The sequence below is a fragment of the Falco punctatus genome (assembly GCF_963210335.1).
Source record: "Falco punctatus genome assembly, chromosome: Z".
Taxonomy (NCBI): domain Eukaryota; kingdom Metazoa; phylum Chordata; class Aves; order Falconiformes; family Falconidae; genus Falco; species Falco punctatus.
This window is the reverse complement of record NC_137586.1, coordinates 49,321,639-49,393,727: the sequence shown is the minus strand read 5'-3', so window position 1 is coordinate 49,393,727 and position 72,089 is coordinate 49,321,639. Positions and strand designations below refer to the sequence as shown.

Below are 72,089 nucleotides of genomic sequence, written 5' to 3'. Positions count from 1 at the left end.
CTTCTTGATAAGCACCAGAAGAGTTTTTGTTAAATAGCGTGTGTCCCTTTCAGCAAAGCCTGATGCTTTTAATATATTAAAGCATACCTTCTTTGGTTTCTTGTGAAGATCTCTAACTACTTTTATCACACATAAAATGCCTAAAGAAGAAAATAAACAAAACCCAAACCCAAATAATATATTTTGCTTGTATTTGGAACTTAAAAGTTCAAATAACTTACAAATCCTATTTTTTTACATAAAAACAAGTGACACCACAGATGTATTTAATGCCCCATATCTTATTCTTGGGAGTACAGCTTAAAAAAAAAAACATCTCCCAGTGCATACTAAGCAATATCATCAGTTAATCATTTTCTGAAGTCATATAATTAAAAAGAAAGGCCTTCACTAACTAATTTCAGGATATTTACAACAACAAACTGGGTTTACGTCTGTAAAACTAAATATGCTTTGACAATGTCTCCAGATTTCCCTCTGCTGGGATAATGGCAACATTGCTCACCAGAAATAAAACACTGCAATCCACTTGTGACACTTTGTAGGTAACACTGGTTTTGAGTTTATAAATGTAGGAGGTAAGATAGGTAAGATACAACTTTCCTTATGCATGTGCAGAGAACTGCGAATAATTAGACTGATCAGGTATTACAGTCTTGTCTCTGATGACAGCTTAGATGGTGTTGGTCACGTTAGTCCTTCAGGATGTACCTTGATGTTCAGAGATTGAGAGCAGACATAGCAGAGGAGGTGCTGAGAGACACATTTCAATGCTGCTATCTCTTTGGGAATTTTATTTTAGCTTTATGTTTTCATACAGGTGTGGCATTAGCTGCTGCCCAGCACAACACTAAACTCTTGCTGTCATGACCATAGCATCCAGTCTTCCCCATTTCCTGATCTCCCATGGGTAAGCACTTGCTCTGAAGGCCCCTTAATCATTCACATCCATGCCAGCAGAACTGGCATCAGCAGCTCTGGCTTTCATTCCTGTTAAAGCAATTCACTACTGGTACAAGAAGGTAACATTAGACATCAAAAGACAGATCAATCTGAAAAAAAATTAACAGGCTAGGTCCTGTTCTGCTCACTGGAGTAAAGTGAGCAGGGTAAAAAGGCATAGTGTTTATCTTTGCAATATGCATTTGGTTGCTCTGTTGGAGAACAGGGTGGTTAGTGAATTCCGCCCAGTGAGACTTTCAAACTTTTTTGGCTCAACATGATCATAGAGAGTCACACGTTAGAGGATACAAATCCATGTGGGGGAAGGAGTAGCTAACAGAATTTATTAAGGCCAGTTTGATAGCTCCTAATGAGAAAAACTGTAAAAACCCTTTGTGCCTCCATGAGAAACCAAAATAGCTATGCTCTGGACACAAGCTGGGGAGCTGCTACATTAGATACTGCATTAGGTTCTCTACATGTTTTTCATGTTAGATAATATTTTGTTTCCCCTTACTTCACAGTTTATTTCAGATACTCTTTTTTCCCCCCTACTCTTGCATTTTCTATAGAAAAACATGCAAAACACTGACATTACTTTTATTCCAAAAAGGTCAGCATATTTGACTTGACCCTGCACTCCCACCAGCTGGAAGGTTCCTCTACAGGTCTAGACCCCAGTGCAGACTGTGGTCCTGCTCTGCTGAATGCATGCTGCATTTGCACTGCTTGGAGATTGTTTCAGTATTCATGCGTATGGACAATATTATGTTTGTACAATGAGATACCAGTTTGGTTCAGATATCATTAAATTACATAACATTTCTTTTGTTACTGACTGTTATAATTTTCATATGCTTTTGCAGTTACTCCCAGACAAATAACAGAGCTTGCCCAGTTAAGTGTGGTATGTTTTATGCCTGTTGCAGGACTATACTACTCCAAGTATTGCACACAGTAAACATTATTTTCAGCTAATAGTTTCCATTAGCTTCCATACCACGTCCTCTGCTCCTCTGTGGATGAATTTTACAGGCTTAGATTAATTTTGGGGTTGTCTAGGAATCTAATTTTTCTCAACTGCCTTGGAGAATTCTTCTTTCACAAAACTAGGAGGGTGAAAACTAAAACAAGACTAGTTCAGGCAAGACTCCCACCACTGAACCACTACTGTATCATGAACTGCTGGTTTATTGGGTTTGGCAGGGATGGAGTTAACTTTCCCCATAGCAGTCCTGATAGTGCTACACTTAGTATTTGTAGCTAGAAAGATGTTAATAACACACCAGTTTTCTGGCTACAGTGCTTGTATAGCATCAAGGCTGCCCTCCAACCCCCACCCTCCAAAGGCCAGTAAGCTGGGGTTGGGCAAGAGCCTGTGAGGGGACATAACTAGGACGGCTGATGCAAACTGACCAAAGGAATATGCCATACCATATGATGTCTGCTCAGCAATAAATCCGTTGTTAAGGCGTTTGTCTTCTGGAGCAACTGCCACATGTTCTGAGGCCCTGATTCACTGGACATCACATGCTGATGGGAAAGAGAGAATGAATCTTTTGTTTTCCTCTGCTTCAACAGGCAGCCTTTACTGTTTCATTATTAAATAGCCTTTATCTTGACCCACGAGGGTTTTTTTCATCTTATTTTCTCCTGCACTGTCCTGCTGAGGGAGTGGCCAGCCAAGGTCAACCTACGACAGCTGGCCAAGAGCAAATTTATTCCTAATATTGAGGTTACATTAACTTTCATGGCTTATTCAATCTTTAACCATTCTGGTCAGATCATTTCAGAGGTAAAGGCACCTGACTGTGGGTTTTACAGATCAGACATCTTGTTCAGGAGAGCTAAGTTTGCACAGCCTCTTCAATTCACATAGGTTACAGGGTGATACCCAAGTTCAACACCTACCCACCTAAGCTCAGCTCATAGCAGCTTCTGATAAAGAAGCCAAACACATCCACAAAATCCTCAGAATTGGCACTACACAGTTTGCTCTGGGTATAACCTGGTCATCTTACCTAGGGCTGCTCCTTAAGTTGAAATACTATTACAAAATATTTACAGGTACCTTGTACCTGTCTTACAGGTGGATTTTACAGTCCATTGTCAAAAAAACACAGTGTACACAATATCAGAGTGAAAAGACCTAGCATGATAATCTTGCTGTTAAAGGAACTGACTAAGGAAAGCAGAGAATTGAGCACATGACCAAATGCTATGGCACGTACTCAGAGATCATTTGTTCTCATTCTGCAGTTAAAGGCTGAAGAACATTCATATGTCTTTGGATTCTCTGTAGCAACATTTAACTAACATTAATACTTACTAACATTAACTAATATAAACATTTAATTAAGCTTTTAGTCGACACCATGCATAAAACTCCAGACAGATTTTTTCTGTCTGCATGTACCCTTAAAGTCTGTATTCTGTCGTTTTTAAGATGTTTGATGTAAAAGAATTAGGTCCTATAATGTTTCCACTAGCAGACTGCAATCGACAGAGCTGCTTCCTGCCCACAAATACTGCGGCACACCATAGCCGTTAGGGTGAGTGTGGCAATCTGTAAGAGTGTGGTTTGTGCTAGCATCCCAGTGTCTGCTTTCATATATGTCAGAAAACCAGGTCCCATTTGGACTCCTATTTAAAGCTACTGAATTAGATACTGTTTTATTGTTGCCTTATGTTCTGGAAAGTGCTCTGCCATTTGGAAAGGAGAAAATCATTCTTCCTACATGTGGATCTATAAAGGCAGAATAAACCCGAGCATATCTGAGATGCTTAGTTAAGTTTTGTCTCAGCCACATTCACATTTTCTGCACTGCCGGGTGACACTGAATTCGTCAGTTTAGAGGACAAAATTCAGGAAACAGTTTCAAATAATATAATTCTATAATATCAATTTCACGCTATGAAATGGTCTTCCTATAAGGGTTTTATCCATCCAGGGGTGAGAAACAACATGATTTTATTAGTTAACTGAAAAGCAGTGAATAATATTGCACCTATGACATTCATACAAACCATTTGTAGTGATGTAGAGAGTATCACTGTCATGGAAGAAACAAATAGACACTACCTGCCTTTCTTTCCTCAGCAAGTCTACAACCACAGTAGATGAATTGTAATAGAACTCCATAACTTTTAAGCAATATGTAACATTATCCCCAACGTAACACAGCCTTCCATCCCCAAAGTAATACTGCCTACCAAGCACCTCTTTTGTAGAGAGCTAGAATTTTGCTCTACAAAACTCCAGAAACTATATCCTCAAAAAATACACAGCCCCTTAATTGTCATTAAAATCAAGTCTAAACAGTTAGGCATCATCCTTCCTTGCAGACCATCTCGCCTTACTGCACCGCTACACAGCTGAGCTAAGGTCAAGCCATACCCTAGCTGGTTATAAAAAAAAATACCTGAAAGGCATCCTTCCCTCTGCCTCCCTTTTCTATTTGCTTTGGCAGGCACAGCCCCAGCCAAAGCAATTTGAGTCCGAAGCATCCTGGGCAAGCTGTAAAGCCCATCTGTGCATGTGTCTGAGAGAGAGGGAGGGAGGGAAGGAAGGAGGGAGAGGGAGGGGGAGAGAGGTATTTTGTCTGGCACGAGGAATGCTGAACTGAATGGTACAGTGCTGGGAGGAGTGAAAGAAGAGGATTACAAGGGTTACTCCTCTGGTTTTGCTTCCACAAGGATTCCTGCACTGTGTTTGCATTTAGAGGCAAAGCTACTGGAAAACATCTCGCTATTGATATCTACAGACCATCCCTCAGTACAGTTCCTTTCCCTCTCTGGCCTCCTCTGAGTGCACTTCCAAGGAAAGATCACACTCAAAATTCTCTTCAGGTACAATTATGTGGGAAGAAAAATGGCTTGGATTTTCTTTAGTTACTCTCACAAAATATTCAGAAAGACAGGCACATTTTAATGCACTTACTTACAACATCACTTTATTTAATTCCTAAAAATACATGGGCTTGAATGAGCATGGCAAGTCTTTTCTTCCCCAAACAAAAATATCTCAGGTCAAACTTATCTCCATGAGAGTAGCGACAACTTAGACTTTTGTCTTCCTCAAATTTTACATGTATTTTTTTAGATTTCATCTAATATTAAATACTACTACTAATAATAATAAAAATAAAATTAATGAGAGTGGTATATAGGTAAGTTGTATGTACAATTGGAAATATACAAGACAACTTTCTGAAAAAAATACTAAGCCAAGCAAAAACCAAGAATAACTAACGTCATTCTATACTTTTCAATATTATTTTTAAGAAGTTGTTTTCTATGTAGTGTTTATCTTTCTGAAACTATTTCAAAGTACTTTTAATGAAACCAATATAGAAAAGCCAAAGCCGAAGACATTATACCTGAAGAAATGTTATAGACTAGGGTTTACATATTAGAATCCCAGTTTAGCATGACACTTTGGCACTCGGGAACAATCCCCATTTCACTGTTTTGGGCACATCTCTTGATTTAGAGTGACATTACATGGTGTGGGTTTAGACTTTCTGCAGCTGGATTTTCAAAATTTTTAAGACAAGCAGTAGTCCCACTCTATTTTGCCCTCAGACAGTAGAAAGGAAACTTTGCTTTGTATTTGGAGAGATGTTTAGCCTCATCTAAAGATGAAAAATGAGATTAATGTTAAATTTGGCTGCACTCTAGTTTTCTAACCAAACCAAGCTACCAAAACCTTTTATTTGGCTGATAAAATACAGTTCAGTATAAAGACTCAAGTCTTTAATTTGTAAGAACAAGCAGGCATAAGGGCAGTAATTGAGCACAAAAATTGAAACTTTTTTTTTTTAATTCCAAGATACCACAAAATGCCTTGGTGGTGGTGGCGGTGGAATCAAGGCAAATTTGTACTAATTTTCTCATATTTTCCAAATTATGGTGGAGTCAAATGCATTGCTAATATTCTAATAATAGTAGTTTACCTAACAAAAATAATCTAGAAAGGAACGTTTCTCTGTGTAAATGTTGAATTTCTCAAGCTGAAAGAATTGAACACGTTGGTAGGTAAAGGTGCATTTCAGTGTTAAAATAACCTTGGAATTTAAAAAGTTCTATTAAGTAATGCAGAGAAGTTTCTTCCTACTTTTTTTTTTTTTCTTTAGAAAGTAAGCTATATTGAAAATGCTACAGATTTGGGTTGAAAAAATTCGAACGCTGGGCATTATCAATGAGAACATGACAGAGTTTCCCCAAGCAGAGCTTAGAAAGGACTCTGCTGAGAAAGGAAGTTTGAGTTCTACAGTGAAATGCAAGCCAACTTTCATTACTGAGCCCACTGGTAAACAGTCAACTACTAGCTGCAATGAAAGTTCACTAATAATAAACCAAGATTTAAAAGAGTACAATAGGCTGAGGCTCAAAATCTGAGCTAGCTGAAGCTTTTAAATTTTAGACATTTGCATCAGTAATTTCAAAAAAAAATCATCCCACCTCACAACTCAGATATGAATTAATGGATACTGTTGATTTTCATTTTGCTCCTTCATGCTTATCTAAACCCCATGGCAAGTAAGGCTTTTTTCCAATTAGGGTTTCCAACTGACATTACAATTTGGGGTTTTAAACTCCATTGGTTAAAAGAGTATTACATCAACTTTTATTAAACTTGGCAGCAGGGGTGAACTCACTAACCTAACACAAAACATGTGCTTCGAGAAAGTAGCTCCTAAATAGGAAAGATTATTTTTTTTATTTTTTTTAAGTTGGTTATAGGCTGACATTTTAGCAGAATAAAGCTACATCTAAAATTTGACTAGTTGACGTTTTTCATTTGGCTGAAAGGCAATGAACAGCATAAGTCATGTTGATGCATGTTCATACTATTAAACACGAAGAATTTAAATTCAAGTGGATTTATTATGTAGTTGTTGAATGGTTTCAGAAATCTGGATACAAGTAGGAAGGGCTGTGCAAGTGATGTACTCAATTACTATCTGGTCAACTGCTATCCATATGCAAAGTTTAGCACAGGCAACCTACTGGGAAGGAAGTTAACTCATGGTATGTCTGGCTAGATGACTTATCTTAACCAAAGAGACCACTATGGCTCTTAAGTGCCATAAAGGCTTAATCAAATGTTCAGAAAACATCACAGCCTCATTGTGCTGTTTGTACTCCCATTCTGCCTCATCCAGGACCTCTATTGCCAGAGGCTAGACAGTAAAGATAAGACAGGGCTCTGCTGAAAGCCAACAGACTGGAGAAAATGGATTCATTAACAGTGAATGGTCTTGATGAAACAAACGCATTTTCTACAATATTAACTATTCATGATAGAAGTTAAGAAAAAAAAAATGCAAACAAACCCCTTCACATAAGAACTTTATGCACACCATGCATTCTAGGACTGCTTTCCGTATGTACAGTCACCTTCCTGTTTCCATCCTGACAGTCTATTAATAGTCACTGCTTCAGTCCAGCTGCTGGTGACTTCTACAGCACTTTCATGACAAAGTAAAAAATGCATAGAAACAGTGCATCACAGAGCAAGAATTCAGGCAGCAACAGATAACAGTAATTGGTAGTAAAACTGTCATTGTGGATGATGGACAACAAGAAGAGTTAACTGCTTCAAGTAAACTGGAAGATTGAGGGTGCTGCATGTTACTACAGCATAAGATGCACCTGGGAAAATAAAGCTGGCATGACCATTAAGGATGGGAATGACTTGGAAAAAATATTAAACCATCTCTCTCATGCACCAAAAAAGAGACTTTGATCAAAAACTTCTGTATGAGGAAGGGAAGCAGAAACAACAACCCTTCTCCTGCCTTCTGGGCTTCAAAGACAAGCATCAGTAAAGAATCAAATAAACTTCACATCTATTGCAGTCAGTAAGAGTAGAAATTAACTTTCCAGTAAAAGTGTATTTGTCTAAAAAGAGCATCAAAACACTCCAGGCAGCTAATCTCTCACAGCTTCTTACACTTCTCAGGTGGTTCAGGTTTTTAGTCTTATGCCTCTTGTTTCAGAAATTAATTTCTTGAATTAACCACCATGAACTACACTTGGCTTTTCCATTGCTTAGCTAATGACTGAGACAAAACCTAGCTCTAGAAATGGCTTTCCAACTTCTGCAACAGTCATGGTAAACAACAACATATTTCTGAATAACTGCAATTTAAGACTTGAGAAATCTTCTAGGAAGGCAAGTGTATGCTAAAAAACTGTTTTGCTTTTTCAAAGACAAATGTTTACTTTCCTTTATGATAGAATTCATTTAGCATAGTCCGTAGTTTACTGTGTAACACAACTCAGAGCCAAAGCAAGCAAAGATATATTACTCTTGAGACCAAATCAAACGACAAGGAAAGCACATCCAAGATTTTTCATTATAAGGAAACTGAAAGCCATATTTCTTTTCTCTCACAGTGCTAATGGCTAGAGAACTTCCCTGCATCTGTTGCCCTGCGGCAGCCCAAAAGGACACTTAAACCAGACTGTTCCTCATCCGCCCAAGACTTAGACTGGTCACATGCTGCTTTTCTCCCCACAAAGAGTCTATGTAGGAACAGCAAGGTTATAATATTGGGTCTATGTGAAGGATATATGCCCATAAAAGACTCTCCTCTTTTATGTCCCGCTCACTCCCCCAAAAAAGTTAAATTTGTGAGCCCTTTGTGTTTCAGAAACTGACACAAAGAAGGTAACTTTGGGTTCCTTTGGGTTAGGAATGCAACTCCAGCACTGTTCAGATATTTTGCAATGTTCTTTGGTGTTTAAAAATATTCAATATCTATTTTAAAATTAGATCACATTCAGTCATTAGTACTGGTACTGATTCACAAGTTAGACTAACACCCTCTTCTGGAACAAAGGATAGTTGTCAAAGACAGTTGGTCAGGTGTTTAACCATGCTACAGCTGCAGCTGATGCTTCAGCAGACTAATTGAGGATGTGTACATTTGCCTGAGTTAAATTAACATATGCTTCACTGAAATGGGAGTGGATGGACCGTGAGAAAAAGTATTTGTACATGCTGGAAGTCTGTTTTATTGAGTGGTATGGTCTTTCCCAGCAAGTGGTCACAAACATAAACCTAGTTGTTCGTGACTATTTTGAAGTCAGTAGCATTCTTCTCACCACATGAGTATTCTCTTTTACATCTCTTTTTCAGCTTTTCTACCCTTTTCTCTATTACATCTTTTGAGACAGACAGTTCATAGATCCTTTGCTTGGTCCGATTTCTACCAATTTGTCTGTTACAGCAGCTACTTGAACAGAGTACTCATATATCAGAGTCAAGACGCCAGTCTTTTGGTGGCTGGGGATTTCTTTTCTGATTCACAATTCTGTGCTCAGGCAGTCTGAAAAATATATTCCCTATTTCCCAAAAAATCACTCACTGCAGACAAAGGCTTACTGTAGTTCAACAGAATTTCTTTCAAATTTTGTTGAAGTGTTTGTTGAAAGTAATCCATATTCCAGTAGTTGGCAATTAATTTCATTTTGTAAGGCCTAAGTTCATTCAAGGGGAATCCAAAGCTCTGTGTTCTGTCACACTAAGTGGATGTGCTTTGCCAAGATGGAAATAGTCTACATTTTTATCACTGTAGGTCATATCCAGTGTGAGAAACAAAATCCTTGGTGTGATTCCCACCCATTGCTTTAATGTCAATATTGGCACAAAGTGCACAGTTTTTTATTTGGAGAAAACCTATTTTTCCCCTTCAAAATGCACATACCAAGCAACCATCTCTACCATTTCATCATTCATGTGAGACTGCCTAGCTTCTAAACTAGTGTTTATAAGAGTTTATGTTAAAAAATCACTCCTTGTAAAGGAACTTTTTTGCTCCTGATCAGACTGAGGAAGGTGCAAAGGGACTTTTTTCCCATACAATGCTATCTGATTATCTCCTGCAGCAGAACACCACCCTGTGTGATACTGAGCACTACACCTAAAATAAAAGCACTTGACCTGGGCTATAAAAATCCAGCATTATGTTTTAGGATTTTCTTGTGTGACTTATTATCAGAAAAATAGGTGGCAGTCCAATTCTCTACCATCAGACAGGAACTTCATTGTATTTCTTAGAAAGTGAGACATATCCATGTAAATCACCAGATCATACTGGCCAGTTAAAGGGCTTCACACACAGGACAGTGTGTGACACTAATACATCAGGATTGCCTGGTATTTGCTGGAAACTAAATTTCTTGAGAAGTGAAGGGGCTGAGGTTTGAGTTTTGTGGATTTTTTTGTGTGTGTGCATCTGAAATTTTCCTGTCTGTAGGGCATGCATCAGGTTCAGCATAAGGCTGGTACTCCCAATCACATCCAAGATTATGTAGAACATCAGTAGTGCTGCACAGACACTCTCTGAGGCTTTTAGGCTGATAATTTTTAGGAGCAACAAAGTTGTTTTCTGAGCAGCAATGAGAATGGCCTAGGGCACAGGCAAAGGAGACCCACATTCCAGCCAGGAATTCTCTTGCCACAAATGGATTCAGGAAAGAGGCATTTCTTAACTACTGATTTCACTATTTAGTAACTTCAAAGTGGTTTTGGTTCAAGGGCTTCCTATTTACTCTTTCCTTTTCCTATTCCTTAAGCTTCTTACTAACCTTAGTGTGAAAACACTGAAGAAATCACGTAATTTTTCAAGCCAAGTATTGGTTTCCAAACTGGGCAATACCAGTTTGCAGACTTGCAGAGGCTTAGTGTCAAGTAAAGGAAAGGTGAAAGAGACAAGTACAGGACTGTCTAAAAATATATGGCTTGTATCAAGAAGTACCTGGAGGTAAGGAATGCACAATTGTACCTCAACAGGTGCTATTCCCTTAGTTTTCATTGAGAAAGAACATTTGAAGATCTTAACATTTTAACCGGAACAAGACACCTGTTCCTGGACTATGTGACAGGGAGAAACACTGCATGCTATGAATAAGGAAGCAGGATATGAAAGCAGCAATTAAAATTGCCCTTTTTCTCCATGTTCTGTGTCACAGAGCAAGAGAAGACAGTAGCAGTTGCTCTGATTTATTCTTGGAAAGCCAAGAGACATTTGTGGAAAATGTAAAGTGAGGTAAAAAGAAACTAAATAAGTCTGAGTATAATCAGCCCACTTAAACCTGCTGCAAAATAGCAAAGACTGAAGTGCTGAGGGCAAAAGTTGCAGAACTCCAAAGCTGATGTGTGGCATAGTGTCCTTTGAGGCAAATGATATGGTGATCAGGATTGCCTCAATGCTCCAAGTACAGGAAATTTAGTGTAAAATGCTGCTGCAAGACAAAACCACCCTGATCCTGGGGGGGTTGAGTCACTTCTACCCTTCAGGACGCCTGGGATGTAACGTCAATAGGAAGCAAGCAGAGCACCTCAGTAGTAGCTCTTGAAAAACAGGTAATCACATTTGGGTGTACATATCTCAATTAACAATGAAACTGCAGTAAAACTTCCATATCACTGTCACGTGTACAAAGTAGAATAAACTCTCAACTTCTCTGAAGTGACAGGAGATCTGCATCTGAGATACAGTTTCTGTCTCTATGGAACACTGAGCATACAAAGTATTCTCTTAACCAATAACTGATTATAAAGTGGTGTTTTCTTTTGGTAGAAAGTAAAGTACATAATCATCGCAAAGATTAGTAATCACAAAAGTTGGAGGCTTTTCTCCTTCAATAATTGCTTTTAAAAGTCTCTCTGGTAATCCTTGTGATTTTAAGTAAAAATTGTCAATCAGCCATTATAAAACATTTGAAATATGACCCCATGCAGCTGCAACTTACATAGTTAAGGAAAAATATTTAATATGCAAAAAATTAATAAGCTAGTTAAAAGCTTGTATGTTTTCCTCTCAGCTAGCAGTAGTCAGCTGAAGAAAGGATTTTGCTTTGTCCTATACAACTTACCTTTAGACAGGATTAGGTCAGAAGCAACTATTTCTTGGGAGACAGATTTTACGCCATAAAGTGGCATAAGATTTATTTCACCAGGCATTGATTTTGCAAGGTATTGAGAGATGCAGAAATGGATATATGCTTAGAATTCAGTGTGCAGTTCAGTATTTTGCTGCCCTAAATTGCAGAAAGAAAAAAAAAAGTTCATAGCTGCACAGTGAGTTCATGTCCCATTGAAAATATATCATTGTTTAAAAGTAAGTTAAAGACTATTTTTTAGGCAGGTTACTTCATGAACATCATCTTTATCTTAGACCAATGTTACTTATAGAATGACAGAATCATAGAGTACTTTGAGTTGAAAGGGACCCATAAAACTCCAACTGCCTGCTCCTTGCAGGACTGCCTAAAATTATACCATATGACCAAGGTCAGCCTTGGTGCCATGACCACTTCCATGGCGAGCTTGTTCCAGTGACTGACCACCACCTTCTCAGTGAAAAAACTTTTCTTAATGTCCAGTATGAACTTCTAAGTGATGTACTGCAGAGATGGCATCTAGTATTTGTTGGAGATGAGTGAGTCTAGGTAGAACTGAGTTTAGATACACATCTAAATAACTAAACAGTTACTACAAGTTGCTCTAAGATCTTATCTTTATAATTTCTGCCTATACCAGGACATTCTGGGACACTAGTTTTGGGGTTTTTTTCATTCTTTCGCTTCCCACCTTAATGTTAACGATTATTTTTATTATTTTTATTTATTATTTATTTATTTATTTATTATTTATTTATTTACTTGAGGAAAAAATCTCTTTCTGGAAACAGTAAGAAGGCATGATGTATAATTTCAAGTCAGCAGCAGTAAATTGTACGTCAGCAAAAGTTTACTTTAATTGGGTTCAAGATTGCAACTTTTAAGACTGCACGTATTTTTGTGTGACAGTCTAAATGCTAAAATTAATTTAAAAGGAGATTTTCATTAGCATAGCCATATAACAAAGAAAGTAATTCCATTCTCATAGTTCTAGCACATACAAAACTCCTCAGTTAATTAAAAGTTTTGTGAAGACAAACTGCAGGGTAACTCTAGTCACATCTTTTGTAGAGTCATCCTGAGAAGGCTAATGAAAGACATTGGGAAACCATGTATCCTGTTGGCTAAGATTATTTAAATTAACTGGTGATTTTAGAGATGATTTGAGATGATTTTCAGGAAATGCAACTAGTTGTCATTTGTATGCAAAACTATGCTGTGATCCTACATATAAACAATGCATGCACAGAATGTACATAAAAACTAAGCACCGAAGTTCAGCACCTGCAGTTTCTTATACTATATTCCAACAACAGCTCCAATTCTATGCAACTCGATGGACCTGGAGAAGAACTTCTCTGTTGCTTGCATAAATTACGCAACTAACATGCTGCCAGATCAGTACATTTAGTGAGAAGTTCTCCATTGTTCTGAAACAGAGAATTAGCTAGCTCTGTAATGATGACTGATTCAGATTCAGAAAACACTTTTGTAGATATGTAATCTGACAGCCTGCATAAACACAAGCCATAAAACTCCCGCACATTAAGTTCTGCATTGAAGTTACTAGACAGTTTAACTTTTTTTGAAAGGAAGACAAGATCTTATTGGTAACATTGTTATTATTCATATTCTACAGCCAAATGCCTAGAAAGTCTATGTGAACATGTGTGTTGAGATGGTTTTTTTTGAATGGAAAGGAAGCAATATATAAATCTATGAATCTGACCCAATAAAGTCCTTAAGTAAAACCTCTTTTTAGAAGAAAGACATTAACATATTCTGTGATGAATTCTGCCCTTCTCCTGCACCAGGCAGCATTATTGAGGTGCTGTAACTGAGACAAAAAATTGGTCCTGCTACTTACCTCCTTTATATAATTTCACCAGGTGATAAGGGAATTATTCTTAGACAAGATCTCTCTCACTTTCTGTCTCCACTTCCCGCAAATATTACAGCAAAATGAAACAGTAAGCAGGCCAGATTCCCATCTATTAAAACATGGTTTATCTGGAATGGCTCCATTGTAGCTGACAGAAATCTTCTGGGTTCACAGATTTGTCACCAAGATCAGCAGCTGGCTGTCAGCCTCAGACCTTTTGAGAAGATGAAGCCTGAAGTCACTGGAGTCAGATTTGCACATTGGCAATTAAAATACCTAGTGGTTTGCTTAACAGAAACATCTTGGGAGACTGGCAAAACCAACCAAACAAAAAAACAGAGAGAAACATGGACAAGATGAGTAGTTGCATCACTCCTCTTTCCTCCTGCCTCCCACAGTAATTTCTGGGCAACCTATGTCACTTGCTATAGCTAAGTTACAATTTAGGATATTATTTCCACTCCTAAAAATGCTGAGTCATCCTTGCTGAGACAGGGCTATAACATAATAGTAACATGATTTGGGAATAACTTGATGTAGCATTTAACCCACCATTTCATGTGGTTTGGCTAAGATAAATGAGAGATAGACAGACAGCCTTGTTCTTTGCAGTATTTCAGGCTGTGGATTGTGCATTAAGCAGTACTTATAATACCATGCATTGCCTGGTGGGAAAGGACATGTGTGGTTTAGCTAGTATTCCTGATTTCATTCTGTGTAGGAAAAGAGCTTGACTCATCAGTACAAGCTGAACACAAGATTTTCAAGAGTGAGATGGTTAAGTTTGTTTTGCTAGTTACTGCCCTGCAGACTTACTAGGAATTAAGAATTTCTCACAGATTTCTACCAAAATTCATACTATTCTGGTGGAGTATTTTGTCATCTCCATGCAGCAATTGCTTGTGAAATTTTTAACATATAACGTAGATATAGATATAACATATGACAGATAAGAGATTTACCAACAATTTTTAATCTTAATCTCAGAGGGACAAAGGCTAATTAAACGCTGCTGCAAGACAAGATCCAGTTTCAGCCAAGTGTCCTTACAAAACCAGCATAGGAGGGAAGGCTGCCAAACAAAACACATGTATTTGGCACCCAACAAAGGAAGAGGTCCTTCAGGTTAACAATGCAGTAAACCCACACTTTTAATAGCTTCTCAAAGGAACAGGCTAGAGGACACAAGGATGACCCTATTTATTTTTTTTTTTACTAGCTGACAAGCTACTAAAAAGCAGGATGACAACCAAAACTGATTAGTTCTTAGTTTCTCTGATACGCACCAAGGCTCTAGCATGTCTTCAAGCTCACTCTGTCCTTCATAGCCCAATTTAACACTAAAACCTAATTTTGGACAAGAGGCTACTAAAAACAAAAGAAAAAAACCCCAACAAACCAAAAACAGAGCCTGTAAACAGGAACCATAACCCAGGGCTTCTCACAACCAGTATTAGACAACAGTCATGATCCTTCTTGTGTTTTCTTTCGGCCATAAAACAATTTTTCCCCTTGCTTAGTGGCAGCACTGGACAAGGTGGAAGAGGAATGCTCTGCCTTCAGCTTGTCCTGATTATTTTGATCTTCCAAGGACTACAGAGACAGATCTGGTCCTGAATCTCTTTCTGTTTGATGATAGCTTTCACCAAAACCCTCTTCTGGTAAGGGAAAGCAGCACCAGCAACCCATCATAGCTTCACTGCTTTTGAGTTGGCAGAATCCTCTTCCCCACTGATGGCTACAATATCTGTGCTGGTTTGGTGTATACTTCAGGGTGTGTTGCTGGGCTGGGCTTCGTACATGTGCTGTCTGTGCTTAGCACAGGAGGTAAATAAGACTAGTGAGAATGTTTTTGACAGTTTTAAAGTCCTGGCAGGGTGGACCTCACTATCACCAAGGTAGAAGCCACCCCTGCTTTCAGCTGGGCTGACCCTGCAGTTTCCTGTAAACCCCCAGTGCTACACATTAAATAACCTCTGAGCAAGTATACTATGCCAGGCTTCCCAGTTCACTTCAACACACCACCTGAGCCATTGGGACTGGTGCATTTCTTGAATGCATGTTCTAGTTTTAAAGTACTTAATTCTGAAAATATCTAAGTGAGGTCACCTTTTCACTTGCACAGCATTCAGATGGAGGTGGCTCTGGATTTTAGTTCTGTTTAACATTTACTTTAAATTCAATAAAGTGCTAAAGCATATAGCCATGGATTCTCCAAAAAACTAAAACTTCTCAGCTCTCTAGTTCAAGTGAAGTCAATGCTAAGAGAATATGGGTTTCTCTCCTTTTTCTCAGGTTTGTGTAAATGAATCATGATCATGAATCATTAACACTGCATAAGCATAAACCATTTCATTAGTAAAGGACATTAACACCCATAGGGAGCTTTTTTTTTTTTTTTTTTTTTAAAAAAAAGACCTTTATTTAGGGTTTTAAGCATAAGTTTTTAGTGACTTATTCAGAACTATCTGTGTAGGGACTTGTCCTTCCTCCAAGGTCTCTTCTGGAACAAGTGACCTAGACAAGACAAAGCAGAATTGGCCCTACGACATGTGGAAATATGAGAGGTGTCTACAATAATAATAAGAAAAAAATCTTTCAGATTCTAAAGTTATGAATGTACCCCAATAGGCCTAAGGGGTTTATTTCATGCAGTCGCTCTTTTACTATACTTATAAAAATCTAATGCATTTCTTCCAAAATACCATTACATAATACTAAATACTGTAAATCATTTGTGTTTAACAAGTGATAAAAGGAGCAGAGAGTTTATATAGACAAATTAAACTGGAATTGTTTGAAAGGAAGCTCACAGCACTTTTAAAATACCTTACTGGTTTAAAAATAACTTTTCCATTGGCCTTAAAGGAAAAAGACCATGATATCTGAGAAGTTAATTAGCTCTAAACAAAGTACCAATAACTTTGATACTATGCAATTTTTTAAGTCTAAGGCACAGAACAGAACAATGGCCTAGATTATATTTTCAGCAAAAAACATACATAATTTTAAGCTCACATAAACAAGTAAATGGTGATGTGAATGAAAGTGTGCCAGAAATATGACTACTGGTGATGGCAGATCACACTACTTATTTATTTGAAATTGTCCTGGGATGGAAATATTTCAGAAATATTGCCTAGAAAGCCTGCTGTTAATCTTGGAATAAACACTGCATAGGTATACTGGTATGTCAGATAAAAAACCTCTACAATTTTCTTTTCATATACTATGAATATTAAGAAAGTTTTCAGAAAATATACAATCTGTGGGGATTTTTCTTCTCACAGTTAATTTAGGAGGCTTATTTCAATGTACTTAAACATCTACGAGGTAAACAGATGATAATGATCTTTGTTAGCTCTTCTGTGCAGGTATTTAAATTGTGCAGTTGATGTTAAATATCTTTGCTTTTAGCATGTGAGTTTCTCAAAGTCATATGACGTATCGCCCCCTGGAAGGAAAATTACCTGCACTTCTCTGAGAGGAAAGTGAATTGAGACACTTGGAAGTATGCAGCTGTGCATACTCAAGCCTCCTGAGTTCCAAGCTAGCCCACTAATTGCTGTATAGCAACTCAAAGCAGCATTGCATACATGACAGACCTTCTTCTATCTAACATCAAGATAATGTTAAAAAAAGAAGTTATCAGTACTGTAACAAAGTATTGCACTGTATCAATATGCATACACTAATATTCACTACGCTTGAGGACTGAAGGTTTACCAACTCAAAGAATCTGCATAGGTCATATCAACTAAAGTTTATCTATTCTGATCAAATTTGGACATCTCCAACATATTTTCCCTAGTCCAATAGATTATGCACTAATATGTTGCACTGTCACTGTATCTTTGCAGTTTGGCATTTTAACAGTAGAAATAGCTCAAGCTGTCTTGGATTGATTATCTTAACAGTAATTATTGTTTGAAGATACTCTTGGCAACCACTAGTCCATGAAGAAACCCAGGGTTATAATTTTTAATTGCTGTTATTAGAAGGCTTATACCATATTGTTTCACATTGTGTAACTATATGTCCTACAACAGAAGCACAAAGTCAATGCTATGACATATTCCTAGAAATTTCTTGCACATAGAAAAGCAGGGGTATTAGAAAGAATCAGAAATCCTTCAAGGCTGTTCTCAGTAAGAACTAGGTCACTGGATGGTAGCTCTTGATTAACATTCAAAACTTTAAAATCACCTCTGCTATTTTTTCCCCGAATCTCACAGAGCATTCTGGAATAGCAAGAGTTGACACAACAGGAAAAAATCATACTTTCCTGCAAAGAGCAGAAGGTTCTGACTAGTTACAGATCTATTTCTCCAAAATCTGTGGGTATCTCAGCTCAGCATTTCAATTATAAACTCATTATGGGATGAAAATTGCAGTAAGGAGAACAGACAGAAGTGGCAGATGGAGTAGAAGGAAGAACAGCAAGAACTCCAGCTTGCTTCAAAACTTGCTGCACATGCTTGTTCACTTTCCATGAACCACCACATCTCAGTACTTAGCATCACTCTGCTTTAACAACCTACCTCTGTCTAAGTTGTAAATATGAATACCTAAATAGTCAGTAATCTAGGCTGTCATTGCTCTATCAAACAATAGACGTATTCTGACTTCCATTAGCCTTAAAAAAATTGTTGTATTATGTAACCAGAAGTAAAGTATAAGGCTTATCATATTAGCTTCTGCAAAGTAGCAGACGGAAAACTCATCTGGATAGAGTAAGACAGGAAGAAGTTGTGTTTTGCTTCCTTTTTTCTGTTGTAATATGAGAAATCAGAATATCCCATTACGTTGTTAGCCATAAATAGAATTACAATTATAAAGCCTCTAATCAGAGAACACTGTCCCTTTTAGTCCTGCTTTCTTGTGATTAATGGTCAAGTGGGGAAGAAATGGTACCTCCACATACTGTGTGTATAATCAAGCACAGCAATACACCACCTACTCAGCACCATAGATTTGGTGCACAAACAAATGTTAATTTGTTAAAGAACCATTTTGACTTGATCGAACTTGATTCACTTAGTGGACTTGTGATGGTTTGTTTATATGACCTCGAAGCACAAAAAAAAAAATCAAGGAGACCATGCCAAGGGGTTATGCTTTGATCAAAGAGCACAAATTTATTGTTTGCCCGGTGTGCGATAGAGTGATAGGAAGGAAAGAAAAGGTAAAGTAAAAAGAAAAAAAAAAAAAAAAAGATAAAAGAGGATTATAGCTACCACCACGGATCCAAGGCATCCCTATGGTCCCAGGTCCAGGCAGCGTCCTGCCAGTCCTTCCAATCGTCGTGATCCTTGGTGGGGAAGATCTCCAAAGTTCAGTTGCTAAGGAGCCATCTTTTATGCCAATCAACACACCTTGCTTCTCCTCTGGCCCTTGGATTGTTGTCAGTCTCCACCTCCTCAAGCAAGGTTATACGCTTGTCCAAAGAGGAGTGCCTGAGGCATGGTTTGCCTTAGAGGTGGGTAGCTTCAGACCAGGAGGTGTGTTTTTGTATTATAATGATATTATAATGAAGAAAGTTCACCTGGAGTTCAAGTTTTCTGGTTCGTTGCTATGACAGTGGTTGTGATCCATCTTCTGGACAGCAGTTATGCGGCCTTAATGTAGTTGTTCCTTTCAGTCCCAGGGAGCAGGGAGCAGCATAGTACTCCTCATACCATGCAGTTCCCCTTCCCAGGTGTTTGCATCTTGGTGTCCCTGAGGACCAGATTCCATCTCCAGGTTTCTGTTGGTAATGTTGAGACAATATCTTTCTCTTTGGACCGACTCTTCCAACACCAAACACACTTCTACTGTTACAATTATTTCAGGGCAACAGTTGTTTTCTGATGAGTTGTCTACACTTAGGACCAGTCCAATCAGTTTTGGCACAATATTAATGCAAACTACTGGTCCCTTCTGACATCCTTTGTAGTAAAGGCTGTATGCACAGCAAGTAACCGAAATCATAATTCTTAAACCATACCATCTACATCCAGTTGACAGTCCTAATACAGTTAAGTTAGACATAATGGGCATAAATTTTGCTGAGGCTTGTGTCTTAATGTTTGTAATGGCATAGTTGCCTTACATCAGGGGTCCTCAAACTTTTTAACCAGGGGCCGGTGCGGATGCAGTGGCAGGCAGCCATCTGCGGCTGCTTGGTTCCCCCTCCCCAACCACCAGTGGGGGGCGGGGGGTTCTGTAAATACCGGGGGCCGGATTGAGGAGCCTGGGGGGCCGTATCCAGCCTACAGGCCGTAGTTTGAGGACCCCTGCCTTACAGGATTAAGAGCAGCTACAACATGAGCTGCTCCATGAATTCTGCCAGCAGCTGTTGAGGGGGTCAGTTCTCTCTTCAGTGAATCCTAGTTGGCATCAGCGTGGGTTACTGTTGTGAGAAGCCAGTGCTATTTATAGAATAATCAGATCCCAGTCACAGGTGGAGAAATCACTAGGTTAGGAGGGTGATATCAGCTAGTCTATTTAAACCTGTAAGGTGTTTTACAAAGGACAGCTAGGGAAACCAACCACATGGGATGACAAAGTGGACATATTGTTTGATGGTTTAGGAAGAAGGCAAATAAGCCATTAGCTCATTGCACCTCACATGACATGACTGAGCCATATCCAATGATTCTTTCTTGCCTCCTCTCTGAACTGCTAAAAAGAAGAGGTTCTCACCAGTCTGTTTGGATACTCATGGTGACCTTCAACCCGGTTTAAAATGCTATTAGAATACCATCTAAACCATGATATTGAAACAGCATTTATATAATTGCTATTTATTGTACAGCAGGCAACAAGCTGTATATTCCTGGGCAGTAGAGAGATATGCCTTTTGTTCCCAGTCATCTTGTTTCCCAGTAGCAAGAGGATATTGCAAAGGCAAGAATGGTGAGAGTATGGCTGGGAATATGGATGTGGTAAAGCAGCATGTTGGAATATCTGAGTTACATAAGCTTTTATGGTAGAAGTTTTTCGAGGACATGCATTTGAATTCTTTTTCCTAGTCATGTTTTACACATCTCAATTTAGTTTGGTTTCCCATAGCAGCTTCAGCCAAAACACAGAAGCATACAGGTGAAAAAGTACAAGAATATGTTAATCTATTTTTTTAGTTTAGCAGGATTACATGAACTGAATGTTTCTCATTCCCCTCACAGAGGGGATCTGTCACATAACTCAGAGATGACTAAAGTTTCACTTGAAATTTTTGTGGCTCTTCACTTTTCAAGCTGTACCTCATGAACAGCTACACAACTGAAATACGGGCTAAACCCCCTATGTACTTCTTAGAATCTATAAGGTATAATGCTAACACATCATAGGAGATTTAAAACATTCTCTGTCTGTGATACAGATCTTTTTTCAAATCGTGAGAGCTCTAATGCTGCCTTTTATCACAAGTATGTGTGTTTGAGTTGACAGAACGCAATGAAGAAACTTGAATAGAAGAAAACTTCACTGCTGAAGTTCTTCAAGCATCCTGCAATGCATGATCACAGGATATTACAAATTGTGCTCCTAACCTGGTTAACAAACTGTATGTGAAGAATATGTACTGCATGTATAGAATAATGAGAGGGATGCATCACTGTTGATCTGTGAAACTTGGTTGTTACATTGACCATGTCTGTTTGTGACCTTGTTCAGCAGCACTTTTCCCCCTGTGTTCTGCTAATAAAACAAGAAAAATACCTTAAAGTTTCCAATGCTACCTTTGATATCTATTAATTGTCCTCAGTTAAGGGATTTAAATAGGTGTAAAGATATTTGTCCCCCAGTAAAATCTGGGCTTACACCTATTTCAGACTTGGGATTATACCCCAGATATTACAGTTTTGTGGTGCAGGTGGACAACAAATTGGATTGCTGAGCTTCCCTTTCTGGCTTTGCAAAGCCATTGTTCCTTTCAGATGGGCAGAATGCTTGAAAACATACTATGAAAACCCTCCTCCCCCCCCCCCCCCCTCCCCATTTTGCAATACCTCAATAGCCAAGAGGTGTTTCCAGGCTGTTTCTAAATACAGCTTAATTGAATGTCCAAGTAAAGGAAGGTTAATTTAAGGAAATGAAACATTTAAGTATTAGATATAAACTAAGATAGGCTGATCATTTTTCATCACTTCATACAACATTTACCAGGGTAGTATAGAACAGCATGAATGTTCTGTTCTTTCCTGAATTTCAAGTTAACACAAAAAGAATTGTAGAGTTCCATTGAAGTCCTCAAACACACACAAATTTTAACCATTAAATTTTCTGAAAGAAGCAATTTATCATAATCAGGGAAGAGTCTAAAAGTCCATTTCAGAAGATGACAGTCATACATGCATATTACCATGTGACTGTATTTGAAAGTTTTATTTACAGGATGCTGTTCCCAGCCCTTTGACATGTCTGGTGAGGACACACTACACTTTATAGTGCAAATCTGCTCTCTAGTGGCAAAAAATTACCACATCAATTCTACAGAAAAATCCTTAGTTAATCCTGATGTAATTAAGTCAATTCATTGTTGTTTTGCAAGAGTGGGCAGTAAGTAAAAAATAATTAATGAAATAAAAATTTGAGCAACGGAAACTGAGAGTATGTAACCCTGTTTATATCTGATAATTTCAGTACATTTCTCCCGCAGTAGAGGATCAGTGTTTTGTAATATAGAGATAAAATATATTTGAGGTAAGGTGGGTAATCATAAGAAATTTAACAAAAAATACCTAAATTACTGCTGGTGCGAACTGTGCAGGGTTTTACCAGGCAAGCTTGAAAACTTGCAAGACTGAAATGTCAACTCTCAACGCACATGCACGTTATTACTCATCAGTAACATTTATTTCCCTTTAAGATAGGAAGTAACCATAGAAATAGGAGATAGCAATGTCATTAGATCATTTTAATCATTGCCCAGTTACAACTGTCCTTGCCTAAGTTTTGAAAAGAGACTTCAAGGAAGACTGGAGAGAAATACTGCACAACCGAATTTACAGTCTACTTATTTCACTTTGGACACCTGTAAACCTTATTATTAGCTCCTGACATCATGATTGTGTTTAGATTAGGCTGAGTAACACAACTCTGTCTAAATTTTCAGTTATTTCATTCTTCGTTTTAGTAATTCACACATAAATGAGTGTTCACTTATGAATACTGGTAGATTCAATTACACCAGAATGGCCATGATTCCTACTTGCAAGTACTTGGCTGAAACACATACATGGGGCTAAGGAATGAGCTGCCAGTTTCCAGTCCAGGAAGTAAAAGCTACCCCAAACTGGCTATTTTAATATGCAGAAGTTTGGCAGCAGCTAGGTGTGCATTTTCAGCTGAGGGCACAGAGAGGAGGGTAATGACCAGATGTGCTACAGCCTGCATCATATGTGATGCTTGAGAGCATATTGGCAGGATAAAATTGAGTTTTATGAGGAATTAAGAGGATTTAAGTGACTTAAGAAATATAGAGAGTTCCCTTATACCAGTGTATTTGTATATTTGGTGGATTTCTCAGATGTTTGGTAAAAGAAAGATTAACAAGAGTGGACAAAGAGTAGGATAACACACCAAATAACATTACACTTCAATGATAAACAGAGCCTTCTTAGAGTACATTGACTTTAATCTTAATTGCCAGCCCTCAAACCTGGGAAGACGAGGCAGATCAACAGGTTTCAGGAACTCTCTTTCCAGGCACTGCAGTGAAAGACTTATGTCAGTTGAAGTCCCAACTCTGACTCATTCAGCTGTGCAAATGCACAGCTGGATTACCTGTGTACCTGCCAGTCAAGAACACCTATAAATAGCTAATGCTTTAGCACTTTCCCCCTGCCACACTTTTGCACTGCAGCAGCACGCAATAGTTCTTCACTCCGTATTAGTTCTTCTTATACTGTAACTAGGCAACCATCCTATCTAGAAAACCAGCTGATCCTTGCCCCAAACAGCTCCCAATCTAAGGGCCAATATGACAACAGCTGAAATTAATTAACAGAGTGTGGGAGACAGACAGATTGGTCTGCATAACAGAAGCTGTCTCAGTGCAGCAGCTGCCAAACTAGCAAAAATGATCTATGCTGGCATGGTGCAGAGGATGATCTACTGGGGGATTCAGAGGGAGCAACAAGGTTCTTTTGTGTTTGTACAAAGCTCCTTGCATTTTGCAGTACATGCAGATTCCTGTTATGACCAGGTTGCTGTACAAAATCAAAGTTCTATGCTAAGTGGACACACATGTTTTGTTTTGTGCACAGAAAAAAATTTGTTATTGGAACTAGGGCCTGGGGAAGCAAGCTGTTCAATTCCCTAAGAACAATGTACCTTGTTGTTGTGTCCCAGGCATACCTTCCATGGGCACTGTACAAGCTTCTGTTGATATTTCTACCCAGAGGATTATTCTACAGCACGGAAAAAATATCTGCAGTACTAAATCAAACCTAGCTTGGCTCAAGATTATGCAGCAATGTCAAGGGATACCAATCCAACTTAATTCTACTTAAATTCAGCAGTACTTATACCAGGACTGATGTTAAGTTCAAACACACAAATTTTTAAGAAAATTTGAGACCCAAGTTTTTAAGAAAACATGAAGATTATTTCCTATGGAATCAGTACTACAAACCAAACAAAGTTCAGATAACTTACCTGAATTTTCCAATTGGACTGTCAGGGCAGTTAATGTGGTAAGGGAACAGAAGCATCTGCTGTTCCCTGGCTGATCTGTGTAGATACACATGGTAAGAGTACAAGGAAATCTCATACTCTGGCCTCATAAGGTGATGATGTAGCTCAGTTCCAAACTACACAACACTTTTTATTAAACCAAGGATTGCCTGTTCTAGTCATCCCTTCCGACAATGGGATATTACTACTTTACATTGTTACTTTTTGCAGTGTTGTTTAAAAGCACTTGCATAACTTTAAAAGACTTTCATAACCATAAAAGACTGCCCCTAGCTAAACCAATCCAAAAGTAACATATTTTTAAGTCACTGCTTCATAGCTGTAGTTGCCAATAATTATGAGATTAGTACTGATATAACCTGATGGTGTTAGGAAGCATTGGGTCAGATATACTTCATTACTCCTAAAAAACATGAGAAAATAGAGGCAAAGTAGTGTTGCTTACAGCACGACTGACTGCAGCAATTGCTTAAAACATCCTTGGCTGATGATTTGCAGGAGGTCAAAGACAAAAGTAATTAGTGTGCTGGAAGACATATATATGCAAACTAAGCTTTTATCTGGGAAGCAAGCTGTCATAACATATTTGTATTAAAGCTGAGAGTGTGAGGGGTGATCATCAAAAAGCAGAAACACTGAATACTGGAGAAGGGAGGGAAGGCCTTGTGGTTAAGATAACATGCCTCACAGTGGGACAGTCAGGGATGAATTACTGGCTACAGGAAGAATGTAGGGCAGTATGTGAGATACAGGAATGGTATTTTTCCAGTGAAATGGTGACAGCATTTAATACTTTCCAGCTTGATTTTCCTCCCTCAATTAGTTCTTTTTAATTCTTATACTATTATTAGAAAATTGCTCCTGACAGTATGATATAATTGGCAGTTTGATCCAATATAAAGGATGGTGGGTTTGGGGCATTCATTGCTTTAGGACATTCATGTTTATTGTCTTATAAGAAAATATAAAACATTATTCATAACAATGGAAAACTGAATTGATTGTCTAACCCCAAAAACTGGGCCTGGAATTAGGTAACAGTTTGGTTTTCCTTCTGTTCCCCAGTCATTACCAAAACTGAAATTTGGCAGCTGCCATTCCCCCACACCCATGCACACGCACACACTTTTCCTCATCCAAATAAAATTTTTACTAATTCCTTGACTAGAATATGAATCTACAGTGTGAAAAGGAAAAAATATGCCAACTTTACTTCTGAAAAAAAACCCCAACAACAACAAAACACCCCTACCCCCCACCCCCAAAAAAAACACAACCCCAAAAACCAACAACCAACCAGCAATGAAAACCAGGAAAAACCTTTAGTTTACATTAAATTTGAATGTGTTAAACAGCCAATAATTGTTTGTGGGCCAGCTGCTATGACTTGAATAATAAAACGCTGGTAATGAGTGAATTATTCTTCACATTCAGCTCCCCCTTCAATAGTCTATTTCCGTACAACCCCAGCATCAATGCTTTCTGCAACATGGGTGCATTCTTCCGTTTCAGCACCTTGCAGCTGCCTCAGAAATCACCTGGAGAAGACCACCTTTCTATTGCTTGTGTGTTGTCTCTCAGTGCCTACCCCCACAGTGGTTGAGCTCCTGCTGGGTCTTAAAACAGCACGGCTAACATTTGTCTTATGTTTTTTGTACTCTCATCCTCCCCCCAGGGAGGAAACGTGCTGCAGAGTTCTGTTTTCAAGCGGATTTGCTTTTGTTGTTGAGCTATTTTTTTTTTGTAGCACATGTGGAAAATTAACTTATCAGAGCTATGCTCCCCCAAAAAAGGGAAATTCATTCACACTCAGCCTGACAAACATTGCAGAGTCAGCAATGTTCTCTTTGTGGGTGGCAGAGCACACCTCAAGAGCCTCCTTAGCACAACTGCAGTATTACCTTGCACGTACGAGACAGTCTGATCCCCACCCATAGGAGTGTCAGGGATCAAACCCCAACACTCTGAGTTTCATGTGGAAATCCAGAGACACACAATTACCTCAGTGTTACAGGTATCTGGTACAAGGCACCAAGCAGTGACATGTTCAATTTCTGAGCAGTATTAAGGTTAAGATTTATGTACAGTGTTTATGGTAGCCTAAATTTGTGGTGTATGCAACTTCTTTCTGTCATTAATGACTCATCTTACTTAGGCAGGAAATACGCTTAATCACAGCTGCCATCTAACAAGATCAAGATCTAGCTAACCGGGGGTGTGGGTGTGGTGTGGTGTCCTGAACCTTCTCCTACATTATTTTGAGGTTTGTGGGTTTTGTTGTGTTTTTTTTTTTTTTTTTTTAAAAAAAAAAAAAAAAAAAAAAAAACCAAAACAGCAGAGCCAGCCCAAATACTTCTGAGCACTGCATCGTTTTCACATTTTTTCTGATCCCTGTGATTATTTTGTTTAGCTTTCTCTGAAATTGCTTTAGCTAACTAAGCTTAAACATTTCCTGAATGCCACAATAGTTTCATTGGTAAAGTACATGAAATGCTGTTGCAGTTGTGATAGTGAGTACACCGATGATGTGTTACACCAGGAATTCAGAAGATATTTGAAAAAGATATTTAAAAAATCCCTATGGCAAATGTGAACCACGTAATTCTTTTTAATGTCTTAGTTTTCTTTTTACAGTAATTTACTTGTCACTTGCCTTTTAGGTTAAATGCTCTTACTAATTGGAATATTCTTACTGATATGAAACATACTTTCTTAGCTCCCCCAAGGAGTAAACACCATAAAAAAAGAGAAATGTATGTCTGAAATAAGTTTCAGCAGCTGTCTAATGATAGACATTGCGGTACAGATTTTCCAAACAGAAAACTAACATAACCATGTCACCTGAAAGTTATATAACTACAAATACACCAAGTGCAAGTACATGATTTTTCCAGTGAAATACCATGTGCATCAATCTAAAGTCTGTCTGACAATCACTGCAACAATGCCCTTTCCACATTGAATAGATTTAATAAAAGTTTGTCAGTATTACTGTTGCCTTTTACCCATTGATATATTTGTTAGGGACTGGTTCAAGAATGCTAACCAATCCTATGCAAGTTGCATATACTTAAAAAATAATTTAGTTGTGATGGGACCAGGGCCACCACCAGGTCAGAACAAAATTGATAGCTTCCTGGTCCTACTGTTCACTCGCAATGCACAACTGTTCCATGTAGGAGCCCTCCAGGGTTAGACCTGCAACTTGCTTGGATGAATGAAAGAGCGTTCAGAATTTTTAGTGACTGCAACAGCTATACCAAAGAACATAACCATCACTTCAAACAGTTGCTGAAGCATCTGAGTAAACAAGCCCTTCTTACAGCTCTGAAGTGAATGTATCGGGAAATAAGATCCAGTTTTCCAACTACCCCACCTTACCTTGTTACTGCTCTTTCCTAACACACACATAAAACCAAGCACACATACACAAAAATCCTTAGATCTTTCCTGGAGTCTGGCATAAATGTAAAAGGTAAGCATAATGACCTCTGTTATTTTTGCTTTTCTACAACACTATTGCAAGAACTCTAGCATGAAGTGGCTTCAGTGCATTGCCTCTCGCTGGCAGCAGATGTCCCCTTGCGCCCATCACTTCACATTTGTAAAAAAGGCTGGCCGTTGTGAAATTACATGTACAGTTTTCATCTGCTGAACAGCATAAATTTTTTTGCTTCACTTATTTCCACAAAGGTCTGGGAATATGCAAAATATGTTGCATCTATGTTTTCGTAAATGCAAGACTGTAGGATCAAGAGAAAATTTAGAAATTCTGTGAATCTCATTTCAGTTTTTACTTTATGCTTTCAAACAAAGAAAATTAGGATGATTATTCTCAGTTAACTTTGTCAATTTACCACACAAATCATGAGTTAATCCATAAAAGACATTCTACTGGGATTTTCTGGTTGGGATTTAAATACATTTCCTAACATAGAACTTGTTTTTTTGTAATTAGGCACCTAAATACTCATTCTCAGATCCCCAGTTTGGTATGTTAGAGACCTAAATCGGAAAGCAAGTAAAATAATTGGGAAATTTTGGGTTTGATGTCTTGCACTTGATTGTACATTTGTGAGGGTAGCAGAATTCGTTTCTGAGTGTGCACTACCTTAAGTAAGCATCACTTCACAGCTTTGGATACTAGAGCACTACAGGTTCTCTAAGTTGTGGGAGCAGGGGTAATCCTCTTGAGTCAGCCAACAGCAGACAGCCACTGCTGGCTGTCAGAGCTACTTCAGTGGAGTTAAACAAATTTACACCACTCACCAAGAATTGTTTTGGTGGCGGGGTGTCAGGATGTAGTCAACAATTATGTTCTTTCAAACCCTCCAATGTACTTTTGCAGTCTTAGCAACAACAGTCTGGTACAGAAATTTTGCACAGGTTTCTCTATGAGGCAATACAAGTGTGGTTAAAGGGGGAAGAAAGGCCTTGTTTCTGTAGCTAGCCACACATGTCCAATTTTGGTTAAAATATTTAACAGAAAAATCATTTGGAAAATACACTGTAATTTTGCAAATGTTTTTTGCACATTTGTTTCTCCATATGGAATAAAGAAATGCGTCTGGGAATGCTGGTACCACAGCTTCTAATTCTTATTGTCTCGTTCACTTCCTGATGAAATCCATACACAAAAAGTCTTGAAATATGAATTGACTGTAGAAACTCATGTTGCAGAAGCCACTCGTTTCATGATAAGACTTGGGCAATTTAAGAATGTATGACTTGTTTCACCAGCTGTGCTCGGAGCAGAAGGAAACACAGGTAATGTTACAGCATCACTAAACTGAACACAGAAACTCAAGGAACTACTGAAGGAAAATATCATAGAATCTACCTAACGCTCTCCTTTTGTTTCTGCATAAATGCAGACAGATCAAGACTTTTTGCCTCCCAGGTACAGAAGGAACTAAGATTTGCTTAGAAGTACCTCTAAATGTTCTCAGCGGTTTTCTGCTTTTGACGAAAAGTACATGTATTATCACTGAAAAACACAGCAAATGTACCTGGATAGAAAGTGCTTGGATTACTTTACTTCCTGGTTTTGGTAACAACCATCAGAGCTCATAAAGCTCATCAGCTTTTTTGCACAGAAATTTAGCAAAAATTATCTTTTTCAAGAATAAAGCATTTATCACTCTTTTCTCCAGATTTCTTCCCCTCCCCCAAAGCATCAAGTATTTGCATCAATCAGTGGTCTCTGCTATTGACACTGCTTGGAAAAAGTAAGCTCTTATCTCACATGCTTCTCTATTTGGCAACTGCCCAGATAGTGAATATGTTTGTCCTTTCCTGTCTCCTGGAAAAATAAATCAGAATTTTGGAGATTTGTTCCATTTTGTTACTATGTTTAAGTAAAGAGCAACTGATTTTAGGCTGCTTTATCATCTTACATGTTAATTAAGGCTAGTGTAATCTCTTTAAATATTGTCAAAATATAGTCCAGGAGTACAGAAATAAAAGCCACAAAGTAGAAACAGCAACTGAAAACTAGCTTGCTTGTTGTCTAAACCAAAACGGCCCAAGCTAGGCAAGCTCCACTCCACTGCATTTCTCAGAAGACTGTTCTAAGACATTGGCTGTCTTTTTTTTTAATATGAATTCTAAAGTGAAACAATGGTATAAATAGGAATTTATATTTAAAATATCCTAAAATTATAGCCACAGAGTTGCAGACATTTCCTTCAAAAGAAGGGAAAAAACTATTAGTATAATCAGGAATAATTAGGAGATTATCCAGACAGAGCACAAGCTAAGCTGTGCCAATTTTTCCACCTGAGATTGCACGCTGGCTTCAGCAGCTGAGGTAAACAATTGTGTGCAGCAGACTTGTCTCCTGGTGCAAACACTTTACAGAAGTAAAGCTACAGAAACACTGTTTAATGACGCTGAGGAATGCACTGGGAAATTCTGAAAAGCTTCAAATAACAAGTTGCACTTTTCTTTGAGTCCAGCAGACATTCACTTAGATTTTCAGAGGTGTCAGAAAGATCGGAATCTGTCTTACACAGGCACCAACACTCACCCATTAACAAGGACTGTGGTGTTGTCTCCATTCCCTGTTCAGGTCCCTCCAAAAGATACACTTCAACAATTACTTTGTGTGGGAAAAGTGTGTGGATGGGTTCTCAGGCACTTGATTTCCTGCCATTATCATTTTATCAAGTGTATTTTATCTTTTAGATGTCAACTGCCTACAAATACTTAGTTTTTGTGAAAACATCTGGTATGAATATGGATGCTTATATAATAAGAACACAGTTTGTATTCCACTAATTGGCTACGAAACAGCATTTGCATAGGGAACTGTGGTTTTACTCAGGCCTTACTCAGGTAAACTCATGTGGTTTAAAAGCCAGGTAAGAATTTCAAAGATTGAAAGAGCATTTCTCTACCAGTTCAAAAATGTTTTCAGCCACATCTGTTCTGAATTCATAGCAGCTATGTTGCAACTCTCTGAGTAGCAAACATATGCAAGGTGTTCCCTGTCAGACTTGACTAGCTCTGCCAACACATGCACACACGTTTTACCTATAACCACAAAGAATTTCAGCTTGTGTTCTGATATGCATTACGTAGATCTGTAAACAACACAGTGCCTTTCTGTGCTTTAGTAGATTAGCAAGAATGATGAGTTGGCAAAGGACTAGTTTGTATTTTTCTGGCTGAAATACAGTTGCTTCTTTGACATGCAATTTTACAAATGTGTCTTCAAGGGAGCAAACTCCATGGTGAAAACCATGCATTAAAATGCTGAAGTTACCATTACTTTTCAAACTCTCTACTCTGATAACACCATCTGAAGACTCCTGTTTCTAAATTCAAGTATGCTAGTAAGAGTTTTACAATCACACACTGCAGACTACGCTGTTACCATTAAAATGCATAACTGCCTAAACAGCAAAGGAGCTGAATTGATGGAAAAACAAATAAAGCCCTACCAACATCTGTTGAAGGTGTCACAGAGTCAGTGAACACATTAGTAATGAATACTTGCTACAGTCAGCACAAGGGAGTTGCTGAGAGACCTTAGTGAAGAAACCCAGTCATTAAGGAGAAAAACAGACTATGTTCTCATAGACAGCTCAACCTGCTCTCAGAGGTCCTGGAAATGCTTTGTGAAGATTTACAACTTGCTTAAAACTTGAAATAAACATCCAGCCTGAGGATATTAAGACAGCATGGGATACTAAAATACTTTAATGCCCCCCAGTGTTACATAGATCTAACCAGAAATTGAGCTATGTGCACCACAATGAAGGTGTGTTCATATGATCAAGAGACACTTTTGCTTTCTCCAAAATGTGCAACTATCTGCCATCATTCCATTCTTCCTAAGGCCAACAAAAATATCCACTGCACAGAGCACAATTTCATCCCAGTTTTGATCTGGATTCTGCAATATTGCAGGCTTCATAAAGTTTTAACTATGGAAGAATAAGGAGGATGAATCTGCTGTTAGTCTTTAAATGTGATCTGCTACCTGAATGGATTAACATCCATTCAAATTTAAGACTAGGAACTGGTTTCATGGTACTTGATCCAAAGCCAATTCATTAAGGCTGGTGCTGGAAGGTAGGTGTCTATTGCATTTCTCTGTATCAAGGGGACAAAATCACCATTTTAATCTTAAAAATGCAGCTTTAAATCCAGTACACACTGTTCACATAAGGTTCGCTGCATCTGGATTACACATTTAAACATGGAATTTCAGGGAACTCTTATGGTCATAGTCCAGTGCAGGAAAAAGCTTATCTCTGATAAGGATACAACCTTTCACAGACTCTGTGTAACATCTTTTTTGAAACTGAAGTAGGAGGTAGCCACCTACCTATAACATCATGATTGTGTAATTGCCTATTCATCTGCCTATTCTTTGCAGGCAAATGAAAAGTATACAGTGCTCCATTTTCGAAATATGAACTGAATCATTGCACTTCAAAAGATTCCAGTATCTGACTAGAACAACCAAATTCTCATCTCCATCTGGGAGCCAAAGCATACTGGTACCTTCACAACTTTAAATGGGCAGCTTCAGGCTCATTTACTTTTTTAAATGGATCCTTTTCTGAGGCATCTATTTGCAACTATGTGACATGGAGGCTGCACACCTCGCACTTTTGTGCTTTGCAGAACCGCAGTGTCTAAGGCTCTGTGCCTCAGAATAACCTGCAAATGAAGATTCCACTGTTTATTGTTGTAAAAGCACCCATTAGAGACCCCATTTTTAAGTAAGACAGCCAGTGGATAACAGTACTGCAAGAGTAGGTGGGTTTGTAAAGACCACTGTGACATTTATGTAATCACTACTAAGAGGTTAAAGGGCTCTTTGGGCTGCATTTACCTAGTCAGAATATCAGAGGATGAAGTCCTCCTTTAAAACTTCTACCACAAAATAGTAAGTATGGAAAACACTGCTGACAAGAAAGCTTCTTAAACATTTTGTTTTAGACTGGAGTCCAAAACTTCAGGTAAATAAGCTGAATTTACTCAGGGTTAATATCCCTTTGCTTCTCATTTCATTCTCAAGAGAGGCAGCTTGAATGGTGGTAGTTAAGGGAGGTATGGAATGTGAACCTTCAGAGCCAAACCTCATGAACTTCTGTTGGCCGTCTTACCAGTGGCTAGAATTTATGCCAATTGTGGTTTTCTTTCTCATTGTGCAGGTCACGAGTTCTGCCTTGCATATGGTGCATGTTATGTATGTTAACCAAAATTCAAATCAGGTTAGCCCATTAGACCACTTTCTGGAAAGAGCATTTAAAACTTACTTTTCTGCCTAGAAAAAGTCAGTCTGAAGCAGACATGTACCTTTATGACATATCACTTTGCACATGCATTTGAATCTAGTCAGTTTGGACAATTTTCATGTGAAGAGCTGATAGTATTATCATGTGAAGAGCTGATAGCTGCATTATCGATTTTGACTGAATTGCTCTCTTCCTGAAGCAATCCTAACTTCATTGCGGTGAAACTGCTGGTGAAACTCAGACTGGATACAAATCTGCCCATTGTGCCTGCCGTTTCCAATCCAAATATGCAGCAGGGAACAGCAATTAGTAGATTCTGTGTGAGCAAAAAGTGGGACAAAAAGAAGTGAAGAACAAATTCCAAGTTGTCCTATTTAATATAGTGCTTGTGTTTCTAAAAGAAATGAGATTTTAACTGACAAGATTTGCAGTAAATTGTGTGCTGGTTGGACTAAGGTTTTGAAGTAAAAGGTGGACATCAGTTCAGCTGCATATTGAGGCAGGTGAGGGAAACAGGTGAGCCACCCATCTATTTCCTTCTGCAGTATCGGCAACCAGCCCAATAAAAAGTTCTGGGCTGCAAACGCCCAGCCTGAGTAAATCTGAAGTCTTCCATCAGATATGTCAGGTTTAACTATGCAGGACACAAGCTCTAGCTCTGCAACAGCAATATTGCATCACTGCATATAGGTAACTCATTCTCTGCAATGCAAACATTCCCAGTATCTCTTCTGTTAGTGGTTCCAGCAGTGTGACTGAGTAGCTCTTAAAAGTTTCTAGTAAAAGGTTTCTTTAGTCATCCCAGAACTGGGCCTATCTGTTGCCTTGTATTAGAAACTGCCATGTATCTGAAACTTAGGTGCTTAGACCAATGCTGCCAAGTCCACCTGGGGAACAGCCACTGAAAAGAAGCATAAGCAGGACACAGACTGCTGTGCCTATATCCACCTCTGTGATAAGTTAGCTTTTTGTTTCAAAGGTTCAGCCTTGGCTGAACATGCTTTAAAAAGAGGACTCTGGCCACTCTAGCACAGTTACAATAGCCATTAACTCCAAATTCAGGTCAAATCTGGTCCCCACTCTATGCCAGGAAAACATGGCAGCATTTCCACTTTATGCCACTTCATCACTACAGTGATTCAGGGTACCATGGCACAGTTTGGGATAGCTGGAATGCACCAGTGCTTTGACCAGTAGGTGCCTTTACTCCTACACAAAGCTTGTGTCAAAGGTTGCAATCCTCAGGTGTTTTTCAGGCAGATCTACAACAGGTTTCTGCTGGTGAAGCTAACCCAGAGCTATTTCACTATAGAACTAGGATTAAGCAGATGTCTAAGATGCAGTGGTGCATGGCTTGAGATAACACTAAATTTATCCTGTGCTCCGCTTGCCTTGTGAACAATTACTCCTTTGCATATCAGATAAATTACAGAACTTGATATTCAAGTTCTTCTTGGCACTTGCACAGTACTCTTGCAACAACTTTCTGCTTCCCACTAGGAGCTGGGACATGATTTTGGGGCTTAATACTAAGCTTCCAACTGACTTTGGACATTTTCTGTGATTGCTGTCAGCATCATCTTAGTTGAGCATCATGTTTCACGACAGGAAAAACTAAAAAACACGAACTAGCGCTGTCTTGCTGTTCTCCTTGCCTGTACAAGATTACATTCCCAACATTTTATTCATTTTTTAAAAATTCTTTCTTGAGGGTAGCCGTAGAGCCAGTAAGTTACAGCTAGGTGCACTAAACCCTCAATAATATAAGCTAAGCTTTTACCAACCAGAATGTGTGAGAAAAGTTGCAAAAACTCCCTTATGTCCCTGATCTCCTCGGCCATCTTCCCCCTTCTGTGTGTGTGGGTGGAAGAGGCAGGGGTGAAGTGAATGACTCTCAGGGCCTCTTCCCATCAGTTCCCACATTTCTTTTCCAACCATCCCCTCCATGTGCATATCTGCAACACAGCAATACAAGCAGGATGGCAGCAACCACCACCAGCCCTCACAGTTATGCATCTCTTTCTACTGCCATTCTCTCTGCTTCCTAGTTGATAAAGTACTGGGTCCAAAGGACCGAGGGGTGAGACACAAGACTGTGGGAAGAGGGTGGACATCATTCCCTCATCTCCACTTCCAGCTCCTACTATCTGTCTCATACTTGACTGAGTGAGAGTGAAGAAGCCAGAGGAAGAGCTAATAAAGCCAAGAGAGCTGAAGATAACTGGCACTGGCTACCTCTGTGGTATTTAGGAAAAATAAGATTCCTGACAGCCATACCAAGTCCCATTTTTCTGCTTCTAGAGTTACCAGAGAACAACTGCAGATAACTGGCATGCCAGTGCTGACCTGGGAGAACTGAGCTGGGAATTCAAAGCAGGGTGTGGGAAATGAGTGGGTTGGTGAGCAAGGTCCAGAATAAAAGCAGTTTAGGGATACTGTGCAACTGGAAGATATGGGGAAGAAGGCAAAAGCTGGCATTTCCGGAGCAGGAATTTCCATAGGTCACTGTCTCAATAGCTTTTGTCAGGGTTTTAAATTCAGAGATAGAATCAAGATGTTTTTCCTCTCCCCCTTACTCCCAGCTGTAAACCGCCATTGCAAAGGACTTCTCCCTTCACCTCCCCCTCTTTTTTTCTGTCAGAAGTATAGCAGCCTTAAGCAATTAGCAGCAGTTGCCTTGTGTTGGAACAATGAAACTGCTGAACAATAGGGGTAGGCTCATTATTACAAGAGACCCAGCCCGATGATAATCTAGACCAGGAACTCCAAATTCACTGCTAGAAGAATTACTGGTTAGTACGTTATTAAGTTCACTGCATTTCAAGCTGGAAACAATTCATCCGATGTTCCACAGAAATCAATTTCTTGTCTCCCAATCATACACTTACATGTCAAACACTGAAAGTCAGAATCTGATGTCAGGAGCAGGGGTGTAACTTAATCTGCAGTCCACCAAGACAACTAATGCGGCCCACTCTTCTGGGAGCCATTTGGGACTGGGATGCATACCAGGCACATTCTTCGAGGCTGGAAGTAGCAGCCATCTCCCAAGAGCCCAAGACTCCTCCAGCATGATGCAACAGCCACAAAAGTACTTAACAGTGAACCGAATATTCTTCATGCAGCTAAAAAACAAAAGGGACATTTATTGTCTCTGCCTTGACTTTTGAGATAGCCTCAAACCACATTTTTTCTCTTTACCATTTAAAGCCTGGAATACGATAAGTACATCCTTAAGTTCAGAAACTTGGGGAGAAGATGAACTATTACACATTTCAGTCAGTGTGGAAGTGAAGTTCACCAGTTTTGACCACCCCGAAAGCAAAAATGTAACTTGCTCTTTGCTTGTAGTCATCCACAGGACCCAAAGCTTCCATTACCATTTGTTTAATCAACTGCCGCCCCAGGTTTCTCTCCCCTAACCATGGTGAAGACTAGTGAGTGAAGCCCCAAGGGGTCCAGTTCCACTGTGCTCTCCCAGACCATCAGAAACTCTCCACAGCTATTTAGCTTCAGCAAAGCAGCTCCCAGACATCTCTTTTAGCGGCAATATCCTTTGTTTCTCTTCCATCAAGTGCTATCTCACTTCCTAAGCAAACTTCACTCCAGCTCCCCCTCCCCTCCACAGCCCCTTAGGCAGTCGCCCAAGCCCTGCTCGGCGGTGCAGGGTGCCTGGGTCACCGCCCCGCACTCCGGTGCACCCACGAGAGGTCTTCCTATTCTCTTCTTCTCTTCACGAGGTTACTCTCCGCTCAGCAACGTTCAGCTTTTATGGCTGTTCACTTTGTCACCACTCTTGAAGCTGTAGCTTCTCTTCCTACTCGAGTTCACTCGTTAGTTCCACTACACTCCGGTTTTGCTTTTGCCATTCATTAGCCGAGTGTCTGAACAACCGCTCCTTGCAGCAGCCAAGCCACCCGCTGCCGGCGCGCAGGCAGCAAGCGCGCGTGTGCTGAGGGGCGCCCAGCTGAGGGGGCGCCGGGCACGGGACGGCTCACCGGGACGGCGCCCAGGCGCGGGGGGAGCGGCACCGCGAGGTCGCCCGCGCCCTCAGCGCACGGTGCCCGGTTTGGGGCGCGGCGAGGGCGCGCACACCGAGGCACCCGGCCTAGCGCAGGCTCGATGTATCGCTGGTTTCCGCTACCTAACGCCGAAGGGCGCACCTTGCCGGCCCGGCCTGGCGCCCTGATCCGGGCCGCCGGAGACAACGGCAGTTAGTGACGGCCGCGGGGAGCCGCAGCTGCAGCGGCGCCCACGAGCGCTGCCGGACAAGACGCGTCTTTACAGCCCGCCGTGACCGAACCTCGGAGAAGCCCCCGCCACCCCGCACCCGCCCCCGGCGGTGCCGGCGCCGCCGCCTGCCCTGCCCCCGCCGGGCCGCAGGGGGCGCTCTCTCGCGGCCGTGGGCCCGCCCCTCCGCCCCTGACGCGCGGGCGGGCCGCGGAAGCGGAAGTGGGCAGGTGCGGCCATGGCGGCGGCGGGCGCGGGGCAGCAGTGGGTGCTGGTGGAGATGGTACAGGCCTTCTACGAGGTGCGCTCTGCGGCGCGGGGCGGCCGCGGAGGGGGCGAGCGGTTGGCAGTCGCTGCAGAGCCGCCTCAAGGCGATGGGAGTGAGGGCGCCGTGTCCCGCGGCCGCTGGCCCGGGGAGCGGGAGGACAGAGCGGGCCGGCGCGGGGCTCGGCGGCGGGGTAGGGCGGCGGCCGGGCGGGTGCCGGTGGCGGTGGCGGTGGCGGTGCCAGCGCGGGTGCGGCGGGGGCCGGCCGTGCCCGCCTGTGCATGCGCCGCAGCCGGGTGTGGAAAGCAATCGGTGCGCGGTCACGTTCCCCTCTGTAAGTTTACGAAGCTGCATTTCAGGTCCATACCGGCGCATTAAACCTTAATAACATTCACAGTGCGCGTTGTAAGTAAGGCCGGGGTTTGTAACTTACAAGTGTTAGTCACAAAGGAAGAAGCAGCTTTTAAATGTTCATGCTTGAGTTATCTCCTGGAGGGGGTCAGGGTGGCATGTTTGCATCCAGGCCTTGTTTCGTGGTGTTAAAAAGGATTTCCTGATGATAGGCAGCGGTCTTGTATCAACAGTCTGTTCCCCTCTCGGGATTTGGCTAAGGTTCATAACTTTTTAAGGATTTGTGCTATGGTGTGCAGTGCGAATGTGGAAGTGCTGAGCTGCTGAAGCTGGTACAGCAGCCTAGTACACTGCATTCCAGATAATCGTAGGCACTGAAAAGCGCAGGGAAGTAGTTTCTGTGGACCTCTACTACTACTATACTGTGTGTTCTTTAGATGTCGTGGTGTACATAGGTATTCTTAACAAGTTTGGTGAACTGAAAAGTACTCTGCAAATGATTAATTCATTATTTGCAGTTTGGTGTGCCATAGGTCTCCTTACTGGTTTTGAATATTTGCATTCAATTTCCTTTAGTTTCTGGTTGTGTGGCGCATTCCACTGCCTTTGTTGGCAGGTCATATCCCACCAGAAAATGCTGGTATGTTGCACTTTGAGTCTTTTAGAAATAGTGAATGTCCACAGTCTAGATGGGAGCCTTTCTGAAGTGAAATAACTAAACCGGTCATTAAAACTATGTGTCAAATGCTGATGTCACAACTCCACATCTACTTTAAACTAGCAGTGCTGCCAGAGGAACCTGACTTTCCTCCCTCCAAGCACCCAAAGAGGCAAACTTCATCTTGGATTAACACTCTTTCCCGGTTTGCTGTAAATATTCCTAAATACTGTGTGTACACAGAACAGTAAATGACACAGCGGCAAAACTGTTCCTGGTGACTGTTGCGTTATACCTGCTCAAAGTGCCTATGAAACTAACAAAAATGTGTGAGGACAGGATTAGGTTACTTTGTAAATAACAGTAGCTGTCTCTGCTCGTGGACTATGCAAGAATGTAGGATTGAAGTGGGTGTGTATAGATGACACAGACCTTCAGGCTCTCAGGAGACTTTGTCTTGTGAAATCTTTCTGCCTTCACAGATGCTGGTGCAACCCCTGTCTGCCATTGCTCCCAATATTTAATTTATGTGCATCTGTGGAACTGAAACCGCTTATCAATTTAGAGTGTGCCTTGTTTATAACCAGAGAATAAACTGTTCAAACTCAAGTTAACAGCTACAAGTAGTAGTTGTAAAGCAATCCACTTTCATCTAATCATAATTTTTGCTGCTTTAGAAATACATGTCAGCTGATGATCACTTTGGATTTTTTTGCAAGTGTACTAGTAGAGACAAAACTGTTGCCTAGTGTTACACTGATTCAAATAGAATTTTGTATAGACTTTTTTTTGTGCTTTTATTTTCAGGCTCCTGCTTACCATCTCATTTTAGAAGGAATTCTAATTCTGTGGATAATTAGACTTCTTTTCTCCAAGACATACAAGCTTCAAGAGCGATCTGATCTAACACTTAAGGTATGGTGGAAGAATATTTTTCTTTAAAGGAACAATTTATAGCTATTGATATATTAGGGTTGAACCACTGCTGCATCACAAATTGTGCTGTTTTTTTAGGATTTCAGAGGGTGGGCTTACATTGGACTAAGAAACTGCTTATTGCTTAAACGCTTCAGTGTGCTTTTAAAGTAGCACCATGTTTGAGAGTCTAAGAAGTATAGAAGAACTGATGTGACTGATTGCCAAGTTATGAAAACCTGGCATTAGCTCTACTCAATGGATAGTTTTGTTTTAGAAATGGAAGCTATACTAAAAAAAAACCCACCAAACAAAATGAACTATAAGAGTGTAGAGAGTAGGAAAATGATCAGTCTGTATATGTGGTGTCTGTAATAGCTCAGAGAGTTTACAGTGTTAAGTGGGTTCCAAAAAACTTTGTGGAGTTTAGTTGCAGTTCTCTTCTTTTGCAATGTAGTTGTCTCATAAAAAAAAAATAAAGTGCATCTGTAATTGTGGAGACTGGAATTTCTCTCTTCTGGCTGGAGACTATCAGAAATTGGTGGAGCTTGTTTTGGAGGTGTCCCTGGGCTAATTTTTCTTGGTGCTTAATGTCTGAGTGTGCCATTGGATACATATTCAAAGGATGATTGGATGCACTGAGTATGAAAATAGTGAGGTGAACAAGGTTATATTCTTTTTTTTTTTTTTTTTTTTTATCCTCAGTCACAGATGAACTATAGCAATTTATTGCAATATCCCAACCAGCTTGTGTATGTGAGGGGTTGATCTGAACTGTCTGAAGTCTTATGTAACAAACAAGCTTAGTTTGCTAGGGTTTGAGGAATGGTATCCTTTATGAATGAGGTAAACTACTGCAATTTCTTCATGGTACTGAGGAGGGTTTGTGGAAGGAGATTTGTGGGTATTTTACCTTGTCATTCCTATCTATATCATGTGCTTGCATGCTTTTTGATGTCATTCTTGTTAAGGATACATTAAGCATCTGAGCTCAGTGTAATGCATCAGTCAACAGCATGCAGGGACTATAGGCATAAGGCTGTGCATGTGAGCACATCTGCAGGAAGTGTCGTCTTCTGGGGAGTACTTACTAGACGAGCTTTGAGTATTCTGAACGCTTTGGCATGTATTTATTGGAGGCAAGAAGTGAACTGCATGGGAATCAAGAAAGGCCAGTTCAATTTTGTACTTGGATGAGTTTGAAATGATCCTGGGATTCTTGAAGTTTGCCACCTTTGATAAGAATAGAGAGGAGGGGTGAACACAAAGGAAAGTCCAGTGCGGTGAAGTGCTGAATGTTCAGATCATTTGGGAAGACATGCTGCAGCTTTAAAGGAGCCCTTGACTGTCCATTCAGAAACAGTGGTAGTTCATTTAGTAGAGCTTTCTTGCATCAGATGTTTTTGATCTCTGGTATTTTGGAGGATAACTGTTGTCTTTTGCAAGGTTCATTCTCAGCAGTAGATGGTGGGGAAAAAGCTCTTGGCTACTCTTATGTGATTGGTGACCTGGAAAAGCTGAAACCTATCTCTTCCTCACAAAGTAAGGATTACAGTCAGATATGTCTATGTGCATCTTTAATATTATCGTCCAGTTGCAGGTCATCGCCTTCATTCACTGACAGACCATTTTGCTGAAATTGAGATGTTTAAGAAAACGCTCAGAGAAATCTGGAGCAGTGGTATTATGCAAGGAAGAGAACTGTTCTTTATCTTCTTAACGGGGGGCAATGAGCATTTGGGAGATTGCATGTGAGTAGCTGGTCTGCTGCAGCTCAGTGGAAGAAGGGGTTTAGAAGGGGGTCAGAAAGGGAAAAGACTCATGCTTAAAAACAGTCCTACTTTTGCAGTATGGCAGTTCATTGGCAGGACAGCAGTAACTTGCTTTTTGAAGAACATAAGCCTGCAAATATGTTATTGCTGAGATACTTTTGTTGAGATATATACAAACTTCACTGAGCTTGAGGAGTGGAAAGGAATGTGAATACTTGCAAAAATCCAAAGTCATCAAGAATTGCATAGTGTGTGTATTGATGTATAGTTGCAAGACACAGAAGAAAAACATTTGCAGAATGCTAAGAGCTGTATTATAGCAACAGGTTTGACTTGAGATGTTAGCCATCAACACCTCTAGTTTTTTGTTACCTGTATCTTGATGGCAAAAAGAATAGAGTGTGAGAAGGCTTTTTGGTCTGATGGCATGTTTGAGTTGGCTGATGATGAAGGAGATTACAAGATATATCTTGTTATATGATATATATTATTTATATATTGCTATATCTTGATATATATGTTACATATCTTGATATATAACAAGATAGTTGGCTTAACCATTGAACTCTGAAGATGGAAGCAGTGTTTTCCATGCAAAGAAATGTATTTCAAAGGGAATATCTTGTCTACAGATATTTTATTGAAAGTAAGCATAAATACAGCAGTGAAGTGAAAGTGAAAGTCTAAGTCTTCTATAGTTCGAGGACTTAAGCAGACTGGTGCATCAGATGTGTGGAGTGATTCCATCTCCTTTTCTATAATGCAGATAATTGCTGTGAAAAGAGCTTGTTTATTTTGTGTAGAGGAATAACTGTAGGGAGAAAAAAATCCACCTTCACTGCAAATCCACAGATAGTTGACACTGGTCTGTGTTGTGGGTTAGCCCCAGCAGGCAGCTAAGCACAGCACAGCTGCTCGCACACTTTCTCCCCCACCCCCATTGGTATGGGGGAATAGGAAAGAAAAAGTAAAAGCAAGAAAACTTGTGAGTGATGATAAGATTGTTTAATAAGCAAAGAAGAAAGGGAAGAAGAGAGAAACAAGAAAAGTAATGCAAAGGCAATCCCTCAGGGACCAATTCTCAATCAGTTCTCAAGCAAAAGATGGCTAACTTCCCTACCTTCCCCCTTTCCTTTTTATTGCAGAGTGTCACATTATGTGGTATGGAATATTCGTTAGGTTAGTGTGGGTCATCTGCCAGGTTGTCTCCCCTCCCAGTCTCTTGTGCACCCCCCAATCTGTTCACCCTGTGGGCAGAGTGGGAAACAGAAGCCTTCACACTGTGCACACACTCTTCAGCAAAAGCTGCAACATGAATGTGTTATCAGTATTGTTCTGGTCACAGATCTAAACCACAGCGCTGTATGAGCTGTTAGCAAGAAAATTAACACCATCACAACCAAGCCCAGTACAGTCTGTTTCATGTAATATGGGATCCCACACAAAAAGCCAGGCTTGTGTGCATGTTGAGCTGCGTGTAGCTACATGCCAGGTTTTCAGCAAGGAGACTGCTGATTTGCCTTCTGATTTGTTCTATGTTTCTTCATGCTGTGGTTGGTGTCCAGTCTTTACCACACCAGAAAGAAATACTTAGGTACAGGCATTGGAGATAGGCCAGCTCAGGCTGCCTTTGTGTCAGCCACCCATGTAGTGGTACTTGGAGTTTCTCTGTGAATTATTGTCGGGAATGCTGCCAGAGCAGAGCAGGCTCCACATAAATACTACTGAAGAACAGCACTGTTACACAGCCATCTTAATGTGATCTGTCAGGACCAGTCTGTGCTGGGGAACCAGACATAGATGGTACGTGGTGCAACCTAGTGCACTTCGGAGTCACACTTCTAAAACACTGAAGAAATCCACCCCAAAGGGGGTTCTGGCTTTAGTCAACTACGTAGCAAGAGTACTGTGAAAGCCAGTCCAGGAATCAGCTTGCAACTTGTCATCCTTTAATAACAAACAGTGTTTCTAGGTACTCCTATTGGTTCTATTCCAAAATAATGGAATCTCCCAAGTCATTAACTAAAAAAGTGGAGTACTTTTCTCTAAGTTCCTGATAGTTTGGGATTTGGGGAAGTACAAACAAGACTGGCCAGACAAGGTGCTAGATGTAGAGATTCTTGTGGGCTTTTCGCCCAAAATGAACTCTATGGAGAAGTGGCAAAGTGCCACTGAGGACTGCAGCAAGCTGTAGGAGACTGCATGGCATCACTGAGCTATACACGCACTCTCCAGCCAGCAGCCATTTGTGTGAAAGGAAGGTCCCCTCCAGATGTATGTGGCTTTCACTTTGTGGTAAATGATACTGAGCTTTTGTCTCAAAAAGTCCTGCTAGGAGCCATGTCTTTTAATTTGTGGATGGAAGGCATAGTTATTTTCTTGGTTTTAGAATTTTCGCTGTGGTAGTAGCATGGAACTTTTATTAGAGTGGTATTAGTCAGGAGGCTGTGCGGTTCCTGTCAGAGACAAATGTTTGATGCATGGCTGAGAAGTACTGTAGGCCGCAAGAGCGCCTTATTGTGCAGGAACAGCACCGAGAGGTTGCTACAGGGAAGAGCAGATGTAGTCTGTTCTTGTAAAGGTTTTCAGTCATATTGAACCAAGACACCCTATGTAGGTAAAGATTCTCTTAAGTATTAGCACAGGTTGAAATAAATAAATTTCTAATTAGCTTGGCCATTATTTTTACCAATTTATGCCATGCTGATATATGATTCGATAAATACCGTGAAATTAAAGAGCTGTTATTTGAGGACCAGCAAATAAAAAAATACTGTTAATCTTTGGATGTTGACACAGATGCATGTATGACACTGTTTCATAACTATAGTGCTAGCTCGAAAATGTCTTCATGAACAGAATTTTAAAAAAACAGGGTCAACAAGGCAACTTATTTAAATTATGGTTTTTGTGTTTGCATTAAAATTGAGTTTGTGTTTACACCCAAGTATTTCTCTTACTCAAGGTATCTAGCATTTAAAAAGTAAAAACCACACCAACAAAATACAACCACCCAAACCCATTTTATTTATTTTATATGTGTGTGTATGTATTTAGATGAATATATTTTAAATGTTTATATATATGCACAAATGTATAAATAAGTTTGTGTATTAGAGTTTATATATTTGTAAACATTTCAGTCATATTTTTGTGGGTATTGATATTTATATTTTATTTAACATTTCTGTTTATACAAATTAAAAACAATTATAAAATGGAAAGAGGAGGAGCTGAGTTCACTTATAGCCAGAGAGTGGAAATTGAAAGTGTTAATTTTATTCATCAAGTGGATATTTTCAATACAGTGAACTGAGGAGAAATAAGCGAATCAGCTATATATCGAGGATGTTACATTGTAAATTAAAATCTGGTTCTTTATATGCTTAAAAATTAACATTTTTATTCTTGATATTAGTTTGAAATACGGTGTCTATTTAGGAGGTGGAAGTTAAAAGTGCTGTTAGGAATGTGGGGTCACTGTATGAAACCCTGCTTCTGCTGTGTCTTTCATCTGAGTGAGATGATCATATTTACCCTGAAAGGATAGGTCAGTGTACTGAGATACTTGGTGAATAGAAGGGGGAAGAGAGATGGACTGTCCCGTCTGCAGTGCGGATGGCCATTTTAGATTGAGATTGGTACTCACTTTAATCACCATTATCTCCAGTCCCCTACCATAATAGAGGAACTGCGTCACACAAGCTTTTGGTAAACTATTGCCTGTGCTAAGTACATGTGGAAACAGAAGACATAAGAAGTGAAGATGCAATTGTTTGTGATTTGTAATGGATGAGTAGAATGAATGTGAGCTAGAATTAGTGAAACAATGTTTTTTAAAATGAGGATTAGTCTTCCATATATTTTATTTTCTGTTAAGAAAAATAATTGGGATGTTGCCACATCTCATCTGTGGCTTGTCAGCTTGCTGTTAGTGCTGCAAACATTTCAAAGGGAAAAATGGAAACTTCTTAAAATTTGGTGTGAATGGGGGAAAAAAGTGCTAATTAGGAATTGCTCATTATCTTTATGTTCACAGATCTCAACTACAATTATAGTATGCTAATTTATAGTGTAGTTATAGTATGCTATGTAGTTATATGTATATATTTAGTTATAGTATGCTAATTTATAATGTAGTTACAGTGTCTTGGTATAAATAGTGTTTTTCTTACTGCTAGACTGGGTGGAAAAAAGATTTTAGTTGAATTCGTGTTACCAGTTGCTAAGCTGATGGTGATACTTTGTAGCCTTAGTTCAAAAAATTACACTTAAGTGAAAAAGCTAAGTACATGCTTGCATAGCTTTAATTCTGCCCTATTTGAAGGAAATGTGTGTTGTTGCCTGCTCTGGCTTTGAACTATGTTGTATAAAATTTGTCCAAATGTTCTTTGTGTTCAGAACTTACAGAGAAGAAACACCATGTTTTTTAAGCCCTTCCCTTTTAGGCATTTGATGCCATCTAACGCTTTTCTTATTTATCCTTCCATAACTGACAGGCTGCACTACTGCTCACCTGATTTATTCTGCTTCAGAGTTAAAACAAAAAAACAGCAACACACAGACACACCACCCTGCCCTGCCCCCAGTCCAGTGCTCTACAATGGACACAACTGTTGTTGCAGGCTGCATATCAGGGATTTGGGGACTTTTGACACCAGGTGTAGGAGCAGAGTGAAGGTTGCATGCGCACACAGCCTGCGTTCTGCTTTTTGGAAGTAATTTTGAACTCTTGTGAAAAAGTTATGATACTGCTGGGCAACTGTAACTCAGGATACAGTTTCCCAGTAGCATCAGCCAGTCTAGTTTGGGACCTCTGTGTTGTGGGATCTAGTTCAGCTATGTTTCCATCCTGCTTTTACTGAGTTAGTTTTTATCTGGATCATTTTTCTCAACAAGTTTATTGTCTGGTTCTCTAACTGCCTATGCCAGCACAAGGAACAAGAATGTGGCTGGGAGGGGACTGTATTGTAGCAGCTGCTGGCTTGCCGTGCTGTGGGTCAGCACATTTAGTGTTAAATTATGTTTTTGACATTTTTTTTAAATAGCAATACCGTATAGAGATGCACATTAGTACCTGCTTTGAGGTGAGAATGGAATTGCCACTCTGACTTGGAACAGTGGAGTTTAGCATATGGGGTTATGGTTGTGGTTCCACTCTGAGATTAACCTGGGTTTGGGTACTACTTTTCCACCATTTTGGAACTGTGTTGCATGTTAATCTTTGTAGGGTGTATCACCTGGTAATCTCCAATAGCATTCTTGAGGTATTTACTGAGTCATGTCAAGCATGAGGTTTGATAATAGAATACGGCAATGAATAGTAGTCAATAGTATTTACACACAGTTTTATTGTTCTGTTCTCTGGTGCTCCATTATCTGTTTAGATTTTTTTTTTTAGTTGAAGCAATAAAATCTGTTATTTGACATGCTATGAATGGCACTAGTACAGGGTAAATTAACCCCCTGCTTTAATGGTATGTGGAAATGCATTTCAATGCATGCATAACTGAGTGCATGGCTCCAGCTGGGGCTGTCCTGTGGTGGCTAAAGAAACTAAACGCTTCTTCTAACACAAGTGCAGCCACTTCAAAATATTAAATACATTCACTTCTGTCACACATATTAATGGCATTTTATTTCCTTTAAAATACATGTCCCGTGGGTTAAATTTCAGTAAGAAATCTAACATGAGAAGGTTAAAAAAAAATGTATTTAAAGTACATCTGCAAGATATTAGAAACACAACTGACTACGCTTACATAAAAAGGATCTTTTCTGAAATACAGGGATATTGAAATTTCAATTTGTGTTTTGAAGTAGACATTTGTGGAGCTCCTGGGATATTAATTAATACTCTGGAAATACCTAGTTATTCATTAGTTTAGTAAAAGGAAAGTGACGAAAATGCAGGAGACTAATTATGTTGTTGCATGTAGTTTCCTTTTTATTTTTTCATGTCTTTATTTGGTTTTGTACTTTGAAGGCTTTGAAAAGTGCATTTGGAAAAAATAAAAATGGAAAAAGGTATTGCTATGGTGTTTTCAAAAAACGAATTGTAGAATTTGTATTTTGGTAGCCTTAAATATTCTACTGCTTTTTGAAGTAATGGAGAAATAGAAACCCATTGCAGTCATACCATTCAAAGTTAGTTATCAGGTGTGTCATGCTGTACTAGTAAATAATCCTCCAGGAAGGGCTGCTTTCGTGGTATGAAGGATGATTTTGGCGAGTTGCCTGAGTGGTGGTTAATTGGTGTGGAATTAGTCTAATGCATCTATTATGCTGGTCCACTGCATGTCCTTTAGAAAATCATCTAACTTAGGTTTTCCAGATAAAGGACTTTGAAAATGAATGTGCATTCAGTATTCCTCCATGGTTAGGTGTGTGTGGGGGGGGGGGGCTGCATGGTTCAGTAGTTGCTACCATTTGAGCATTTGGCAGTTTTTCTCTATTGTTTCCTGCTCATGTATCTGTTATTTTGCTAAGATTTTAATGCCACTGTTGAAGACTTGAGAATGTAAAGTTAGGCAATTTATATTCAACTATTATGTAATTTGTATTCAATTACATAAACTGTAGAGGAGGATTTTCATAATTGAGTGAAACAATATTGATTAAAATTTGGCAGGAACACCAAGTTAGTATCTCTTCTTGATTATCATGTCTTTAATGCACAGGAGCAACTGGGATATCTTTCTTTACATCTTCCATTTGAAGAATTCAGAGCCCTCAATTGAGCAAACTGAGATAATGTCAATTGTGTCTCAGGTGACACATATTAGCCTACATAATTTCTTATACAACTATTTCCAACTGTTTCTTAATGCATAATGTCTTTTCTAGCACAAATCCTTTTTGAGCTGTATTGTTTTTCTCCCGTCCAGGAAAAGGAAGAGTTGATTGAAGAATGGCAGCCAGAGCCTCTTGTACCTCCTGTGCCAAAAGATCACCCAGCTCTCAACTACAACATTGTTTCAGGGTAAATGTAATTCAGAATAAATTCTGGTTTTTATTTCAGCTCAAATACTCGATGTCCATATTTTTAAGTGTATTTCTTACTAAGCTTTTCACTATCCTTAAAACCTTTCAGAAATTAATTCTATTTTTAGATAGCAGGACTGAATTTGCAGCTGGAGAGATATCTTGGTTTTGCAGCATTATCAAGAAAAATCTTTCTTACTTTAAATGTTGTTATGAATTTTTTAAAAAAATATTGGCGGGGGGGAGAGACATTTTTATCTTTGCCATTATTGGGGATCTGTATTGTTTGGTAGTAATGTTTCATTTTTTCTGAATATGTAGACTTAAACCTCCAGAAGTGGTTACCACTTTCTGTGTAGGCCTTGGGGGGAAAACTGTCATCACTAATCACTTCAGAAGAAACTGATTTTGTGGCTAGCCACTTGGCACTTCGTGACAAGTTGTTCCTCTTTGGACAGTCAGAAGTGCACTGAGATGCTTGATGGTGAAGTTGTTCCATGAGGAAATTATGGCTCAGTGTTACTTTCTTCTGTGTTAGGAGGTTTTAGAATGTGTGCTGACTTAGGCAAGAGTCACAGTGTTTCAGAAATTGCATTGAAATTTCTTACACAAGCTTCAGATTTATGTCGGTAACTTTTACAATATAAGCATTTTTAATATCCTTCTAGTGACACCAATATTTTAAAATATTTTAGTGACAAAGCAGAATTATTTGCCGTCATAGGGAGCTCCATTTTGATGGTTCTGCCACCATGGAAAAGTCTGCTTTAGAAAAGTGATGCCTGTTTTAATCAACTGTGATGTGAACAATCCTGTTATTGTTTAGAATTTTGAAACAAACAGGACTGTGGCAAAGAAAGTGTTGGACATTTAAAAAAAATCTGAACAAATATATCTTTCAGATTGATTCAGAAATTGTTTAAATTATTTAGAACTTTCCAGTGCTTACAGCTAGGGAATGTGTTGTGACAGAACATTAATATGTTGTGGCTGTTGAACTTAATAGTGGCTACGGGCAAAACTTGGCATTTGTCTTCTAAAATTTAAACTGCCAACTACATTCCCGTAAGTTGCTCAGCAGCTATGAGATTGCAACTTGGGCTATAAACTCAAGCCATGTTTCAAGATTAATACAGAAATGAAAGTGCCTGCATCCTAATTCCAACTCAAGAGAATTTCTGTCCCCTTTTTAATTAGTATTTTAGGGGAGCCCTGTTGATGTTAATGAGGTAGTCATCTTTCCATGATTTTTATGTGTTAATGTCTACCGTGAATGGCAGTTTACATAAATCTTAATTATCTTAGTGTATGGTGGTTTAATATTGCATATTTGCAGTAATGTGTGGATAGGGTTTATATAGGCTCCTGACCAGTTGGGAAGTATTAAATATTTCAGGAAAAACTTTGACACACTGGGTGGGGGAGGCAGACTTCCTCCTCCCTCAGGATGCAAGGTGGTTTCTGCCTTATGTTAGTATGCTACTTTCTGCTGAACACTTGCGTAATCCTGGTAACATTGCCATATGATAAGCAAAGCCAACAATGCAGAGACTTTTTCAAACAAACCAATCTTGAATCAGTGGTGACCAAGTTACCCATGACAGCCCAGTCATAGTTCAGAAGTTAGTTACTTCTTGTGGTAGCCTTTCTGCGAAATAATTTATGCAAGATAGCTTAGTTGTACAAGACATCATTCAGAAAATGTAAACCTGTCTGCTAAAACAGTATGTCTGCAAAATTCTCATGCTGATTCTTGTTTTGCTTTAAAATGAAAAGGCACTAAAGATCTGGCTTTTACTTTATCATCTTCTATGACTGATTTTTCAATACATGCAACACTTAGGAGATAAGTGAGAAGTCTACATATGGATGTAGTGCTTTTGGTTCTTAAAAAACACAGTTTCTGAAGGTCTTGCTTGCAGATTCTTTGAATATAGCTTGAAATCATATTTTTATTTATGATTTCAGCTGGATCACTCAGTATCTCATAACAGTTGTCCCTAAATGTGATGCCTAACAAACTGTGTTATACTAGAGGAAGAGAGATACATGGCACTGTAAAGAAATTAAGCCTTTCACCATTTTCCTTTTGCAAAGACTTCTTGTTTTTGTCATTGCAAGGAAAGTTTTATGATACTACTAGCAGCCATGTTTTATATCTAATTATTCACTGGAATTAGTTTTTCCATGAGCGTTTTCTGCTTAACCATGAGTATTCCTTTAGAAGGTTGGGTAAAATTCTGATAGCAAAGTGTGGCTGTGTTTTCATGGGGTCTGCAGCTTTGTTAGGGGTAAGTTCTTGGTGAACATTAGTGTATTTTCTAGATTTGAGAGATGGAGCTGTGGGGGCAATTATTTGTACATTTACCAGGTCTAATAGTATGCTGGGAATATACTAAACCTTGTGTTAGTGCCAAAATCCATAGGTAGAGGTCTGCTCTATCTGAATATCTGCAAACCTAAGTAGTTGTTTCACTTAATAGGACTTCAGATGTTTGGTACAACTCATTGATGAGCAAGCCAGAGGAACAGGTCCAGGTATATTTTTAATAGCAGGAAGTTCCCCGAGGCAGTTTCCTGCATATTTGTGCAATGCTCTTTCTGTGCAGAAGATGCACTGCAGTAATGCAGGACAGCTTTTTTGTGGGGTCAGGTTCAGCTTTTGTCGGTTTAATGTCTTGGAATGACAGTCAGTGATGAAGGTGCATGGTGCATACACTGTGTTAGCAGAAAGCTTTCCAAAGTTGTTTTGTAAACTTTGCGGTTGCTTGGTTGAAGTAATGTGCTTAATTTTTAAAGTGAGCAGATATGAAACAAAATCATGGAGTATTTTTAAGTGAAGTTCAGGCAATTATATGTTTTTCTTAACTTGTAGTGAATAGCTTGGACTTGAAGTCTATTTGCTTTGCACACCAAATATACCCATTGAAATATTGTCAGCAGCCAGATTTGGAGCAGCTGTGCATAGGCATTTGACATTTGAGCAGCCCTGTTTAATTTTGATTGTGGAAATTGTTCAGTGCTAGTTCCCACATGGGAAAAGCTTGTTGATACTATTGTGTTTGAGGAATAGTATAGATTCTCAACTGTAGTACGCATACTGAAATGGGCACACATAAGATTTTGTGTTCAGCTTAACTCTGAGACTTCTCGGCACTCCTGAGTGATTAATTGAAACTTGATTTTGTGGTATTGTAGTGTAGAATTGCCAAAGCAGGGTTTTTTAGAACACTGCACACAGATGTGATACTTGCATTTAAAGGAGTGGTGGCTATTTTTATCTTCAATTTTTTAATGCTTATCTAAATCATAATTTTTTTAGGGCAGAAAATTTCTGTGCACTGCTGCACTTCATTATTTATTGTGCTCTTGTTCTTTTGTTACTATTGGTTGTGGGTTTTTCACATTTTCTGTGTTTCCTGGTTACATGAGTTATTCAAACCATTATGGATTAAACAGAGTTGGAAACTTGAGCTGACAGACAATACAGTACTTCTATCTGCTTACAGCTAGTACCTATATTTCAGGAACTTGATTCAGTACAAGGTTGGTATTGTGAGTCTGCTTTATGACAAAAACATTGGTTTTAGATTTGTGTATCATGGAAGCAAGTAGCAATGAAATTCACTTTTTATTTGTAGTATTCTTCCAAAGAGGTATTACTTTGATTTTAAAGGAGTAACTTTATTTCTTCAGGAGTCATCTTTGTATGAATTAAGTTTTCAAGACAGAATCATTAAATATCTCAAGAAGGTATTTATGGTTTCTTTACTAAATTACAGGAATACAGTTTTAGTGGAGTATAGCAGTATGTTTGTCACTTGACACTGAACTTGAATGGCAGCTGCGTAGGAAGAAGTGGAAAGAAGGAATCTTGGAGAAGCTATGTGCTTCTTAGTGTTGAAAAACAAAAATCCTGTACTGTTTGTCTGTTTATGAAAACAGCAACTGTTCATTCATAACAATAGGTCTGTAATTGTTTTTCAGTCCTCCCACCCATATAATCACTGTTAATGGCAAGGAATGCATAAACTTTGCATCATTTAACTTTCTTGGACTGCTGGATAATGAAAAGGTTAAGGTGAGTTCTTCCAGTTACTGTGTTTATGTAATTATTCCTCTTTTACTTTGTATGTTATCTTGAAATTAAGAATTACTTTGGAAAGCACAAACTTGGTCAAGGGAGTATACTTCTAAAGCAGCAAGGAAGATTATAAACTTTGTGATTTTGTGCTGTTGAATTGTCTTTTTCCTAAAGTTTAACCTGGTGTTCTTACTGCGTACTAGCTGATTATCAAATTTAGATTAATATCTGATGTTCTTAATCACTAGAATATGATGAGTAATGCTCAAACACTTGTCTAAAATAGTTTTCATGTGAAATTAATTAATAAATTCAGTACATTATTATACTTCCTGTAAATCAGGTCATGTTACATGATGCAACAACTACCCTATGTACATTGGTATCGGATTGCCAATATGAAGCGTATAGAAAAGTTAGAGATCTAGTGTAAGAACAAATATTTCATGTAATTCTTTTCTGTTAAAAGAGTGCGGCCCAGGCATCTCTGAAGAAATATGGTGTTGGCACTTGTGGACCTAGAGGATTCTATGGCACTTTTGGTGAGTAACTTTCTTTGATCTGCCTTTAAAGGTGCTCAGACTGGTTTGTTAAGTCAGCCAAAACAGTCCTGTATTTTAGTAGTAAATTATTTCTGGTGCTGTGAAGAAAAGTCACCCTCTAACACAATTTTAAATGTAATTGTTAAGGATTGGTAGTGTTTATTGCTTATAGCTTTGTTTCTTATTAATTTTATGTGTTTTCTTACTCTTTCTAATGCTGGTCTTGGGGGACAGTTGCAAAGTTAAATACAATGTGTTTTAGTTCTGGTCACCGTAATAGAAAGAGAAAAGAAACATTGGAATTTATTCATATATTGTGAGTTAAAGTGTAAATTAATAATAAGTTTCTGAGTAGACCGCAAGAGGGCAGTCTGATTTCTGTGATAAAGATTATTAGTTAAGCTTATCAAATGCTGTAGTCAAAATGAAGTTTTACTTTACAGATAACTTCAATGTTGTAATTAAGAGATTTTTATGATGTGATCAGGTGTTAGTAAGGGTTTTCTCAATCTTTTTAGAAAGTAGTAAGTTGTTAAATATCAGGCTCTGGAAACAGACGTTGTTATTTTGAAATACTGCATGGAAACCAGGCAGTAATACAGCAATAGCTGCACAGTTGCAGGCTAAAACCATCAACTCATTGTCTTGTGAACTTTCTGGTGTCTTTCCAGAGGTGATGGAATTCACAGTGTGTTTGTACTCAGTGATCTCATAGAGTTAGCTTCCTATAGCCTTGACTTGAATTCAAGATTAATTTGAACTTTTCTCAGTTAATCAAGTTAGTCCTTAAAGTGATCAGCTAGGTACTGTACCTATTTTGATTTGTTAGAGGTCTATGTATCAGAACAAAGTTGAGTCTTAAATGTCAATCTCATAGTTGTTCATTAGCCTAGAATCATAATTATTTTGGAAAGAAGGTGATGGTAGCACATTGATTAGTAGAGAGTTTTAGGAATGTAGATTCCCACACTGATCACAGTTCAGCAGTGGTCTTTTGGAATTCATACAGGGTTTTTTTGTTTGTTTTGGTTTTCCCCCAAAACACTGAAAAACTCAAAGAAACTTGTGGACTAATGCCTCCTGCCTTTTGAGTCCAGGTTGATGTTAAGTTTTGTGAAATTTTCCGCTTTGCTTCTTTCTAGTAATTATTTGAAACAGACCGGTTAAGTTTTTCTCTGTTAAGTGAGACACTTTGGGCTCTCTCCTGCCCTCTTTGGAGGTCTCATCCTAAGATCCAAACTCTATAGTTTTTGCATTTAGTTTGGTTACTGTTCATTGGCTTTGAATTTTTTGGGTACATGCTCCATTTCACAAAGCGGGGGATATAATCTGTGGTATTGCTGGATGATGTCACTAGCAAAGAAATTATGTTAGTCACCTATTTGAGATACCATCTTTTACAGATAAAGTAACAGAGAATTTGTTTCAAATTGCAGACAAACACCTGCTGTTCTTGTTGGATCCCAGACTGTTTTCCCATTTTCATTTTCCCTTGACTTCAAACATTTGAGTATTACAGGATTGTGAATATCAGATAATAAACTCTTCTTTTGTATGTCTCAAACTTTTTTGACAATTTTTTGTGCGCTGTGACTTTGATAAATGAGTTATGTTGTATCCAGAACTACGTAGTTTCCTCTTAACTATATAGGACTTAATTGGTGATTGTCACTTGTTGTCAGTCAGAATTATGCCCTTTTAGGGCATAGAGATCTCTTTATTTGGAAACATAAATATTATGTTATAATTTATTTTGAGTGGAGACTTGATTCTTCTATCTCTACCTGTTTGAAGGGATTTCATAGATTTTGTGAGTCCCTATTAAGACGTTTTTGCTTTGTGCTGTATCCCTGAAAAATGTATCCATGCCTTTATCCTATGATAAGCTTGAAATACCAGTATATTCACACATAACTGAATCTTTTATGGTGGTTGTCTCCATAATGACAGCTGAGGGGTGTATCACTTTTCTGGTGTTTTAAGGCTATTGTTGATTGCCTAGGAGACAGAATTTCAGTTGTACTGTGAAGATCAGGACTGGCAACCTAATAAAATATATAGAAGGTGGTGTGGGATTTGGTTGCAGTTCTTCTGCTTTTCACTTGTGTGCAAGCATGTGCTAGGCACTAGACTGGGACTGTGTAGCCGTTGTTGACAATGATAGTTTTATTAAGGTTTCATAGTAGCATAGAAAGCTATTCCAGTCATAGCTTCCTCTTAGCAATGTACTCCAGGTACTGTTTGCAGCTTTCACTTAAGCTAGGCTAATCCAAGTGATGTAACCAGGCTAAAGCAAATCATTGTGATAAAGAAGAGTTAGATAGTACTCTGTTTTTATCATGGCAGAATGGTAGTGAAGCTTTTATTAATACTGTCTTAAGTTTTTCAGCCTCACAATTATACAAATCACTGTTTCCCTTCTGTAATTTATGTATCACATTTTTCTATGCTGTATGTCATTCTGAACTTACATGTTCTTGCCCTTAGCAAAACTTACTAGGCTCGTAAAATTTACTTACTTAACATGAATCTGATTATATTCATTAGCTCATTATTGCTGAGAGTATTTGTTTCATCTAATCTTTTTACCTAGCCCATGCTCAGTGTAGTGGTAGTTGTTGCTGAGTAAAGCTCATTGAGAAGCAGACAAGTTTTCATTTTTAACAGCAATGGTCTCATCTTTCTAATTTTTTAGTTAAAGGATGTAGGTGGTCTTTTACACTCAAAAGTGTTTTTTCTGTTAGATATCAATAGCTGGGCACTCAATAGTAGTAGTTCAGTTCATGTTTCCCCTGTTATTCTCTGCTGGCAGGGCTTCAGGAAAGAACATTTTTGGCTGAATGTTGTTTATATTGTGTGTGGCCAGCCTCTTTTTGGTACTTGCTGCTAGAAAAAGATCTTTCTTGGGCTTTTGTTCCATAATTGAATCAAGGTTCATCCATTCTGTTTTGAATCCTGACTGGGGACTGTTTCATAGGTCCTGAAGTCAATGTAACAAAGAAAAAGATACAAAGGTTCTGAAAAAGGACTATGAAAAATCTCTCTCAGAAAGTAGATTAGATAACTTCAATCAGTGTCCTTCCTTCCAAAGACTTTGGAGAAGAAAGAGTAGTGTAGGTTTATCTGAATATTTGGTGTATCTAATACAGCTGGATCAAAGTGATAGGTAGCAAAATAAAACTTCAAAATAATAAGGATTAAATTTTTTGTTTCCATATAAAATCAGTGGAAAACCAAATAAAATAATTCTTTTCCATTCCATTATTTGGTGTGCAGGTAAACATTAGGAGAGGATTGTTCAAGATTTGTAGTTTGCAGTCAGTGGCTAAAATTGCTCTTGAATGTGGTTGAGAGGCTGTTGTTTGAAGACATACCTTTTGCTTTTATTGTATAAATAGATGAATCGGGTGGATGTGCCTTTCTGAGAAAAGGTTATGCTAGGTGTTTGTTTAGTATGGTAAAGTTAAGATTTTTGCAGAGCCCTTTCTTCTTACACCCTTGCTGTTGGTACCTGGTTAGAAATAGCAACTTCGACATAATGGTGCCTCATAGGCTATTGAAGAATCTGTATTTTTAACTGATGTTGTTCATTTGATTTTAGTGTCAATGAACTTTCAGTAATTGCAGAAAGACAACATTTGGCCATTGGTGATCTTCCAAGTCACACTAAGGACCTCTGTTTGCCCTTTAATCTTTTTTATTTTCAGTTGATTAAAGGCATAATTCTCTGACTAACTTTTGTTAGTGGAAGCAGGTAGTAGCAAGAAAGTTACACAATTAAAATAACAGTTTGTTTGATGCAGATTATTTTGCTTAGGCAGAATACTTAATACTGTGGTCACCTTCCTGCAGCAACAATCTACTCACCATGTGGTATTACACTTCTTAATCTTTTGGTTTAGTGTTGTTCTGTTTCTAACATGGGTCACTTTGACCGAATTTGTGTGTATAATTGTGTTAGTTTATCTTAAGGGTGAGTAATCTCTGGCATGGAGATGGTGACCTTGGTGCATTCAGGAGATGGTATGTGATTGCAGCCTGACAAGAGCAGTTTTCTGTTGTGGTGATAGCAGTGCTATACGTAGTGGAAGCATCAGCTTGGAAGATCTGAGAGTCTGCCAACAGGACCTCATTTATTGCTATAAATTATGGAGCTATTTGTTGTCTGACTGTAGTGACTGTGCTCCCTAGTCACAGTCCAGGAACACTGCATCATTTACTTGTGGTCTAATCACAAGTAGATTTTAATTACCATTGCATAGGAACACAAGATAACCACATTACATAAATATTTTTAGATGTATTAAAGCTTCTGATTAGCATCAGGTTACTTATCAGTTTAAGAATAGATTGGTTGCAGCTGTTTTTTGGAAGTTACTTGTAACACTTTTTGTACAAATAAACATTCTGTTTGCTTCAATTAATGGTTGTTAAAAGAAGTGATAGTCTTTGTGATGTGAAAACAAGTAAACTGTCTTAAGATCTCATCTTTTCTCTCAAATAGATGTGCACTTAGAATTAGAAGAACGATTAGCAAAATTCATGAGGACAGAGGAAGCTATTATATACTCATATGGATTTGCAACAATTGCCAGTGCTATTCCTGCATATTCGAAAAGAGGGGACATTGTATTTGTGTAAGTATGGTTTTTCTGCTTGAGAAGTTCCGGGTTAAAGAGCGTTCCTTTTGAAATTTTCTTTTTCATTGTTGTCAATCATATTAAGTTAACCATTTAAAAAATAATGCTGGTTTTGATCAAGTATTTTGTTGTACAAAGCGCAAATACTCCAAATCAAATAGGTTACTGATGTTATTGTAGAAGAGGAGACTTGGGCACTCAGCTGAAAAAAAACACAAACTTGTACATGCAACAACTAACAGGAATCTGATAGCTAGTTTTCTTCTTAAGAAACTGTAAAATCAGTTTGCTTTTCTTCTGTTTACTTCTGGCTTCTCACCTTTCTTGTAGGACAGTTGTTCCCTTCATACATATTTTCAATGGATTAGTTGGATAAATATTGGTACATATTAAAATAACAAAGGAACAGCTATGAAGGATCAAACTAAGGATTCAGCAAGCCTGGTATCTGGTCCCTGGAAATAGCCAGTCATAATTTGTCTAGGGAATAATAAAAAACCCAGGAGAAACAATGTAGCAATAGTCAAGACATTCTGAGCCAAAGAGAAGGGTTTGGATTTAGTAGTAGTTGATGCATTTTTCATAAACCTTCCTATTCTTTTAGTACCTTTGTAAATCCTTAATATCCACAATGCTTCAGTGATGTATCCTTTCACAGTTTAACATTTTATTCAAAACAGGCATTTCTTATTTTTTCATATAACACCTACTAATTTCAGTCCGTGCTGTTGACTTTTAGACAGTGAACTGATGTGTCTTCTCCATGGGGGGATTGAGTGAGTGGCAGTGTGGGGCTTAGCTGCCTGCTGGGTTTAAGCTACAACACACTGATACTTTTGTTTTCATCTGCCAAAATCTTCAGTGCTCTCTTTTCTAAGTGTAACTTGCAGCCTATTTGATTTCTTTTACAGAAGTTCTTTCATAACTTTGATTATGGTTTTTGATCATCTTTGAACATTTTCCAGATCAGATTTTTTGAGACGAATGACCAGGATTGTGCATACCATTCAGGGATGCCTGTGTATCCTGGACTTAGCTTGTATGGTTTCAGCTTCTCACTGACAAAAGATCTCACCTTTTTGGTGCAACTTGGTTGAAATTACTACATTTAACATGTGCAGAAGGTTTGATTTAGTTGCCACTTTTAAAAGATTATACAACTTAAGCATCTTTGATATTGCATCCCATCATGCTCAGAGATTTGTTTTTCCAACACCTAAAAATGGTGGATAGTTCTTTGAACACTGAGCTAGTAATGCCCAATGGATATTAAAAAGCAGGTTTTGAGAAGTTGGAGGACCACTGTAAATGCTACAGGCACATCTTTACACCTTTTTTCTATGACCCCAGAGCAAATGGAGTGAGAGGTTACCAGGATGATCACCATGGCATTGTAGGCGGTCCATGGAATGCTGTGTTCAAACTGCTGTCACAAACAAAAAAAAAAACCTCCACGTACACTTCAAGAGAAAAACCTGTTGCCTTTTAGTGGCTACAGTGCATAGGAAAGTTGAGAAGCTTTGGAAAAGAGTCTTCAAATTGCAAATAAAATATATGATGCTTTAATAAACTTGGTTTTAACTACAGCTAAGTACAGATATCTGCTGTAGGACGCAGGATAATCCTAACAGCCAACTTTCTTTGTATAATTGCTGAACCAAGTGCAAACTTAGAAGGGCTTGCTGTATTTACAGAGATGAGGCTGCCTGCTTTGCTATTCAGAAGGGATTACAAGCATCTCGTAGTAACATCAAGTTATTTAAGCATAATGATATGGCTGACCTTGAACGACTGCTGAAAGAACAGGAGACTGAAGATCAAAAGGTACCATTCCTTTGAAGAAATATTTGTACTTTTTTGTGCCATCTTCCCCACTCTTTTTTTACTGGGTTGTATAATTGAATGGATGCAACTATTGTAAGCAGTTAATTGTTTTTTATAAATCTCTATTGAGCATTTAATGTTACTTACATAATTGAGATTTTTTTTTTAATATTTATTTATTTGCATTTGTGTAAACACTGGAAGTGAGCTTACAGGCATTGGTAGTGGGTGAATATCTTTATGGGAAGTTAACTCAAGTGTGAGATCATTTTATTTTTTTAAAACATTATTACAGAGGATTTTTGGTCTTTTAAAAATTTATGTAACTACATTTACCTAGTAAATCGTGCAAGTCAATTATCAGTTTGAATGCCACACTGTAAAATCAACACAAAAGTGGCTACTCTTCTAACCCTTTGATTTACAGAATCAACATGATTTTTTTTTTTCCCCTCCTTAGACACTTATCCTACCTTGCACTCAACTCTTAAGATGTTCTCTCTCTCAAAAAATCTGGATCAGTCTGATGGCTTGCTTCTCATTTTGACAGTAATAAAAAAGGGTGTCCAAAGGCAGATAAAGAGTTAGCTGAAGAGCTATTGCCATTATATGCCTTGTTCACAGAGTGAAGGAAAGTTTTAGACAAATGGAAGGCAGCTGATTTTGTGCTAGCACATAGAAAAAGTAAAATAAATTAACTGCATAATTATAAGCCAATCAGTAATTGGTCTGATTAAGAGAAGATTTATAGATAACATACTAGTTAACATACCTTCATGGATAATACATTTTGTCAGATAGTCTTTACATGAGTTCTTAGATGTGGTTGACAGACTAGTGATGCAATTTGTATAACATTCGGTTTGTTAGAGCAGAGTGCTTTGATTTAGCTACATGATTTAAGTTTCGTAATGTAATTAGCTGAATGTGAACATAAAGTAGGTGGCCAAGAGCTTAATATAGACCATGTGTGTATGACTAAGACACACTGACTAGGAAGAGGTAGATCTTACCATTAGAGTTGGTCCAACTTGTGGAGTAGACTGTGCCTAATTTTGGTGCCTACCACTCAGAAAAGTGACATAGATGTTCTCTGAATCTTTTTACAAGAACTGAGAAAGGTAAGAAGCATGACTTAATGTCCTTGATTGGAAGATACCAATAAGGTTTCAAGTAAATACTAGGGGAACAACATTTTAAAACAACAAAACTCAAATCATAACACTGAAATTTAAACAGAAACCAGTGCAGGATATTCTTATGGCCTGTATTGCCCAGAGATCAGACAAGGAGGTTGTAACTTGAATGTTACAAATACTTTCGGGTTGTGTTTTATGAAGACACTACTTGAGGGAGGTTTGTGCTACACTGAGAATCCTGGTGCACCAGCCACTTGTTGAAAACCCTTTTAAATGCTCAGACTAATGATGAATATAATAGAGACCAAGATTTGTAGTATTTATTCTGTAGTTGTATTGTTTGTATTTTATTCATAAAGTTCAAATGGATTGGTTATGATTTGTTGCAAAACAAGGCATCTTAAATCTTGTGTCAAAAGCTTTAAAATTATTACAAAATAAAGAAAAACTAGTCCAATGAAGCATTTCAACTTTTGTTACAAATTATAAATACAAAGTTTAAACTAAAGTAAAAGCTTACTTGAAAAAGAGATGACATCTTCCTTCCCTTCCCATTATTGTCCTTCCCTGTCAAAGAATTTTCAGAACTTTGCTTGTTAGTAACAATTGATATGAACTGAAACCATGTCTTTCTCTGAAGAATCCTCGCAAGGCCCGTGTAACTCGAAGATTTATGGTAGTGGAAGGATTGTATATGAACACAGGAGATATTTGCCCTCTTCCAGAACTGGTAAGTGGATTTCAGTTTCCCTTTTAAGCTCTGCATGTGAAAATATGTGGCTAATGAAACAGCAGTATCATATAGTTCAGCCTACATAGAAAAGCTCTGCAGGCAGTTTTTTTGTTTACCTTCTTGCTTTCTCAAACCTTCATGAAATAACGATCCCATATCTTAACGTTGTTTTGAAAATTCTGATCAGAATTAGGATTCTGAAGCTATATGTAATGAGACTTGCACATGAATATGTAGTTATGGTCCTGTTCTATAACCTGGAAAATACTGTATTTTCAGCTATGCTCTATGATACTAAATCATGAAACTAAGTTATATTTAAAAAAGAAAGTTTCAAAGAAACCCTCACACAGCTGTCATAAACAGTGACTCCACGGAAAACATTTGCTATTCAGCATAAATAATGAAAGAAATGCTGTGAAAATGAATCATCTTGAATGTAGTTGATAGCCTATTCAAAATTATTTTGATTTTTATATATATATATATATGAACATCTATGTGGAAGAATTTTGAAGGCTTTTAAAGTTTCTTAATGACAGAACACAACTCTAGGGTTGACGTTTTTTGCAGTATTCAGGATACTGTACTTGTCTGTATTTACCTTATCTCCCCCACCCATTTTGTTACCAGATTCTGGTGGGCTTGACTTGTATTTTATGTCATTTGCTGTGTTTTAGATAAAATTGAAGTATAAATACAAAGTTAGAATATTTTTGGAGGAGAGCCTTTCCTTTGGAGTCCTTGGAGAACATGGAAGAGGAATTACTGAACATTTTGGAATAAACGTAAGTGCCTTTTTTGTGAGTCTTGTTGTGAACAAGAGACTTGTACAGAAGCAAATTGTGCAATTGATTTCTTATACATGTGGCATTAACAATGTTTAGTAGTGTACAATAGAAATTTAAACATACTTTTCTTTATCAGTCTTAAAGCAGTCAGGTCTTGGCACTTCTCTTTCACGTGCTTAGTTGAAGTAATTTTACTTACCTTTAGTGAGGAAAATAAAAGAACTTTTACAGTGCATGATTTTATCCTTTTTTTGGACGCTCAGTGAGGTGAACATTGCAGTATTTTCCAGTCTTGTAAGTGTCTGCTTGCACATAAATATTTGAGGGCTAGAGGTAAGTGAGAAAAATCTTCTCAGGGATAACCAGCCTCCTTTGCCCTATTGCCTTATAGTCCAGTGAGGAAAAATAAGATAAAGATTTTGACGGTCCTTTCAAAGATATTGTCTTACTATTTTACTGGCAGATTAAGTGAAACTATTTTTCCAGCAGTTTACGTTTGTGGTGTTTATTCAGTTGAGGAGTAATCTGGAAATCCAAAATGGTCTCCTGATGGTTGTTGGCTACCACAGCCACCTGAGCTGTGGAATGAAGAAATGCTTTTTTGCTTGCCAGTGTCTTAGTGTGGAGCATCTCTCCATACATTCTGACAGTGTCTTGATTTCAGCTTGGAGGTGAAATATCAAATACTGAGAATTCATTCTGTCTTCCCCTTTCTCCTATTGTTTTCACTTTTAAGTGTCTTAATACCAAATGTGGAAAAGACAAAATGAATGTTGAACAGCTTTAGAAAAGGAAACAAACAGTGCTACTGTGATGCTCACCAAGTACCATCTGATTAATTTACTTCTATATTAAATTATTTTACAAACATAATCTTTCCATTTTGTCTGCTCGGAATGGGAATCTGCATTAGTGGTCATCAGTGTGCATTACAGAGCCTGGCAAAAAAAATGTTTGCAACTAACAGGTGAAACAAGACAGTTGTGTCTCTAAGGTTCAGACTGATTTAACTAGGCTTATGCTTAATTTTGATCACACACACTCTCCGAACTCCTGCTGACTGCAGCGGGACTACTTACATTCCTAAAGGACACTGTCACACAAAGTACTTTGGGAAATTGTCAGCAGTATCTGTATAATCTATTTCTTCTGTTTGTGTTCTTCACATTGCAGCGCCTGGAAAAGGGTGATCCTATGCAAATTATCTACAGAGCCATAGATCTCAATCTTATTTTATATTGCTTAAAATTGTTACTTCAGTTGTAGCTTCATTTTAAATAGTTTTGTGGATTCATATCTTTTATAATCATATATAGTTTTTCTGTATTCATAATAATGTGAAAGAAGATGCATCTTTAATAGATTTGTCTTAGAAAGTCTTGATCATCAAAATCATCTTTTAATAACTTGTTAATTTAACTGGCAGATTGATGATATAGATCTTATTAGTGCAAACATGGAAAATTCACTGGCTTCTATTGGAGGATTTTGCTGTGGAAGATCTTTTATTATTGACCATCAGGTAAGCCAGCTGTCATTTTTATGTGATGTGGCAGGATTGGTTACTTAGAAATGAGAGTCAGTTACTAATATCAATGTGCAAGGAGTACTGTGATGTAAATTATTATGAATATTTTAGTTCAGTACAGAAACTGTCTGGTTCTATGAAATATTGTAGATAAGTTGGAGACCTACTTTTAAATCCGTCCGTAAACCTGTAGGAGTGGAGGAGAGGTTGTTTACATGTATATGAATAAACTTTTAAAACATTGTCTGTACTGCTATAAACAAGTTAATTTTTTTCTTTTTCCCCCACAGCGATTATCTGGTCAAGGCTACTGCTTTTCTGCATCCCTGCCTCCTTTGTTAGCTGCTGCTGCTATTGAGGCTCTGAATATTATGGAAGATAATCCAGGTACTTAATTCAAGAAAATCTTATTGTTCAGTCTTTCTTCACCCAAAACTAATAATTCTTCCTATTTGGATTCCTCGCCCTCTTACTCTTTTAAGTCCTCTCTCTTTTTCAGCTAATTAATTTTAACTTCACATCCTGCTTTTCTTCAATGTTTCCTCCCTTTTCCTTGTTCCATCTGAAAATAAGTGAGTTAGTTGAGGGTAGGAGGGACACAGATGGTTTTCACTAAGCAAATAAGGAATTACTATTCCACTTTATAGACTAGTGATACGCTTCTTCCTTGAAGACAAATTTCTTCAGGACAAATGGAGGAATGGAAGGTTGAAGAGAAATAAATGGGAATGTATTTCCTCAAGACTGAATAACTCTTTCCTTTCCACTTGCACTACTTTGCTCCCCCCCCCCCCCCATCTCCAAGAATCCAGGCAAGGGTCTCAGGAATTATCGTGGTGCAATCACCTGCAATTTTGGCAGGACCAGGTACAGGGCATTTGGATAAAGTTAGCAGGCAGGAGTCTTTGCTCTAGGAGTCAGAGAATTGTCCTGGTTGCTAGAACCTAAGAAAGGTTTTTTTGCAGGGGGTGGAGGGAGTGAGAGGCATATGAGGAGGACAAAACTGGCCAAATTTGTGAGGTTTTGTTTTTAACTTCCATTACCATCAACAGATTGGAGGGCATTTCCAGAGAGATGCAGTATTTAATTTGTCACAAATAAATAAAAACTACCTGCTGGGTAGCCCATGCCTAGTCCTCAGAAATTAAACAAAAAAAGAAAGAGTAAGTTATGGGACTGTTAGCTGTATTGAAGGGTCAACATTTACCAAGGAAAAGAACCAAGTCTTGCCAGGTCCAGGAGTCAGTTTCCTGTTTAAGAATCTGCAGTGAGTTGGTGAAGGATCAAGGAGCAGAGACTGCATGGCTGTAGATATGTTATAGATATAAATAAGTTGGACCTGGTATTTCAATCCCATTACCAAGTGTCTGTGTCATCCCTTCCATACGATCATGAACCAATGCTGAGTTACGAGATAAAGGGAAGTAACGCATTTGTCAGATCTTAAAAGCCTGTCATTTCCTGGCAGAAATGGGAATCAGGGGCAAGGTAAAGAGTGGTGGAGAGACTTAGTACTTCAACACATATGTATATCTTGGGGCTTTTGAAAATTTATAGTTACAGAAAATGTGAAATATGATATCTAACCTTTTTTTTTCTTTTTCCTTTTTTTTTTTTTTTTAAATTTGGTGTGTAGACATTTTTCAGACTCTTCGAGCTAAATGTGAACGAATTCACAAAGCTTTACAGGGGTAAGTGTGTTTTTGGGGGTTTTCTTTGGCTGCTGTTGATTTGACCACACCTTTATAATGCCAGCTTTTAAGAATTCTCCTTGCCCAAAACTATTTCTGGTTAAACAGATGCTTCAGTGGGGTATGTGCACTAAATTGTTTACGTATTAAAGGAAGAATATAATAATTTTTCAGCTGTCTCTGTTATGCTACTAAAGGGAGTCCAGGTTTTTAAAATCCCTTTAGAGTCTCAGTCATTTTCTCTGCCTAACCACGGCTGCTGCTTGACTCCAGTTCTTTATGGTGTTCTCACTACGATAGAGTGGAACTACTGTTGGTTTAAAAAAGCATGAAATGGTGATGAAACTGTACACTACAAATAAAGCGGGAAAGCATACACAGCTTTTCTCCTTTCTTATAATAGAACAAATGCAGTGAGAGGAATAAATTAAAAGTGAAGGAAATCTTTCTTTTAGCTGAAGTGTAACTAAATTAGGAAATTTAGAGCTTTGTATGTAAGGACCGGTGCATGATTAGCATTCCAAAAAGGTGTTGGTCTTTATATGGACTATGGTGGGGGATGAAACCGTGGTGTTGTAAGCTAGAGGAATGACTGTTTATTCCTGTTTTGGATACAAGCTGGTTTCTGGAAGAAATGGAAGAATTCTATCCAGGATTCAAAAGAACTACTTTCTTATTGTCGATGACAGTTTATAAAGCATAAGAAAATGCAGTAAGGCATGGGATGATTAACACAAATTAAGAATATTCTTAACTTTCTTAACATTCTAATTTACTTAGATAAAGTAGATTTCTGTTTTGTATTTGAAAATATCTAGTGTCTTAGTAAATAGAAGCGAAGAAGCTGTGTTGCAGGGAGACAGGATGGACGGGATAGAATCTTGTGGTTTTTTTAAAAGGCGTGCCAGTAGTAGTTAGTATCCCTTAAACAGTTCATTAATTGTTGTATAGCCTACACCTGGCTGAGAATTTTCCAATAAAGCAAGCTTTCTCTAGGAAAAAGCAGATTTATTTTTAGAAGATTTTTCGTTTCCAGAGAAATGATGTTTTTTCAATGAGACTTTATTCTAGTTTTCTATTAGCAAAACTGATACGAATTTTTATGGTATTCAGGACAGCCCAGCTAAAGAGGGTTACCTACTGCCAAGAGCCTGGTCCTGCCACTCAGTTCTGCAGCCCAGCCTTGTAGCTGGAGTGCAGAGGGCTGTGAGGAGGGAGCTCCCCAAGGCTACATCCATACTGATACACTAACACCAGGAACCATTCCTAGGCACTGGATCTCAATTGTCTACTCTGCCGAATTGTTTGAGTGATCTGTGGGTTGAGTTTGGCCCAGGCCAAGCAGTGCTCTTTGAAAGGACTCCTGGACACAGTTCAAGAGTTGGTATGAGCCAGGAGCTGTTCCCAGTAGTCAATTTGGATGTGGCCACCCCGACATGGAGACTCTGATTTTAGACGTATGGGTGTGAGTCATTCTATACCCATTCACCACGGCGCTAGAAAACGGTCCAAGTCGTATTTAATTTACTAATACAGAACTAGCCTTAAAAGGACTGTTGGAGTTCAGGAGCCTAGTATTGTTCCTTTGCTACTTCAAAATCAGGTCTTTCAGACTTCCCTGGTTTTTGTGTGGAAGCTGTACATTTTGGATTGAAAATGAAACTTTCCCAGAATTTCTTAGGAAAAACAATTCTGATTTCAGGCAAATTACAATTGCATGCATTGGGTTATCAAATACTTCTTGAATCTTAATTTGGCGGATGCTCAGAAAAACATAGTACTAAACATCAAAGTTAAAGTATTGCCATCAGAAGACCTCATGTTAAGCTCCTGGGTTTCTTCAAATAGTAGGGTAAGATGTGTTATGTAGTTCAGCTTACTGCAGCTGTGGCTGACAGAAAAAGTTTTAAGATTAAAGTCAAGTTTGAAACTTGTAAGCAGCCTCAATGGATAAGTGTGTAGCAAATACAAAGCATGTTGTTCAGGCAAAGATTCAGTCTAAATAGAAGCTGTAAGAAGCTTACTTCTTACTCATCTTTTCTCAGTTACATTTTGAAAGGGGTCAGTTTATGATTATCTATTTCAATTAAAGTATTATTACTATTTTATAACTATAAGCTAATACTGCGTTTCTCTAAACAAAATCTTATTGTTTTAGTAGGTTGTCTTAAACTCTTGTTTTCCAGCAAATAGGTTTAAATTACAGTGAAACTACGTCTGGCTTCTACTCTCACCTCCCTACTTGTAGAATGCTACTTCTTAGAACATTCTCCTAGTGAATCTAACTAAGAAGCAATGTTATATGGCTATACTGTGTATTGTCTTTCTTGCCTTGTAGCTGAACCTTGGGCTGCTTTTTGTCACCTTTTATATTACCTAATGTTGTATCCCCAGTCCCTAGATATGTGTACAGTAGTAAGGCAAATGCAGTGTGTGCGCTTGGGTATTAAAGAAGTCGCTTGTGTTTGGTTACTTTGCAAGTGTGGGGGAATTACACCAGAACGTTTGCAGTTTTGTGGCTGAAGAAAAATATGTTTGATTTGTCTTTCTGGAATGGACTGTGCATTGAAATAGCATTGTAGAAACAATGCAAGATGCTTTCCATGCTAGAGTATAATTTTATTTTTTCAAGTTTATAATTGATTCAGTGTGCTTGTAGTGCCAGTTCTCTTTCCTCTAAGCTCTGCTTCTGGAGTTTATGGATTTAACATCTCTTCTGCTCTGACTCAGTCTTGAGCTTTGTAAAAATAGAAAACTTATTTGAAAATGGGTGTGTAAACATACCATGTGTGTGAGGCAAGCTCATCAGAGTCAGGAAATCAAAATTATAGCTCATCATAGATGGACATTTATGGGACCTATTAATTTTGGAGACCAGAAGTCTTGCTTGGGTATTGGATACCACTTTTTTTAGAGGGGACTAACTCAGTGACAATCTAATGTCGATCATTCAATCAGATTCTAGGAAACTAATTGCCAGCTGTCCCTACATACAGATGTGGGAGCAATTCTAGTAATGTAACTAGTTTTAGAGGAGCTTCTGACTAATTGGCAGGTGATGTTGTAAAGATTTTCTACAGGAAGTAATTCAAAATTAGAAGTCTTGCCAAAAAAAATAAACCTTGTTTCTTCTTACCACATAAGTGGGTAAAAAGACTTAGCATTTATTTTCTATATATAGACTCCTAACACAAACATTTATCCTTTATCTTTGTAAGGTTCCTTTCAAAATATATGAATCATTAATCCTTTTTGCAAAAGGAGTCACTGTTATTACACAAACTCACTGAAAGTGCATTTAGCAAACTCCTTAGGAAAGACATTCACTTGGTAAGTTTTGTTACCTATTGCAGGCTGAAATGCACATATATTTTGTCTGCATTAGTAGTAGTAGAGTGAAATACCCGTCTTCTCACTCGCCACCTAGAAAGGGGAAACACTGTGCAGGATTTTAACATGTTTGTTCAAGTGGGATGTGCATTAAAGGCTTGTTATTTCTTTAGGATTTCTGGCTTAAAAGTGGTGGGAGAATCTTTTTCTCCAGCGTTGCACCTACAGTTGGAAGAGAGCAGTGGGTCTCGAGAAAATGATGTGAAGCTACTTAAAAGAGTTGTGGATTATGTAAGTGTCCCCATAGCAATTAAAATATGTCATTGCCCTTGAACATGAATAATGAATGAAGTACCTTTGGGTAGGGAGGCTTGCTGGGTAAGTTGTTGAAATGTCTTGCAGGAATGCTGCAAGAAACTCAGTGTCTTTGCTGACTGTAGGGCTGTACTAAAGACCATCTTCCAACCATTTGTTGCTGCAGATGTTTAGGTCTGTAGCACTGGATAAAAATGTGTATTGGAACTTTTATTTCAGAAAATAATGATTTCCTCTTATGTACTTCAAAATTCAAGTTAAATTTGCATGTAAAACTGTTGCTTAGAAAACTTTATGAAGCTTATAAGAATAAAGGCTATAGTTTGAACAGAGTTCTGGTGGTGTATTTTAACCATTTGAGGTGTAGCTTTCTGTAATTTTGCTTTGTTTGAGTCCACAAACTTGCTTTTGTGTGAAGAATCACGTTTTGTGTGTAGTATTTTTTCCATCTTCAATACACATTGATTCTCTGTTTCCCAGATGAAGGTTGATGAGGAAGTTTTATATTTCAGGTGGCAGCTAAACAAGACTACACAACAAAAAGAAACTCTGAAGTTGATTTCCTTGAAAATATGCTTAGATATGATTTAATAGTCTATGTAATACAGCATTTTTATCTGTTTACTTTAATCTCCAAGTTAAAGAAGCTACACCCTCACCTGTTTTATGTGTTTATGCTATTAAAATTAGGCATAAATTTGCACAACCTTCAAAACCTTCATTTGGGAAAGAACTTAGTTATCCTGACACCACACTCATAGTTATGTGTATTTGGTGATCAAAATGATATGCCATCAGAAGTTCCCAGATTGACAACTGCTGTATTTCCTTTACTTGTAGTGCATGAATAGTGGTATTGCATTAACTCAGGCCCGCTATCTGGAGAAGGAAGAAAAATGTCTTCCTCCACCAAGGTTAGTATAAAGTCAATGCATTACTTCATTTTATTGGATATAACTCTATCTCTCTTCATACAATGATGGTGTTTTGTTCAGCATACAAGATTGAATAGTTGGTCCTGTAAAAAAATGGGAAAGGCTCCATTTTGAGGTGTATTTTCAGTGACTATTACAGGATGCTAATACCCTGACATAACTGTATCAAAACTACCCAAATCTCAGTGATCAGTGTGTTGCCTGTTACCAGGCACATTTCAATGAGCTGCACATGTGCAGGTCAAAATAGATGATAATGAAATTTCTGTGGTGTGTATGGGAGGGAAAAGTTGCTCGACCATTTCTGTTTAGTCGTATGGCTTGCTTCTGGTTGAATTTGAATTCATAATAACTTCCCTAGAGAGAGTCATCTTAAAGTGTTAAAATTAGTACAAGAAAACTCTGAAGCTGAAGGCAAGGAGTAAAGTTTACTGTGTATGTTCTGGTTTTCTTTTTCTAGTATTCGAGTAGTGATAACAGTGGAACAAACAGAACAAGAACTGGACAAAGCCGCATCACTTCTTAAGGAAGCTGCACAGTCTGTATTGAATTAGATTGCTGTTTGGAATCCTCTTTCTCCAGATTAGCAGGATAAGTGTTTTACACTGTATAGTGACTTCCAATTTCTTCCACTGATGGCATTGAAACCTGACTAACAAGATTGTTCTGGAAGGGTGCAAACAGTGAGAGGAAGAATACTGAATTTTGAAATTGGTGAATGATGCAGTGGACTTGCAATTCAAACTACCATTTACTAGCATTCCTTAAATGGGATATCACTGTTGCATACAGGACTCTTTCATAAGTTGTATCTTAAAAAGTTTTAAGTTTATTTCTTCAAACCCTTAAACATTTTCAAATATTTATATGAATATTCAATTTTCCAAAAAAATGCATCTAAAACGTGTAAATCTTTTTGCATATTCTCAGAATGTGGGAGCTTCAAATAAATTTCAAGGAATTATTCCGGCCCAAATGAGGATGGCCTGTTCCTAATATGGCCAAAAGGAAGAAAAAAAAACATTAAGACATAATTTTATGCTGTATTGCATCGTTTAATATTGAATTATACAAACTTTAATTCTTTTTTGTTTATATCTTTCTCTAATGATTTTTGGAAGCCAGTTTTTAAGAATGCCTGGCCAGATAATTCCATTACCTAAATGGTAAATTCATATTAAATACTCTTTGCTTCTGGCATTTCATATGTGATTATATGCATGTTTGATATTATGGGTGAGGGTTTTCATATTATTGACTTTAAAGCTTCTAAACTTAAACTTCTGAATTGTGAAACTGGTGTAATTACATTATAGTATGTTCAGTCTCAGGGGATCTTTTGCACCAGTCTTGAGGGGGAGTGATAAGGAACGTGAAGAACAAACCAAGGATTTGAAACAGCAACTAAATACTAGTTTAGTCAAACTACTTTGAAGCACTAAAATGGTGTGTGTGCTGAGTTTTATCACTAAATAGCTATGCCTTGGAGAGGAGGACCCACAGATAGCTAATAAAGAGTTTAGATGGTAGAAACACTAGTGAAACACAACTCAATATGTGTACATAAAATTTCCATGTGATTGGATAGTAATATTGGAGGTTTTGCTATCAGGATTTTCAGTGACCATTACACTGATGGACACATTACACAAATCAGAGGAAGCTACTAAGGAATTGTGACAGTAGGCTGTAGCTTTTTATAAATTAAAACTATAGCGGTGTATTTCAGGATTTTGCTTTAAGAATGCCTGTTTAAAAATGTTACATTCTGCCTGATCTGTATTCTGGGTTGTTTTGTATTTATGTGCCTTTTTGGTTGCAGCTACAAGGACTACAGACTATTTTTGAGAAACGTTATCGTTCAAATAAAAAGTCAATAACGTATGATTCTGATTTTTACTTATTTAATAAGGTTTTGTAGCATGATCAACCATACTTTCTTGAATACTCTGCATCACATAAGCACAGTCTATGTGCTTCAGTTCATAGTGGCTATCTCTGTGCTGTCTTTCACAACTTCTCAGCTGCATACATTCAGATAAAACAGCTAAAGTTGTGTTGGAGCAACTTGTGGTTGTTGCTTGACTTTGAAATAGTCAAATCATCTGTGCAATGTACAGAAACTTTCGTCCCAATGTGGAGGACTATTCCTATTTCACTGACATATTTTTCTCTAACTCTGAAAGCC

The 72,089-nt window shown here is 38.4% G+C and overlaps 1 protein-coding gene and 1 long non-coding RNA gene across 2 annotated transcripts; one reads left to right on the top strand and one right to left on the bottom strand.

The window, feature by feature from the left end:
* Window positions 1–26,739: 26,739 nt before the first annotated feature.
* Window positions 26,740–37,504, bottom strand: LOC308057057. The gene is made up of 2 exons (XR_013925101.1): window positions 36,063–37,504; window positions 26,740–33,490 (listed from the first exon to the last, which is right to left on the bottom strand). It is a non-coding gene; the product is annotated as an uncharacterized lncRNA (long non-coding RNA).
* An 89-nt stretch (window positions 37,505–37,593) lies between these two features.
* SPTLC1 (serine palmitoyltransferase long chain base subunit 1) lies at window positions 37,594–71,785 on the top strand. The gene is made up of 15 exons (XM_080373155.1): window positions 37,594–37,705; window positions 39,486–39,593; window positions 48,253–48,347; window positions 52,337–52,430; window positions 52,903–52,975; window positions 57,480–57,612; window positions 59,310–59,439; window positions 61,219–61,308; window positions 61,992–62,099; window positions 63,529–63,624; window positions 63,921–64,017; window positions 65,267–65,321; window positions 68,825–68,942; window positions 69,807–69,880; window positions 70,362–71,785. Exons 1-15 carry the CDS (start codon window positions 37,643–37,645, stop codon window positions 70,453–70,455), a joined length of 1,428 nt encoding a protein of 475 aa, XP_080229281.1. The 5' UTR covers window positions 37,594–37,642; the 3' UTR covers window positions 70,456–71,785.
* The last annotated feature ends 304 nt before the right edge of the window (window positions 71,786–72,089 follow it).

Coding starts and splice junctions, on each gene's coding strand:
- SPTLC1 (XM_080373155.1), top strand. CDS start 37,643: ATGGCGGCGGCGGGCGCGGGGCAGCAGTGGGTGCTGGTGGAGATGGTA. Junction 37,706..39,485: donor TGGTACAGGCCTTCTACGAG/GTGCGCTCTGCG, acceptor TTTTATTTTCAG/GCTCCTGCTTACCATCTCAT. Junction 62,100..63,528: donor CTGAACATTTTGGAATAAAC/GTAAGTGCCTTT, acceptor TTTAACTGGCAG/ATTGATGATATAGATCTTAT.